Source organism: Hordeum vulgare, chromosome 4H, assembly GCF_904849725.1.
Source record: "Hordeum vulgare subsp. vulgare chromosome 4H, MorexV3_pseudomolecules_assembly, whole genome shotgun sequence".
Lineage (NCBI taxonomy): Eukaryota > Viridiplantae > Streptophyta > Magnoliopsida > Poales > Poaceae > Hordeum > Hordeum vulgare.
In genome coordinates this window covers 355,403,323-355,475,411 of record NC_058521.1, presented here as the reverse complement: position 1 = coordinate 355,475,411, position 72,089 = coordinate 355,403,323, and the positions used below count along the sequence as shown (strand labels likewise).

The 72,089-nt window shown below is 46.2% G+C and overlaps 1 pseudogene; it reads left to right on the top strand.

Annotated features, from left to right (window-relative positions):
* The first annotated feature begins 28,355 nt into the window (after positions 1–28,355).
* On the top strand, positions 28,356–29,244 carry LOC123450524 (annotated as a pseudogene).
* Positions 29,245–72,089: the final 42,845 nt, after the last annotated feature.

Genomic DNA, 72,089 nt, shown 5'->3' with positions numbered 1-72,089 from the left:
TTTCGCTTGCTTTCTGTTTGCTCGTGTGCTTGTGTGCTTGCTGAGTCATCATGACTGAAAACACGAAATTGTGTGACTTCTCGAATACTAATAATAATGATTTTATTAGTACTCCGATTGCTCCCGCCACTAGTGCGGAATCATATGCAATAAATGTTGCCTTGTTGAATCTTGTTATGAAAGAGCAATTTTCCGGTCTTCCTAGTGAAGATGCCGCATCCCATCTTAATACCTTCATTGAGTTATGTGATATGCAAAAGACGAAAGATGTGGATAATGATGTGATTAAGTTGAAGCTATTTCCGTTTTCATTACGAGATCGAACAAAAACTTGGTTTTCATCTTTACCCAAAAATAGTATTGGTTCTTGGAACAAGTGTAAAGATGCTTATATTTCCAAGTATTTTCCACCGGCTAAGATTATCTCTCTCCATAATGATATCATGAATTTTAAGCAACTAGATCATGAACATGTTTCACAATCTTGGGAGAGAATGACATTGATGATTAGAAATTGTCCCGCTCATGGCTTGAGTCTTTGGATGATTATACAAATCTTCTATGCTGGTTTGAATTTTACTTCTAGAAATATCTTGGATTCCGCATCCGGTGGAACTTTCATGGAAATCACACTAGGAGAAGCCACAAAACTCCTAGATAATATCATGACAAACTATTCTCAATGGCACACTGAAAGTTGACCTACTAGTAAAAAAGTGCATGATATAGAAGAAATTAACTCTTTGAGTGCTAAGGTGGATGAGTTAATGAAATTGTTTGCTAGTAAAAGTGCTCCTTTAGATCCAAATGATATGCCTTTGTCTTCCTTGATTGAGAATAGCAATGAAATCTTGGATGTTAATTTTGTTGGTAGGAGTAATTTTGGCAACAACAATGCTTATAGAGTTAAATTTAATCCTAGGCCTTTTCCTAGTATTCCCTCTAATAACTTTGGCAATTCCTACAACAATTCTCATGGAAATTACAATAAATTACCCTCTGATCTTGAGAGTGATATTAAAGAGTTTATCAACTCGCAAAAGATTTTCAACGCGTCCGTAGAAGAAAAACTGCTCAAAATTGGTGACTTGGCTAGGGCCGTTGATAGAATGTCTCTTGATATTGATGCTTTGAAATTGAGATGTTCTCCTCCCAAGATTAATATGGATGAAACTTTGAAAGCTATGCGTGTGTCCATGAATGAGAGTAGAGAAAGAACCGCCCAAATTCGTGCTAGACATGAATGGCTTAAAAAGGCGTGTTCTCGTGATGAGAATCACAAAGGCCTTAAAGTGCTTGGTGTGACTCCTATTGATTCCTTGTTTTCTAATGTCAATCCTAATGATGATGGGGCTGGATATGAATCCACTTTGGTTGAGAAACGCCCCAATGATTCGGAGTCTATTTGTCTTGATGCTAAAAGCACTGAAAGTGGAGTAGAGGATATCAAAACTTTGAGTAGTAATGAAATTACTACTTTGGATTTCAAGGAATTCAATTATGATAGTTGCTCTTTGATTGAATGTATTTCCTTGATGCAATCCATGCTAAACTCTCCACATGCTTATAGCCAAAATAAGGCCTTTACCGATCATATCGTTGATGCTATGATGAAATCTCTTGAAGAGAAACTTGAATTAGAAATATATATTCCTAGAAAACTTCATGATGAGTGGGAACCTACTATCAAAATCAAGATTAAAAACTATGAATGCAATGCTTTGTGTGATTTGGGTGCTAGTGTTTCCGCTATTTCAAAGTCTTTATGTGATGTTCTAGGCTTCAATGAGATTGATGAGTGCTCTCTTAATTTGCATCTTGCGGATTCTACTGTCAAGAAACCTATGGGAAGGATCAATGATGCTCTTATTATTGCAAAAAGGAACTATTTACCCGTAGATTTCATTGTTCTTGATAGTGATTGCAATCCGACATGTCCCATCATTCTTGGTAGACCTTTCCTTAGGACTATTGGTGCTATCATCGATATGAAGGAAGGGAATATTAGATTTCAATTTCCATTAAAGGAGGGCATGGAACACTTTCCTAGAAAGAAAATAAGATTGCCTTATGAATCCATGATGAGGGCTACTTATGGTTTGAGCACCAAAGACGACGATACTTGATTATATCGCCTTATGCCTAGCTAAGGGCGTTAAACAATAGCGCTTGTTGGGAGGCAACCCAATGAATTTATCTTTGCTTTTTTATTTCTGTTTTGTTGTGTTCACACCACCATAATTCTGTTATGATTGTGTTTTTGTGTTTATTTTTGTGTTTGTGCCAAGTAAAACATTTATGATTAGTTTTGGTGATGGTTGTTTGATCATGCTGAAAAAGACAGAAACTTTGTGCTCACGAAATTATTTTTAATTCCTATCCAAAAAGAGATTTTGAGTTGATTTTTTCTGATTCTGGTTGATATGCACATTGGCCTAATTTTAATAATTTTTCAGAATTTTTGGAATATCATAAGTATACAAAGTATACAGATTGCTACAGACTGGTCTGTTTTTGACAGATTCTGTTTTTTGTTGTGTTGATTGCTTATTTTGATGAAACTATGGATAGTATCGGGGGGTACTAGCCATGGAAAACTAAGAATACAGTAATATAACATCAATATAAATAGAAATCAAGTTTACCACAGTACCTAAAGAGTTGGTGGTTTGTTTTCTTATACTAATGATATCACGAGTTTCTGTTTAAGTTTTGTGTTGTGAAGTTTTCAAGTTTTGGGTGATGTTCTCATGGACAATGGGATAAAGAGTGGAAAGAGCTTAAGCTTGGGGTTGCCCAAGGCATCCCAAGCCAAATTCAAGGACACCAAAAAGCCTAAGCTTGGGGATGCCCCGGGAAGGCATCCCCTCTTTCGTCTTCAATCCATCGGTAACGTTACTTGGAGCTATATTTTTATTCACCACATGATATGTGTTTTGCTTGGAGCATCGTGTATTATAGGAGTCTTCTTATTTTGTCACAATCATCCTTGCTGCACACCTTTTTGAGAGACAGATGCACTCATCGTCAATTTTCTAGAATACTCATTGAGCTTCACTTATATCTTTTGAGTTAGGCAATTTAGCTCGCATGTGCTTCACTTATATCTTTTGAGCTAGATAACTTTGCTCTAGTGCTTCACTTAGATCTTTTTAGAGCACGGCAGTTTCATATTTTGAAGAACTAAAAACTCTGGATCTTTACTTATATCTTTTTGTGAGTCCTCTCTCTAAGTAACTTGGTAATTGGCGTGTGTTATGAAAGTAGTCCTAAAGATGATAGGCATCCAAAGAGGATATAATAAAAACTTCCATATTCAAGTGCATTGTTTAGTAAGAGAAGTTAGATTCCTCACAATTAGTTTTGAGATTTGGATTGGGTAATATTTGTGTTATATTAGTAGGGTGTTGTGAATACATAAATACTTGTGTTGAAGTTAGTGATTCCCGTAGCATGCACGTATGGTGAATCGCTATGTTAGGAAGTCGGAGCATAATTGATTTATTGATTGTCATCCTTTGTGTGGCGGTCGGGATCGTGTGATGGTTAACACCTACCAACCCTTCCCCTAGGAGTATGCGTTTAGCACTTTGTTTCGATTACAAATCAAACGTTCGCAATAAGTATATGAGTTCTTCATGACTAACGTGAGTCCATGGTATAGATGCACTTTCACCTTCCACCATTGCTAGCCTCTCTAGTGTCGCGCAACTTTCGCCGGTGCACAAACCCACCATATACCTTTCTCAAAACAGCCACCATACCTACCTATTATGGCATTTTCATAGCCATTCCGAGATATGTTGCCATGCAACTCCCATCGTTCCATCTCATGAGTTGTGTCATCACTTTCATATTGGCATTGCATGATCGTAAGATAGCTAGCGAGATGTTTCAACGGCATACGCTAAGCTAGATCGTTGCACATCCCGGTATACGCCCTGCTCCGACCACCACCACGCATTGCCCCACCCACCCCAAACTCTCCACCAGGGACCACCCGCACTGCCCAGCCTACAGCGCCTCCAGTGCATGTTCCCCCCGGATCGGACACAGATCGGTCATTGTCGTCAGCGGTTGCTATGCTCTAGCGATAGAGTCACCCCAGCTGTGTCGCTCCTCCGACGACCACGGGCCGCACCAATGCCCCCGCCTCCCCTTCCCTTGCCTGATCCCATCGCTGGCTGATGGGGAGGACCGGATCTTGTCGCCGCCCTCCCTCCCCTCACCTCCCCTTTCCTGGATCCACATTACACTTCCCGTCTCCAAGCAGGCAGTCGAGCTAGTGGGGGACGCTTGTGGCCACTGGATCCATGGCTAGTGCATCCCGTGTGTGCCAGATGTGGTGTGGTGTGCCCATCCACTATGTGTAGTTTATTTTCTCTCCCATGATGCTCGCCGTTCTCGAGCTCGAGCACCAGGGCTCCTCTACAATCACTCTGAAGCACAACCTACAGCTGGCAAGAGGAGTACAAGGAGGAGTCCGCAAAGTGGTTCGGAGCTCGCGCGCGTGCAGTCCGCAAAGTGCCATCTCTTCCCCTATAGTCCATTAATTTCAAAGTTTTGGATTCTGTGTTTGTTGTTCTCTTACTGTTCACTTTACATTCTTTTGTGATTCGAATAATTGCTTGCTGTAAAAATGATTACTCGGATGTGGCATCTTTTGTGATTCAGTTTGTAAAACAAAAAAAGGAGGTTCACTTTGTTGTTGTTTTTTGCGATGTACGGAGGTTCACTTGTAAAACGAGAACAAAAACAAAAATAATGTGTGCAGTGCATTTAAAAAAAGAAGTTCATTTACGCTGATGCGAAGTGCACCTCACTTTCTCATTTGTGGATGCCTCCGTTGTGCAGCTTCGGATCTTCTTTTTTTATGTGTTCTTCACGTTTTTGCTTGCTTGTGCAGGCCTGTTCGCTTAGGTTCTTAAGGCAGTACGGTTGGGTGGAACTGCGAGAACATGTCAAAGGGCGCAAATAACATGGTGTCGAATCAGTGCAATGCAGCAAGCGCATACTTGCAGTCTGCTAGTGCATCAGTCCGATGGACCCACTCCGACCCTAGATGTAGTCAATCCCCTTTCAGTTGATGCAGTGCGTTTTTTCTTTGGATTTTCCAGATTTTGGATGTATGCAGCATCACTACATCATTGCAAAAATGAAGACGACAATGACACCACGGTGAACAGAGCAGGGGCTCCACCCCGAGCGCCCGTGGAAATTTCTTGATAAAATCGTAGTACACCTCATTGTGTTCGTGCGAGTGTGGAGCACCTATGCATGCAATTCGGTCATTTTAGCAGTGTTTTTGTTTGCAGTCTTGAAGTGTGTTTTGTTTTTGGGATAACCCCACTACTTGTTTTGTTGTGCGATGGGTGTGTACATGTATGTGTGTATAATTTATACCTTGACCATTGGCTCTATAACTGGCTTATTCAGATCCTCCTCTGGCGGTAGGGTGAAATTTTCCTTCAACACGGTCCAAAGATCATCTTTCAGCCTATCGGTGACATAATCACCTTCAGTGACGTTGTTGCCCTTAGGCTTATTCCATTGCTTGATGCTGATCCGGATGTTGTCCCTGACAATAGCTCCACACTGAGTAGAAAATGTGTCCCTGGTACGCTTGGGTTCAATTGGTAGGCCATTGTTCGATAGTTCTGTGATCATGAACTTTTGGTCATTGCCCAACCTTCTCCTTGGACCTCGTCTCATTATCGAAGTTCGGCTCGATCCGGACTTTTCAATAGCTCCCTCCTCCATTCGGTCACCGGAGCCGTCATCATGGTCTCCTTCCTTCGGGATTCGGTAGTCACCAAAGCCATCATGATAATGTCCTTCCTCCTCCATTGTTCGATCACCGAAGCCATCATGATAATGTCCTTCCTCCGGGATTCGGTAGTCACCGATGTCATTGAGCAAAAATTCGACAGTACTATCGTCGCCGTGGATTATATCGCCCAAAATTTCTTATTTTTCCATGTCTCTTGGAATATCCATAGTTTTTGCAAATATTACAAAGTGGGGGAAGCCCTTTATACATAATCCCAAATATTAACATAAAAACTTAATTTGTAACTTAATCTAATCTAAATATTTTTATAATTTTTATAACTTTATTTTCTATTGAAACTGAATCTAATCTAAATATTTTTATAATTTTTATATATTTGTGTCACATTGGGGCGTTCAAAAATGTACCCAAAATATTCTAATATGACTCTAATACACACACATGGATTCGCAATTCAACTATGTCTTGTCACACACATGGATTCATAAATAGGGAGATGGAGAGATCGATGGACGTGCTACCGGTGCGTCAACGGGCGACGACGGCGGGCTTCAGAAGGACGACGGGCGACAGGGGATGACGACGATGACGATGGCTCAGGAGCTACGGCAATGACGGCGATGGCTAAGACGGGCGGCGACGGGCGATGACGATGGGCTCGGGGGCGACGACGACAGCGATGGGCTCGGGGACGACGGCGACAATGATGGGCTCAGGTATGATGCTGGGCTTGGAGACGACGGCGACGACGATGGGCTCGGCAATGACGGTGATGACAACGGGCTCGGGAGCGATGATGATGGTGATGGGCGAGGCGTGACGACGGGCTCGTGAGCGACGACGACGTCGACGATGGGCTCGTGGAGGAGGCGTGGTCCGATGGCGACGGGCTCGGGTGCGACGACGACGAAGAGAGAAGAGGGGGAAAATAGAAGTTGGTGGAAATTTTGACAACACCCGCAATATACGAACACCTTTGTTCCGGTTGGTGGCTCAAACCGGGCCCAAAGCACACCTTTAGTCCCGGGTTGTAACACCAACGGTGACTAAAGGTCAATTTTGACAACTCCCGCACTATATGTGAAACCTTTGGTTTCGGTTGGTGGCACCAAGCAGGACCAAAGCCACACTTCCGCTGGCCCAAAAGGGCGGGAAGAAGAGTACTTTCGTACTGGTTGGTGGCTAGAACCGGGACAAAAGGTTCGTCGGCCCATTTGATATTTTTCATACATTTACTGAATTGTTTTGAGCTAAATGACCCTTAAATTGAAAAGCAATACAAATGAACTCTGAAAATGTTGAACGTTGTCATGGTATAATCATTTCACGCACATAGCATGTGCTAAAAAGTTGAGAGGGTTGCGGCAAAAACTAGATGCACATCGTGTACAAAACAGAAAATCTCTTTTGAAGTAGTAGGATTTCATACGAAAACTCATCTTTTACAAAGGGATTTCATTTTTTTGAACTTATTTGAACTCCAAACTTTTTGTGTGTTCAAAATGCACCATTCAAAGACACATAATCAATTTTCAACTATTTCTGACTTCATTTGGTATTTTCCAGGCATTTGCTGATTTTTTGAGCTAAATGACCCTTAAATTCAAAAGCACTACAAATGAACTCTGAAAATGTTGAAAGTTGGCATGGTATCATCATTTCACCCACATAGCATGTGCTAAAAAGTTGAGAGGGTTGCGGCAAAAATTTGATGCACTTCGTGTATAGAACGGACAACTCTTTCGAAGTGTCACATTTTCATACGAAAACTCATCTGTTACAAAGGGATTTCAATTTTTGAACTTATTTGAATTCGACACTTTTTGTGTGTTCAAAATGCACCATTCAAAGACACTTCATCAGTTTTCAACTATTTCCGACTTCATTTGGTACTTTTCATGCATTTATTGATTTTTTGAGCTAATTGACCCTTAAATTGAAAAGCACTACAAATGTACTCAGAAAAGTTTGAAAGTTGGCATGGTATCATAATTTTAGCCACATAACATGTGCTAAAAAGTTAAGAGGGTTGCGGCAAAACCTGGATGCACATCATGTACAAAACGGACAATCGCTTTCAAAGTATCAGGGTTTCATACGAAAACTCATCTGTTGCAAAGGGATTTCAATTTTTTGAACTTATTTGAACTGCAGACTTTTTGTCTGTTCAAAATGCACCATTCAAAGACACATTATCAATTTTTAACTATTTCCGACTTCATTTGGTATTTTTCATGCATTTAGTGATTTTTTTGAGCTAAATGGCCCTTAAATTCAAAAGCACTACAAATGAACTCTGAAAAGGTTGAAAGTTGGCATGGTATCATCATTTCACCCACATAACATGTGCTAAAAAGTTGAGAGGATTGCGGCGAAAACTGGATGCACTTCGTGTACAAAACGGACAATATCTTCGAAGTATCAGCATTTCATACGAAAACTCATCTGTTACAAAGTTATTTCATTTTTTGAACTTATTTGAACTCCAGACTTTTTATGTGTTCAAAATGCACCATTCAAAGCAACATCATCAATTTTCAACTATTCAATTGCACCATTCAAAGCCACATTGCGGATGAAAAGCACTACGAAAACTCATGTGTTACAAAGGGCATTTCACTTCTTCACTTTTTCTTTGCTTGTGTTCTTTGCTTATTGCACCGTAACCATGGATAATCTTCATCGTTTAAGAGGGTGCTTGGGTCAGCCTTGACTTTGAAGGGAGGAATTTCGTGAAACTTCTCGTAATCTTCAGACATGTCTGTCTTGCCCTCCAATCCCACGATGTCTATTTTTCCTAAAAGACCTATGTGGTGCTTTGGCTCATCGTATGGTGTATTCGCTTCCTTATATTTTATATTTCTCGGTTTGTAGACATGTCCTTCATATAGAAAACTTGCGCCACATCATTGGCTAGGACGAATCGTTTCTTTGTGTGCGCAAGATTGTTCACATCCACTGTTGTCATTCCGTACGGTGGGTCTATCTTTAGCCCGCCTCCTGACAGAACTACCCATTTGCAATGAAACAAAGGGACCTTCAAATCATGTCCATAGTCAAGTTATCATATGTCCACTATGTAACCATAATATGTGTCCTTTCCCCTCTTGGTTGCTGCATCAAAGCGGACACCGCTGTTTTGGTTGGTGCTCTTTTGATCTTGGGTGATCGTGTAAAATGTATTCCCATTTATCTCGTACCCTTGGTAAGTCAATACAGTCGAAGATGGTCCCCTCGCCAATGATTACAGCTCATCGGGAACAGTGTTGTCACACATGAGACGTTTTTGCAACCAACTACCGAAAGTCCTAATGTGTTCAAATGTAATCCAATTGTCACACTTCTCCGGGTGTATGGAGCTCAGCATATTCTTGTGTTCATGGACATACGGGGTCACCAAGGTAGAATTCTGAAGAACTGTGTAGTGTGCTTGAGACCAAGAATGCCCTTCTGTACAGTTATTTGACTCTGCTCCTAGTGTGCCTTTTCCAGTCAGTCTCCCCTCATACCGCGATTGAGGGAGACCAATCTTCTTAAGGTCAGGAATGAAGTCAACACAAAATACAATGACATCCTATGTTTGATGGCCCATGGAGATGCTTCCTTCTAGCTTAGCGTGGTTACGAACATATTTATTTAATACTCCCATGATCCTCTCAAAGGGGAACATATTGTGTAGAAATACAAGGTCCAGAACGAAAATCTCGTCGACTAAATGAACTAGGACGTGCGTCATGATAATAAAGTAGGATGGTCAGAACACGCGCTCGAAACTAACAAGACATTGCACCAAATCACTCCTTAACCTTGGCAGGATTCCTGGATCGATCACCTTCTGAGAGATTGCATTGAGGAATGCACATAGCTTCACAATGGCTAATCGAGCGCTTTCTGGTAGAAGCCCCCTCAATGCAACGGTAAGCAGTTGTGTCATAATCATGTGGTAGTCATGAGACTTTAGGTTCTGGAACTTTTTATGTGCCATATTTATTATTCCCTTTATATTCGACGAGAAGCCACACGGGACCTTCATAACGAGCAGGCATTCAAAGAAGATTTCCTTCTCTTCTTTGGTAAGAGCATAGCTGGCAGGACCTTCATACTGCTCTGGATGCATGCCGTCTTTTTCATGCACACGTTGATGTTCCTCCCGTGCCTCCGGTGTATCATTTGTCTTCACATACACTCCGAAGAATCCTAGCAGGTTCGTGGAAAGATTCTTCGTCACATGCATCATGTCTATTGCAGAGCAGACCTCTAGGTCTGTCCAATAGGGTAGTTTCCAAAATATAGATTTCTTCTTCCACATGGGTGCGTGTCTCACATCGTCATTCGGAACAGATAGTCCGCCAGGACCCTTTCCAAAGATTACATGTAAATCATTGATCATATCAAGTATGTGATCACCAGTACAAAGGGCGGGCTTCTTCCGGTGATCTGCCTCACCTTTGAAATGCTTTCCTTTCTTTCGACATTCATAGTTGGTCGGAAGAAATCGACGATGCCCCATGTACACATTCTAACTGCATTTATCTAAATATATATTATCGGTGTCATCCAAACAGTGTGTGCGTGCGTTGTATCCCTTGTTTGTCTGTCCTAAAAGGTTACTGAGAGCAGGCCAATCGTTGATGGTTACAAACAGCAACGCATGTAGGTCAAATTCCTCCTGTTCGTTCTCATCCCACACACGTACACCATTTCCATTCCATAGCTATAAAAGTTCATCAACTAATGGCCTTAGGGACACATCAATGTCATTGCCGGGTTGCCTAGGGCTTTGGATGAGCACTGGTATCATAATGAACTCCCGCTTCATGCACAACCAAGGAGGAAGGTTATACATACATAGAGTCACATGCCATGTGCTATACTTGCTTCTCTGCTCCCCAAAAGGATTAACGCCATCTGCACTTAAACCAAACCATACGTTCCTTGGGTCACATGTAAGGTTGCTCCACTTTCTCTCGATCTTTCTCCACTGCAACCCGTCAGCGCGTGCTCTCAACTTCCCGTCTTTCTTATGGTCTTCTATGTGCCATTGCATAAACTCGGCATTGTTTTTTTTCTGAACAGACGTTTCAACCGTGGTATTATAGGAGCATACCACATCACCTTGGCAGGAACCATCTTCCCGGTGCGCTGGCCCTCAACATCACGAGGGCCATCTCTCCTAATCTTATACCGTAATGCGCCGCATATCGGGCATGCGTTCAAATCCTCGTACGCACCGCGGTAGAGGATGCAGTCATTAGGGCATGCATGTATCTTCTGCACCTCCAATCCTAGAGGGCATAGAACCTTCTTCGCTTCGTACATACTGCTGGGCAATTCGTTATGCTTTGGAAGCTTCTTCTTCATTAATTTCAGTAGCGAACTAAATGCCTTGTCAGATAGACCATTGTATGCCTTCCATTGCAGCAATTCCAGTGTGGTATCGAGCTTTGTGTTGTCATCTTCGCAATTTGGATACAACCGTTTTTTTGTGATCCTCTAACATACGATCGAACTTCAACATCTCCCTTTCACTTTCCCATTCTCAATGTGCGTCAACAATGACCCGACGTAGATCATCATCGGGCACATCGTCTGGTTCCTCTGGATCTTCACCTTCCCCCATTGCAGCATCACCGTATTCAGGGGGCGGGTAGTTGTCATCATCCTCTTCTTCTATGTTGTCTTCCATCATAACTCCTCTTTCTCCGTGCTTGGTACAAACATTATAGTGTGATATAAAACCCTTCTGAAGCAGGTGGAAGTGAAGTGTTTTATAGTCGGAGAATTCCTTCGTATTCCCACAAACAGTACATGGACAATGAATAAAACCATTCCGCTTGTTTGCCTTAGCTGCTTCAAGAAACTTATGCAGGCCATTAATATACTCGGAGGTGCGTCGGTCACCGTACATCCATTGACGGTTCATCTGCGTGCGTTATATAATAGTGTATGAAAAACTACACAAATCTTGAGGAAAATGGAGCTTGGACAAGGAGCTTCTAAAGGAGAAAGCTTAAGTGTGGCTCGGGAATTTCATCGAACACCTCATCTGCATAGGAGGTGAGCTAGAGCACCACAAAGCTCTCCCACGGTCGTCTGAAAAAACAGAGTAGTGCACTGCTCTGCTCGCGGGGGTATATGTAGGCCAACCGTTGGTCCCGGTTTGTGGCTGGAATCGACACCAAAGGACAACCTGAGGCCCCGATTCCAGCCACAAACCGGGACTACTGGTTGTGGGCTAGGAGCGAGGCACATTGGTCCCGGTTCGTGTTTGGAACCGAGACCGAAGGTGGCAAACGAGCCAGGACAAATGTCCCACAAGGCCCGACCAGTGCCCTGGCCTCACAAACCGGGACCTGTGCCCACATGGGTCCCGGTTCATGAGTGAACCAGGACTAATGGGATTTCGTCAAGTGGACCAAAGCCCTCTTTCTACCAGTGAAGCAAACAAGAAACAATCACATCAAGCATCACAATGAGTCATAAATTTTTTAATTGGTCCTAATTTATGAGATAAGTTAGTTTAATAAGGACAACCAAACACATGGTGTCACAGACATTTCTAGGCTAGGCGTTGTAGAGATATAGAATCTTAGGTCAGAACTAATCTTCACGTTCCCATGTTGCCCTTGTGGGTCTTGAGGTGCTTGATGATACAGCTTCGAATGCTCCTCTCGTCCTTGCTTGATCGTGAGCAGGGTTCTGACAATAAGTTAGGCTTGACTAAGGGTCAAGGGGTTGGTGAACTAAGTTCCTGCATGCTTCTGGCTTGCGCGTGTATTCCATGGTCAAAATACGTGGCAAGGTAGCGTGTGTCGGTGCTAGTCCTTGGGCTGCCCATCTCGGTTAGTGACATCTAGATGTCTCGTGTTAGAACATCAGGGTCGAGGTCTTCGCATAGCTCCCTGCTGACGGGGAAGTCCTTGACTCCCTTAAGGCAGGCGAGCTATGGTCGCAGGTGGTCTTCATCCTCGAGGGTGTTGCAGTGGGTTGCTACCTCTTAAGCTTTCGTTGGTTGTTCCCTTGAAGAGGAAAGGGTGATGCAGCACAGTAGCAGTAAGTATTTCCCTCACTTTGAGAACCAAGGTATCAATCCAGTAGGAGTATCAAGGCAAGTCTCGAAAGTACTTGCGCAAAAACAAACAAACTTGCACCCAACGCTATAAAGGGGTTGTCAATCCCTTCACGATTGATTGCAAGGTGAGATCTGAAGGCGGAAACTGCAACAAAGTGAAAGTGTAGAGCTGAAAATATGATGTGAAGTAGACCCGGGGGCCATAGTGTTCACTAGAGGCTTCTCTCATGATAGCAAGTATTACGGTGGGTGAACAAATTACTGTCGAGCAATTGATAGAATCGCGCAAAGTCATGATGATATCTAAGGCAATGATCATACATATAGGCATCACGTATGAGACAAGTAGACCGATACTGTCTTCATCTACTACTATTACTCCACACATCGACCGCTATCCAGCATGCATGTAGTGTATTGAGTTCAGAACAAACAGAGTAACGCCTTAAGCAAGATGACATGATGTAGAGGGATAAATTCATGCAATAGATATAAACCCCATATTTTTACCATTGATGGCAACAACACGATGCTTGCCTCGCTACCCCTTCTGTCACTGGGTGAGGAAACCGCACGGTATGAACCCAAAACCAAGCACTTCTCCCATTGCAAGAATTATAAATCAAGTTGGCCAAACAAAACCCACAACTCGAAGAGAATTACGAGGATACTAAATCATGCATATAAGAGATCAGAGGAGACCAAAATAATATTCATAGATAATATGATCATAAATCCACAATTCATCGAATCTCAACAAACACACCGCAAAATAAGATTGCATCGGGTAGATCTCCATGAAGATCATGGAGAACTTTGTCTTGAAGATCCAAGAGAGAGAAGAAGCCATCAAGCTACTAGCTATGGACCCGAAGGTCTGTGGTGAACTACTCACGCATAATCGGAGATGCAATGGTGTTGATGAAGAAGCCCTCCGTATCCGAATCACCCTCCGGCAGGGCACCAGAACGTGCCCCAGATGGCATCTTGCGGAGCCAGAAGCTTGCGGCGGGGGAAAAGTATTTGCGTGGCTCTCTCTCGCAGTTTTAGATTTTTAGGGAATTTATAGGCGGAAGAAGTAGAGCAAAGGAGGCACGGGGGGCCCACAAGCCTGCTAGGCGTGCCCCCCAGGCCGTGCCTAGGGGGCTCGTGACCTCCCCCGGGGTCCTTTGCCTTGGTTCCCAAGTCCCCTGCGTATCTTCTGTTATGGAAAAAATAATTCCACAGGTTTTATTCCGTTTGGACTCCGTTTAATATTCTCCTGTGAAAAAGGTCAAAAACACAGAAAAAACTAGAACTGGCACTTGGCACTGAGTTAATAGGTTAGTCCCAAAAAATATATAAAATGCATACAAAACATCCAAAGTTGACAAGATAATAGCATGGAACCATCAAAAATTATAGATACGTTGGAGACGTATCAAGCATCCCCAAGCTTAACTCCTGCTCGTCCTCGAGTAGGGAAGTGATAAAGACTGAATTTTTGATGTGGAATGCTACCTAACATATTTGTCCTTTGTAAATTCTTTCGTGTGACATGAATGTTCAGATCCGTAAGATTCAAAACAATAGTTTGCTATTGACATGAAAACAAAAATACTTCAAGCAAACTAGCAAGGCAATCATGAACTTTTGAAATAACAAGGCCAAGGAAAGTTATCCTTACAAAATTATGTAGTGTGGCTATGCTCCATCATCCCCACACAACGAATTTAAATCATGCACAACCCCGGTATTGGCCAAGTAATTTCTTTTGCACTCTTACTTTCTCAAACCTTTTTCAACTCTCACGCAATATATGAGCGTGAGCCATGGATATAGCACTATAGGTGAAATAGAGTGTGGTGGAGGCTGTGAGGCAAAAAGGAGGAGATGGTCACATCGACTCGGCGTATCAACGGGCTATGGAGATGCCCATCAATACATATCAATGTGAATGAGTTGGTATTACCATGCAATGGATGCACTTAGAGCTATAAGTGTGTGAAAGCTCAAAAGAAGAACTAGTGGGTGTGCATCCAACTTGCTTGCTCACGAAGACCTAGGGCAATTTCGAGGAAGGCCATCATTGGAATATACAAGCCAAGTTATATAATGAAGGTTCCCACTAGTATATGGAAGTGTCACAACAAGAGACTCTCAAGCAAGAAGAACATGGTGCTATTGTGAAGCACAGGTGTGGAAAAAGATAGTAGCATAGTCCATTCTCTCTTTTTCTCTCTCTTTTTTTGTTTGGGCTCTTTGGCCTCTTTTCATTTTTTTGGTGGGCATCTTTGGACTTTTTTTTATTTCCTCACATGGGATAATGCTCTAATAATGATGATCATCACACTTTTATTTACTCAGAGCTCAACTTAGAGCAATGATGACTCTATAGCAAATGCCTCTGACCATGTACAGGGATGTGCAACGATCTAGCTTAGCATATGACGTTGAAACATCTCGCTAGCTATCTTACGATCATGCAATGGCAATATCAAAGTGACGGCACATGTCATGAGACGTAACGGTGGGAGTTGCATGGCAATGTATCTCGGAATGGCTATGAAAATGCCATAATAGGTACGTATGATGGCTGTTTTGAGGAAGGTGCACCGGCGAAAGTTGCGCGACACTAGAGAAGCTAGCAATGGTGGAAGGTGAAAGTGCATCGATACCATGGACTCACATTAGTCATGAAGAGCTCATATACTTATTGCGAAAGTTTTATTAGTAATCGAAACAAAGTGCTAAACGCATACTCCTAGAGGAAGGATTGGTAGGTGTTAACCATCACGCGATCCCGACCGCCACACAAAGGATGACAATCAATAAATCAATTATGCTCCGACTTCCTAACATAGCGGTTCACCATACGTGCATGGTACGGGAATCACTAACTTCAACACAAGTATTTCTAGATTCACAACACCCTACTAACATAACCCTGTCTCAAAACTAATTGAGAGGAATCAAACTTCTCATTACTAATCGATGCACATGAATATGGCAGTTTTTATCATATCCTCTTTGGATGCCTATCATCTTTAGGACTACTTTCATAGCACAAGCCCATTACCAAGTTACTCAGAGAGAGCACTCTCAAAAAGATATAAGTGAAGATCGAGAGTTCTTATTTCTCCAAAATATGACATCACTGTGCTCTAAAAAGATCTAAGTGAAACACTAGAGCAAAGTTATCTAGCTCAAAAGATATAAATGAAGCACATGCGAGCTAAATTGCCTAACTCAAAAGATATAAGCGAAGCTCAATGAGTATTCTTGCAAAATCACGATGAGTGCATGTCTCTCTCAAAAAGGTGTGCAGCAAGGATGATTGTGACAGAACAAGAAGAAAAGACTCCTATAATACACGACGCTCCAAGCAAAACACATATCATGTGGTGAATAAAAATATAGCTCCAAGTAACGTTACCGATGGATTGAAGACGAAAGAGGGGATGCCTTCCCGGGGAATCCCCAAGCTTAGGCTTTTTGGTGTCCTTGAATTTGGCTTGGGATGCCTTGGGCATCCCCAAGCTTGAGCTCTTTCCACTCTTTATCCCATTGTCCATGAGAACATTACCCAAAACATGAAAACTTCACAACACAAAACTTAAACAGAAACTCGTGATATCATTAGCATAAGAAAACAAACCACCAACTCTTTAGGTACTGTAGAATACTTGATATCTATTTATATTGGTGTTATATTACTGTATTCTCACTTTTCCATGGCTAGTACCCCCCGATAATATCCATATTTTCATCAAAATAAGCATTCAACACAACAAAAACAGAATCTGTCAAAAACAGACTAGTCTGTAGCAATCTGTATACTTCGTATACTTATGCTATCTTAAAAATTCTTAAAACTTATGACAATTAGGGAAATTGGCATATCAACCAGAAGCAAAAAGAATCAACTCAAAATCTCTTTCTTGATAGGAATTAAAAATAATTTCATGAGCGCAAAGGTTTTGTCTTTTTCAGCAAGATGAAACAACCATCACCAAAACTAGTCATAAAGGTTTTACTTGGCACACACACAAAAAGAAACACAAAAAACACAATCATAATAGAATTATGATGGTGTAGCTCCATGCTGACGGGGAAGTCCTTGACTACCTTAAGGCAGGCGAGCTATGGTCGGAGGTGGTCTTCATCCTCGAGGGTGTTGTAGTGGGTCTTCAAAGGCTTCTCGTGAAAGGGTCTGCGTCTCGCCCATGAGTCTAAGCTCAAAGAGTCCGTATTCAAAATGGGTTCTACCATCTAGGAAGGTTCGTGAGGGGTTCTGGGTCTCGGCAGGCGAGTGAATCACCTTTAGTAAGTTTTCACCATGGTCCAATTAGGACTCTCGTCCTTGATTTTGACCAAGAAGGGGTCTATGATTTGTTTTGATGTCCAAAGGCTTCATCTACTTGATCGTCGATGCTTCTTGACATAGTTGATGTAGCCGGCGCAGGAGCGGGGGTTGACTTCTACTCCTTCTTTGTCATCGTCGTTGTCTCCCAACCATTGCGGTTCTTCACCTTGCTTGGGTAGGGTTGAGTTCTACTGCTTGGAGATTGCTTCGAGGAGCCCATCCTCCCGAGATAATACCTTACTCTTGAGGGGCATGGCAATCAGCGTTCCTGGGGCTTGTCCAAACAGGACTATAGTTCTCCTCCTCTTATTGGGTGAAATAGTATATTATCCACGAGGATAACAACTCACTTCCCCAAGCATCACATGAGCACACTCCTCATGACATAGGTGAGAGAAGCGGGGATTCGTGGTCCAACACAATCTTGTCTTTCATGTCCATGTCCCTCGTAGACAAGATTGGTGGTGGTCGGGTCGAGTATTGGCCATAGTCTAACGATTTAGGGCCGTTTTTCCGATGGTCATAACCCGACCATTTTGTGGATCGGTGAAGCTTTGGGGTTTCGAGGAACTTAAGATGTGAGTGAACGTCTGTCATCTTATCCCTAAGCACACTCCTTAGATGCCAATAGTCTAACCCCTAACTCTGGACAAAATCACCCTATTGCATCAAAGGTACCATCTCTCATAAGTTAACTCTAGGGTTTGAGGGAAATGACCTTAACCTAAATGTCATAGGTATACAATAACCAGGTTACACATGCATCCCTATGTAAAAATCCTAGGGAGAGCATACAATCTTCCAAGCTTGAATTAAGACACTACAAATCCAAGTGCTCAGCTAGATCATCCAACGGACAGGGTACTGCATGATCACTTAGAGTCCTCATAATCCACATATTATTGCCAGGACTACGTCATAGTATATCGAACAACTTCCAATACCGTGGCCAACTAATCTCCCATGCCATGCTTATATAGGCGAAAGTTAATTCGACAACTCCAATTATTTATACTCATTATCCACCGAGAAACATGGTATCATGATCGAGATCATCGGCCTGAGTCCAATTTACTCTGAACCATGTGGCCTCATACATCATTGATACTCCATTAAGGTTACCTATTTACACCCAAAACTCAAGTCCAATAAGAACTCTTACTCGTTACTCCAAGTCATTATGGTAAAATCATGAAACCATGTCAACTACTTGATAAAGTCAATTATACCACCAAGAATTTTTAGATCGTGATCATAATCATCCTACTGAATCCAAACTTACTACAGGGACACGTAGGTTCTTCTACTTTATCAACTAGTTCCACCAAGTTCACCTACCATCATAGGGTCTTACGAACCACAAAGATAGTCTAGCTAGATCCTCAAGACACATATCATCATCACAACCTGCATTGCCTACAAATCTATATTTCGGACCGATCCTTCCTATGGCATCATGGTTTTGGTGCTAGCTTTAAGAATGAAGGATATATGTTCACTGTAATCACTTGTTCCATAAGGAACCCGATGCTAAATAGGGTTTATCGTAGCTCAACGGGTGCTCTAGCAAACCCGTGTATTAGACACGTGACCAGAAGTTTGAGCTGGGGAAGCTTGTGAGCTTTAGGTTGGTCTAGGGAGGGTCTCTAATCTTGAGGGGGAAACATAATGCTATGGGGTTGCGTCTGGTGGAATATGTTGCAGTTGGAGTCTTCAGTATGAACCATCCGTCGAAGTGGATCCTTGGTGCACCTTATCTTGCTGGCCTTGAGTTGTCGAGAAAGGTGAGAGACGGACAGTAGTATAGAGAGGAGTGCCTTAGGGGGCTGTATAGTGCAAGTGCAATTAAACATGTGAGGCAAGGCCAACACAAACATCAAGGTAAGGCAAGTGATATAGCCATGTACTCGTGGCCTAGGACAAAAGAGCGACTTATATCAAAGCACAGACAACAAAAACAAGAAACACACAACATGGTTCCATCCGAACCATTTCACGGACTCGACTTCGTATAGGGGATTCACGACTCATCCTACCCCAGGGGTTCTCGGACACGACAGTCATGCTTGCTTTGTATCTTGGAGAGGACTCCGCTCGGTCTTCTGGGTCTTCTTTTGGTGTCGCCATGTCTCTTGTTTTTGTGTGCCAGGGCATCAAGAGTTCCAGGTGGACAACCTTTATGCAATGACATCGGCAAGGCATTATAGAGTTTCGTCCTGTCGGTCACGCTGATCGGAATATCGACACCTAAAGCGGGGGACAAAGAGAACCATTTTTTCTGCTCACTAAGGTGAGGCGGACAGAAGGGCGAGGTTCTTATCCATCGGTGGTGGTCAATATAACATTGATAATGACAGGGTTGCTTTATCAGCAATGCATATCATGGTCTTGCACATATTATGTCCAGATTATCATAGGTGTAGGTTGCATCACTCCGGAACAGTGTCGAGGGTGTCGCCATCTTGTGGGTCTCGATGTCCTCATTCCTCATGGAGGTACTCCTGTTGGTGTCGTTTGGTCATAGCATTTTCCATCCTTGTCTTCCTGATACGTGGGTGATTGTTGGAAAAGGTTGCTCCCTTCCAAGTTACTCATGAGGATTTTAAGTAATCTGATGATCAGAGGACACCAGGGTGCTAGTGACCATTTGCCAGTTTTGAAAAAGTAGACGAGGAGTGTCAAGAGAATAAGGATGGAAGTGCTAAGTTAGAACCTTCGCTTTCTTTGAAGATTTAGGAGACTTGAGAAATATAGAGGTTTGCAATTGCTTTTAAAGGGTCTAAAAAACAACTTTGTCCTAACTAACGTCCATGCTAACTAAGGGCTTCCTACAATTTGGATGGCTCTGATACCAGCTCTGTGGGGACCCGAAATTATGAGTCTAGATCACCGAATGAACGTGCTCAGTGATCCCAGAGATCAATGCTCACTGATCACCCAAAAACTGAATAACGAGAGTCTTACATCCATACATACCGTTTGATACAATTAATGACCACTACAGTCAGGTCTTACATAGATAAGGACTTGAAGGCCAACACACTAAACTTGACGAGTAGCGGAATTACTGGTCGAATGCGTGAACCCATGCCATCGGCCTTAACCTACACGCATTCTAACTGGGAAGCGTCCTAGCTCGCAAGAACGTCACGAAGGTACTCTTGACCATCTCCTGTCCGCTCTTACTTGGTCAATGAAATAACCAGTGGCAAGCCAATGAGTACTTTCAATGTACTCGCGACCAACCCATGATGTGGAATAATGCAATAATGAAACATGTATATCAAAAGTATGCAACCTTTGCGGAAAGCATGTTTTTCATAAAATGAGTGACATGGTCAAGTGTTTATATGATCATGCATCACAAGTAAATGGTAACCATAAGAACAGGTTACAGATATCAACATATCTCCTGCGAACTGGACACCTCAGGTTCACCCTCTATGCCAGGTCATCCAACTTGACAATATCATCTTTGTCAACCACACACACACTCACACTTGGTTTATGCGGAAACCACTAGACGTACTTTTAGCAGCACCACCCAATTGTCCTTGAACGTGGACATGGCTATTCAAATAATTTTACACTCTGGAGAAGTTCCGCGTTGTACCCACGAAATCTAGAAAACTTCCGTGTCAGCCACGACTCATGGTATATAACATAACTCAGGTAAGTACCCAATCAATGCCTTTCCCCTGACGACACTAGACATAGAGTCCACTCGGTTAGTACCCATCCATGATGTACGCCTTACGAGCAGCAACTCTAGACTGTATCATCCATGTAGGGACCAATGGTGTGCCTGGAACACTTAAAAATGGCATAGTCGCCCTACCTGGCACGACCCCGTCACGAGAGTGACCATATCACTGCTGCCACTAGTAATGGGAGCTCTTGGCTAGCACAACTAGAGCAATCAAAAAAGCCCCGTCCCATAAAAGGGTATCTTGGTCGCAGATGTAAGGTTGGGATGGTCGACAAATCTTAAATCTAATCCCATTTCCGAAACCACTCGCACAAAACCTTTCCCGTACACCACTTATTTCTAAAGTGGTCATCAACTCAACACCATCACCCTTGGGCATTAGTGGCACCCTATGGGTTTTTTGAAAAACCTTTGATATCACCTTTGTGTTACCATCACCATGCATATGCTCATGCGATGCGTAGAACTACTGTCTACTTGTCAACTTTTCATCAGCGTGACCTCATAGATGGTAAGGTCATGCTCATGTGCAAGTGCTCCAGAGGAGCTATCGGTAACACCATATCGAAGGTTTACCGATTAATCATGACCATATGCATTGGAGTAAAGTAATAATCATGGCATGCATGATATATTTCTCAGCCATGGTGAAAGGGCTACTTGCCTTGCTCACATAAGTCTTTGAGGTCTTCGAGGTCTTCCGGTCCAACTCCAAGTACTCCATCTACTCCGTCAATTATCGTCAGAAACAATCACAGTAAGCCACACAACAAGCAGAAACAAAAGTGCTCTATGAATAGGAGTTTTATTTTTCTTGGACATCTGTGTCATAAGAAAAAATGCCTAAAGTTGTTCTAAGGAATTTGGATTAGCAGAGATTTTTGAATGGAGGAAATGGAGGCATCACTACCCCCACAAGAAGTATCAAATAAATATTTTGTTAAAAATGAGTGGAGGCACTCATTTAATACGGCATGAATTTAGAAATATTTAGGAAGTGGTCTCACTGGATTTGGACTTGGTATGAATTTCCTATGGATTTTCTAACTTTGAATAAATAGCAAAAAGGGCTATTTAATTGATGCAACAAAAACATGACACAGAAAAATGTTAACTAATGCTGAAAAACTAGGGCATGATATTACAAGTCTCTCGAAATTGGAATCTCTCCATTTGGAGTTGATTTGAGCTCTCTAGGATTTTTACAAAGTGGCTTCAAATATTCAAACTTGAAACTTTAATTAAAACAGTGGAGAAATAGTTTGTCGAAAAATGTGCAACAGACATATCTCGATAGATCTTGATTTTAAGATTCTACAAAAATTTGAACCACCTAATTTGGAGTTCAAATGAATTTTCTGTGTATTTTAGAAGTCTCTAATCAAATATAAAACAAAGAAGGGTTATACCCGAGAGGTACTTTAGTGCGCACTGGGCGCTAGATAGGCCTTGGGCTGGCCCAACAGAGCGGTTGGGCGCGCAAGATGCCATGCCGGAGGCGCCCTCCGTGAAATACCCCTTCGCCACGGGGTCACGCAGTCCAACACGACATGTGTCCACTTATAAGGGCTGGGCCCGACCATTGGGAGGCTGACATGGGGCCCCCACCGGTCTGGTCTTCCTCCTACCTCCCGCTTGCACGCTGGAGAGGTAGGGGACGCCGACCCAGCTGGTGCTTGCACCCTCCCGGTGGAGCCGGCCATGCCCTACAACGCTCCGACCACCGGCACCCTCGGGGCGACGCACCACATCCTCCTAGAGCTTCAGCTCTGTCGGGGAGCGCCTGGAGAGAGGGGACTTGGCCACGGTGGAGGCCGGCAATGTCGGCTAGGTCAAGGGCACTTGGCTGCCGGGAGGAGGTAGGAAGGAGAGGAAGGAGCCCGCGGTGGAGCTGGGTTGCTTTGGGAGGTGCTAGGGAGAGAGAAGGAGGCCGAGATAGCTCGGATTCGAGCAAGGCCGAAGTGGTGGCCTCCCGGCCATGGGAGGAGGAGATGAGCGAGGGAGCTCTAAATGGGAGGCTGTGGAGGTGCTCAGAGGGAGGAGGAACCGAGGGAGCGCAATAATGGGCTCGGGGTACAGTCAAAAAGGAGGGGCAATGAGGAGGTTCTCGGGAGTGCCTCGGGTGCGCTCTAGGCACGACGGCCAGGCATGCCAGAGCCATCTTGGCCTCTTCCTGGCATCGGGAAGGCGCGTGGACGGTCAAAGGGGAATCTCTGGCGCGCGCTGGTGCTTTGTTGAAGCGAGACATGAGTTGCAGGAAGGAGACAAGGTGCAGAGAACGGTTATTGCATGCTGTCAGCGTGGTCACCATGCCAACACTCGTCCTGGCTCCTCGACAGGCCGGCCAACCTTGTCTGGCACGTGAGGCTTGCATTTAGGAGGGTGATTGAGGAGGTTGGACCCATATGGGGTAATGCAGGTTGGTTTCCTTCTCTGTTTAATTTGCAACAACAAACTATGGGCAAGCAGAAGGTGTTTGCGCTGAGAGGAAATTGAGATGAAACCTTGTCTAGCAGTCTTATTCATGGAAGGACTCCAAGACTATGAATGCTCAGTTCAGGGGGATGAGATTAGCTAGCAGTTGTAGTTCAAGACTACATTTCTGCCAAAACTAGTTTCAGAAAGGCTGCTCCTATTTTCCACATGAGCATGCCATATTTTGGTTTGGAATTGTGCAATAGCATACTAGAGATGCTCTAGAAAGATTGGGTCAATGGAATGAGCAAAAGTATAACAAAAGGGATAATAGAGGGGCTTCCATGGTAAAAAGAAAATTAGTAGAAGGGGTCAAAGAAGCAATTATGGTAAGATTACTGGAGGTTAAGCAGGGTCAGAGAATACCGTGGTCATTTTTTTAGCTCAAGGAGATTATTAGAAGGGGTCAAAGAAGCAATTTTGGTTAATGGGCATAAGGTGTTTGATAGGTGCTAGGGCTAGCAAATTGAATCCAATTGCTATGAAACTTAACACGATATCATGATAGGTCAAAATAAGCTTGGACTAAATTGGGGATTTGCTCGAGAAGGTTTCCAATGTAAAGTTGGGAAACCCAAGAAATGGGCAGAAATGGCTTTCTACTTACAAAACTATTCAAATAAATTCCCACAAATAAACAACTTGGTGTGGTGCTATTATTTGATCATTAGTGCATGCCCAAAAAGTTTGGGAGAAACTGGAGAAACTTTATAATGTAAAGCTTCTCGAAGCTAGAAATCAACAGAGAAGGTTTTGAGGGGATTGGGACAAGTTCATATATTCTCCTTGATGCACCACTTGGTGTGGGTGCATTATGAGAGAATTAGAACATGTCGACAACTTTTGAGCATAATTGGAGGCACTTGGTAATGCAGAGTTGCTCAAATTTGGATGAGGACAATTATGGTTTTGTAATAATTAGGTGAACCAAATCAACTTGGATTTATATGAAACTTGGTAAGATCCTCACACATATAATGTATGACATGCTAGAATTTTACTAGGATTTATTGAGAATATTTCTTATAGAAATATTCTGAAATCTTGAAATAGGTAGGAAGGGTTTTGAAGGGTTTTGCCTAATAATTTGAACATGACCATGTGTTGAAACGATTATAGATGTAATATATATGTCCACTATGTTTCCCTAAATTTTCTCAAATATTTTGAAAGCAATAAAAATAATTTTCCTTCATAACGGACCATTTTTTGCCTCAAATAAAGGCATTTAAATAGAATGGTAATATAACTTTTAAATTAATAATATTGTGGTCTTGTGAAGTAATTGTGATATTGGGATTTTAATAAAATATTTTGTGCAAAATAACTTCCCTAATTTGAGGAATTGTAGTACAAATCCAAACTCACGGGTTTTTGAAAGCTTCAATCAAGGAAATGCTTTTTGGTCAACATAATGTTTGGTAAAAATAGTTTCTGGTCCTATACACATGGCATGATCATTAGGCAAGGGTTTGGGTCAAGGAGGTGAGTCTGGAGGGTAGCAGGAACATTGGGATTTAAACACACGCAAACAAGCAAACAAGCAAACAAGCAACAATCACATCAAGCATCACAATGAGTCATAAAAAATTTAATTGGTCCTAATTTTTGAGATAAGTTAATTTAATAAGGACAACCAAACACATGATGTGACATGAGAGGAGAAGCGTGATTTATATTATTTGATAATCCAATGAAAGCACCCCTGGAGATTAAATCTGGCTTATAACTCGATCCCTATTAAATCTTGCTTATAACCCGGTCCCACTAAATTGATGGTTGGAAATTAATTGTCCACTACAAAGATTCTATATTAAAATCTGGCCATTGTAACTCGGGTTGGTGTGTAGATATACGTGAGTGCCTAATTAGTATAAATATAGATAAATTATTTAGCTCAAAAGATATACGTGAAGCACAAAGAATATACTAACAGATCATGATAGATGTGTATCTCTCTCAGGTTGGTGTGTCCAGCAAAAGATGATTGTGTCAAACTAAGAAAAAACGACGCGCCACGCAAACTCATATCATGTGATGAATAAAATTATAGTTTCAAGTGACATACCCATGATTGAGACGAAAGAGGGATGCCTTTCGGGGCACCCCCAAGCTGACACGTCCCCAACACACCGGCGACGGCGCCAGGTAGCGCCTCCTCTTCCTTCTCCGGCACTTCCGGGTCCCCGGGGCCGACGTGGTCATCCCCATCTGACTCGTAGTCCTTGGAGTCGGAGTCTGTGCGGTCCGGCGTAGAGATTTGTGGGTTCGGACCGTCCGGCGTCATTTGCGGAGGGAAGAGCTGAAGAGAAGCGCGACCGTGCATCAGTCGCCACAAGGAAAAGTAAGATCATATCGAGTCAGAAAAAACTTACCTATGATGGGCGGTTGCCGCAATAGAACGGCTCCATGCCGAACTAGCACCCTTACTGGTCCAACCCGAATCGGGTGTTGGCATTCACCCTAGCGACGATCTTGCCCGGCAGTAGCTCAACGGTCGACAGCCGACAGGGGTCTTTACGGAGACTAATGTCGCAGATCTGGTGCAGTCGTTCCTGCAGCGGTAACACCCGATAGGAGATGAAGGACGCCACCAGGTCCACGGGCATCAACCACTTGGAAGCCAGGATCTCCTTCAGCAGGCCAGCAATCACTGTCATCTCGTCGTTGCGCACCTCGAGACTCTAGTTCGCACCAATCAGCAGTGTGTCGGCAAATGGCAGGAGGTTGACCCAGTCCCACCCATCCTCAATGATGTGAACGTAGAAGAAGGACCGTTGCCACTTCTTCAAGGAGTCGATCCACCACATCTTCGGGAAGAGCCTGTTCCGCTGCGAGCACACCACCACGCCGCCGTAGGAGTACATCATGTCGTCGTTCTTCTAGGTACGATAGTCGAAGAAGAGCGGGAACCGGGCAGGAAAGGGCCAGAAGCCAAGGTCTCCCTCGCACAGGGTGGTGAGGCACGCGAGATACAACACCGAGTTCGGCCCCAGATGATGCATCTAGAGCCCGAAGAAATTTTAGAGCTGCCACAGGAAGTGGCTTGCCGGCAGCCCAAAGCCGACGGTGAAGTGTGTGCCAAACACGACAGGCTCGTCTACACGGGGCTATGGCATGCGCTCGCCCCCAGGCGCACGGGCCTCAACATGCTCCGCAGACGAGATCCTCCATATCTTCCGGAGGTACTCGATGTGGTCGTCGATCATCATGGAGCCCTCCCAAGAACGGCGGATGGCGCGGCCATGTCGATGTTCACTGGCGGTGGGGCGGAGAAGAAGATGCTCAAGACGCGCCCCTCATTGGATCAACCACATGAGAGTGCTGCAGGAGCGAGGAGGGAGGGATGGCACTTGCGAACATTGTGGGCGCGAAGAGGAAGAAACGATGGCGACGGGCATAACAGACGCAAGGAGGAAGGGCGAACGACAGCTAGCTCCGAAGCGCCGCGAGGCGAAGATGAGGGCAAGGAGTGGGAAAGCAATGGCAGGCTTGGCCTCCTCCCACCCCCTTTTAAAGCCTAGGGTGACGTGGGGCATGATACGTCTCCAACGTATCTATAATTTTTGATGGTTCCATGCTATCATCTTCTCAAACTTTGGATGTTTTGTATGCCTTTTATATCTTTTTTGGGACTAACTTATTAACTCAGTGCCAAGTGCCAGTTCCTGTTTTTCCGTGTTTTTGACCCTTTTAAGAGGAGAATATTAAACGGAGTCCAAACGGAATAAAACTTCCAAAAAGATTTATTTCGGAACAGAAGATACGCAGGGGGCGTGAGAACCAAGGCAGAGGCCACCAGGGGAGGCCACAATCCCCCTAGGCGCAGTCACGGGGGGAGGGGGGGCTAGCAGGCTTGTGGCCCCCGTGTGGCTCGTCTGCCCTACTTCTTCCGCCTATAAATCCTCGAAAAATCCAAAGCCACGGGAGAGACCATGAAAATACTTTTCCGTCGCGCAAGCTTCTGTCTCCGCAAGATCTCATCTGGGGCACGTTCTGGTGCCCTGCCGGAGGGGGGATTCAGATACGGAGGGCTTCTTCATCAACACCATTGCCTCTCCGATGATGTCTGAGTAGTTCACGATAGACCTTCGGGTCCATAGCTAGTAGCTATATGGCTTCTTCTCTCACTACAAGAAATATTCTCATACATGACGTTTTTTAAGATGTCGTTGATGAATTCATCATAAATCTATGACGATTTCATGTGAGATCGTCGTAAACCGTTTGAGGTGATCAAATCTACATACAAATTACGACGGTGTGAGTCAAAAACGTCGTAACCGCATAAGATGAGATCGTCATAACTTTTACGATGATTACAAAAATGTCGTAACATGTTCTAACTATGTTGACATGTCACTCGTGGGTCCATTCTATCCGATCTCATCCTAGTTTGTGAAGCGACCTACTATTCTATCATTTCTAAAAAAAAATTGAAAAAATCTCATAAATACTTTGGATCATATATAAATAAAAATGTGGTCCAGATCCATAAAATGTGATCTAACTCTTGTAAAAATTTGTGTGATGCCCTTTTGCAAAATATTTTTAATAGATGTTTCACAAAATTCCTCTATTTTTACTACTTGAAAACTATTTTAAATCAACGATTTTTCGAACCAATCAGAACTCTTCCCACGGGTCGATGACATGGCACCCATCCATCCATCCATTTATCTCACCATCTCTCATCCATCCATCCATGTATCTATAGGAAAAAAATGAAAAAAAACCCCACCCGTAGCCCAAACCCTAGCTCAGATCCCATCGACCCCTCCGCCCATCACACCATTCCTCCCTCGTCCCCATCCCCTTACCGCCACCACCTCCTCCTCCCCTCCCCGCCCCCTCTTGATCCAGTCCTCCCTCGTCCCCATCTCCTCATTGCCGCCACCTCTTCCCCGTCCCCGCCTCCCTCCTCATCTAGTCCTCCCTCGTCCTCATCTCCTCGCAGCGCGACATGCAAGAACACAATGCAGCATCTCTCTCCCTCTCTATGTGTCACACACGCGAGTCGCCAAGAAGAGAAGTCCCAAACTTTCTCCTCTCGATCGATCTGTCCTCCTTATCATCCGTCCGTCCGTCGCCACCAGAGTTCCTTTCTCCCCAGATTCGCCGCCCCCTCCATCCCCTCCCCCAATCGATTAAGCGGATCCCGCCGGCCGGAGGTCCCCAACCCCTGCCCTATCCTCCCCATGGCGGCCAACACGGTGCCGGCACTGGCGGCAGCAAGATCCGCAACGCCAAGCTAGTGAGCACCCCCCGCCCCCTTTCCCTCCGGCCTCCGCCCCGTTCCCGTCGTTTCCTCTAGTGGCAGGCTGGATTTTGTATTCTTATTTTACTTTATCTCCGGTCCACGTGTTCGGGTGGTAGTAGCCCTGTTGCAATTCGCTCCTGCCGCTCCGTGCCCTCGATCCGATCAAGGACATGTGTTGTGTTTTCCGATATATGCTCATGTGGTATTGGATCGATGGCCAGGTACTTCTAGGGGACGTGGGAAAGTCCAGCTTGGTGCTCCGCTTCGTCAAGGGCCAGTTCGTCGAGTTCCAGGCCACCTCCCTCGCCCTTCCCTTCCCTTCCTTCACATGCCCCAGGATGTGCTGCAAACTGGCCATGACCTGTCTGTTTGTGTGTGCTGATTTTGTTTTGCTGGTGCGTTTGGCCGGCCGCAGGAATCCACCATCTGAGCCGCCTTCTTCTCGCAGACCCTGGCGGTCAACGACGAGACGATCAAGTTCGAAATCTGGGACACGTCCGGTCAGGAGAGGTACCACAGCCTGGCGCCCATGTACTACCGCGGCGCCGCCGCCGCCATCGTCGTCTACTACGTCACCAATTCGGTCAGTTAGTATGAGCAGAGTCTCTAATGGCTTGCTTGAACTGAGTATCTTGATTCGGTAGTACAAATACAACCACAACCATGATTAATAGGAATACATAATTGGTAGTTGTTGAAAAGAATTTCCCATGCTCCTTGTGCGAAATCAAGTCGCCGACAGTGATCTTGAAGATAAACTGGAAACAACTTTAAGTATATATAAAATCTTGCTCTGACATAATACTAACATCATTGATGTGAAATGTTTGAGCTTCATCAAAAACCATATTGCGGTAACCTTGTAACCTTCAGGGTGAGTTGTGTCCGTGTCAAGTTTGGTGTACAAACCTATTAGGTAGTTGAAACTTCTTTATCCAATCATTATCAGTTGCACTCATTACCCTGCTCTGTTCAACAGAGCCATACCTGTTTGTCCCCGCCCGCTTCCGATGCGGTGGCCGTCGAGGGCAAACCCATGGTGCTCGTGGCCGAGAAGTTGGGTTTCGCGCTCGTCGTGCGGTCGGGCACCAATGTCGGCCGCGACGTCTTCGGGCCCTCTGATAGCCGTCTCCACATCGTCGGCCGCGTGGGGGCCGGGATCGGCCACGGCTACCTCGTTGTCCTCAAATCTTGCTAGGCTGCTTCACTCTCTTTCTTTGCCTTTCGCAGGTCCTTATGTGTGTCGCTACTGTCAGTTGTGGCCTTACTGCTTGGAAGAAAGGATTAGGGGCTTTTGCTGCATGAAGGAGGGCCGTATTTGGGGTGTACTGGGTAAACAATTGTTCTCCATCTCTAGTACATTTGTTCAGCCAAGTGAATTTGATCCCATCACTCACTCATTTCTGTTTCACTTGGTGTTCATATGTGAACTTGTGAATTGATACAATATTTCCATTGCTGTCATGTTGCTTTTGATGAGCTAATTCAGTACATCAATCAGCCGTTTACACTAATGAGTCACACAATGGCCTGATAGATGTTTACAGTAATGAGTGGACAATGGCCTGATAGAGGTTTCTCTGTTACGCATGGGTAAGTGTTGTCCAACTTTCTATCAGAGGTTATTGCTGTCTACATTCATATTCGTATGCTTTTATTTTTAGGTTATTGTTAGCCATAATTCACAACCTGAGGTGGTCACCTTTGATCTAATACCTGTGAGTCTTCTATACATCATCCTATTCGTGCTAAAACACACTCAGGTTACAACCGAACAAATGGGCTTCTGGTATGGTCTAAACATTATTATAATAAAATTTTGGCCGTATCTACTAACATGGACCGATCGTATAAAAAGAAGAGATTAATGAATCTTATTGCTGTGAGAGAATGCTTCACTATGTAATGTATCTTTTAAAACATTGCATTTTGCTGAGGCTGAATCCTGAAACTATCTGGACTAGCACCCAGCCTCACGCCACCACCACAAATACTCTAACATTCAAAGGGAAGTCAGGTACTCTTATCTCATTGTTTTAAGGTTCATGAATAGGAATTCATACTGAGTTGAATTCATACTGACAGATTACAGATTTCACCAAGTTTATCAGTAACATTAAAAATCTAGTACTACCAAATATTCTGAATAGGCGTTCATACAGTATCTGTGAAAAATTCTGGATCCCCACCTTCCAAAATGGTGGGGAAATTTCAGGCACAATATACAGTTAGAAATCTCATGTTGCCATCACGGAAATACTAGCAACAGTCTTTACAATCCTACAAAGCATCATAATATCTAAATCTGTTTGGTTTGCTTTCTTGACTTGATAGGATCGTGATTTGGTGGTCGAGCCTATGTCAAAGACAATATATTAGTATTAGTATTAAATTTAGGTTGATTCTAAGTTTGTGCTCTCACCTGTATTGGCTCAGATATATTTGTGCCTTCATAATGCTACAAATCAAAATGTAAAAAATCTCGAGACCCAAAATTTGCCAAAACTTTGAGATCAGCATGACATGTTGGACCAGTACAAAAAGAAAATGGCCAAAAAAATCAATAGAAAGTAAAAGGCCATAAACCAAAATTCGAAAAAAATAAAATTAAAAGTGGCTATAAATAGGCTAAGGCCCAAAAAGAAGCCCAATAAAAAGCCTAAAATAATAAAATCAGCCCATGTGATCAATTGAAATGGGTTGGGCTGATTTCAACCATGACGTTTTGATTTCATCATAATTTTGCCACGTAGGACTGGGTTTGATTGCCAACGACGATTTAGGATCGTTGAACAGGTTACGACAATCCAGGAATCGTCGTAAAAGTTACGACGATTTTGATCAAAACGTCGCTGTTGTTCATTTGTGACGCTCCGTTTTCGACGCTTGCTTTTTCGTCGTGAGATCGTCGTAAATGAAAAACCGTGACGATGTAGCGACGAAAAAATAGCGTCGTGTATTAGCATATTCCTTGTAGTGTCTCTCTTGGATCTTCAATACAAAGTTCTCCATGATCTTCATGGAGATCTATCCGATGTAATCTTCTTTTGCGGTGTGTTTGTCGAGATCCGATGAATTGTGGATTTATGATCAGATTATCTAAGAATCTTATTTGAGTTTCTTCTGATCTCTTATACGCATGATTTCATATCCTCGTAATTCTCTTCGAGTTGTGGGTTTTGTTTGGCCAACTTGATCTATGATTCTTGCAATGGGAGAAGTGCTTGGTTTTGGGTTCATACCGTGCGGTGACCTCACCTAGTGACAGAAGGGGCAGCGAGGCACGCATTGTGTTGTAGCCATCAAGGGTAAAAAGATGGGGGTTTATATCTATTGCATGAATTTATCCCTCTACATCATGTCATCTTGCTTAAGGCGTTACTCTGTTCGTCATGAACTCAATACACTAGATGCATGCTGGATAGCGGTCAATGTGTGGAGTAATAGTAGTAGATGCAGAAAGTATCGGTCTACTTGTCTTGGACGTGATGCCTATATGTATGATCATTGCCTTAGATATCGTCATGACTTTGCGCGATTCTATCAATTGCTTGACAGTAATTCGGTCACCCACCGTAATATTTGCTATCTTGAGAGAAGCCTCTAGTGAACACTATGGCCCCTGGGTCTACTTCACATCATATTTTCAACCTTACACTTTTACTTTGTTGCACTTTCCGCCTTCAGATCTCACCTTGCAATCAATCGTGAAGGGATTGACAACCCCTTTGTAGCATTGGGTGCAAGTTTGTTGTTTTTGCGTAGGTACATTGGCGCTTCATCTTGATTCTCCTATTGGATGGATACCTTGGTTCTCAAACTGAGGGAAATACTTACTGCCACTGTGCTGCATCACCCTTTCCTCTTCAAGGGAAAAAACCAACGGAAGCTCAAGAGGTAGCAGGGCATGGTATCGGTTCCGACCACGCCGCCATTCACCCACTACACCCGCACGCATTAATCGCGCGGGGCACCCCAACCGCCAGCCCACGACCATAAAGGATCTTGTCCGCGGGCCATGGCCTGTGAGACTAGGCCTGCACCGACGTCCCATACCGCGCGTGGTGTTCGTCTTGCCGCCCACTACCGGGCCACATGTGGCACATGCCGGCCGGAACCGAGCCCGAAGCATCGGCACGGGCCCCCAAGCGCTGCGGCCTCTGACTTTCCCTCAACCGTTCACCGCCCCACGCGATGCGCCGTCCAACTGGCCCTTGGCTGGTGCCAGCCCTACCGACCGGTGGCCAGACGTCTCGCCCGCCGGCTCGGGCAGGTGCGTCAGCTCCAACAACGATCAATCTTTGGGGGTGGGGGGAAACTATTGCCCCCCTCGTCCGGACGACTCCAGACCCAACGGTTTTGGGGGCTACCGACGGGGTAATGGACCGTGGGCATACCAAAGTGGAGGAAACATTTCTCCAAAACATTTGGGGGCCGTCTGGTGGCAGACGACCCATCCGATCGTCGTGCTGCCAGTGGGTTAGCAACAACCGGCTTATCCGTCTGGCCCCAATGGTAGCTGGCGGGTGAGTGCCTGTCTCATCCGGCCGTACCAATGACGACAAGACCGGAGTACTGATGCAGAGGCACGCGTGGCTATAGTACACGTTGACAGGCACGACGTGGCCATGGGCGTGATGATGTGAGGGGCAGCGAGGCTACAAGGCTTCCGGTTACCCCCGAGGTTTACCAGGCAAGGGGCAATGTAGCCTTGCTCACGTCTACCTACTGCGTGACGACCGACGTATTGGCCATTGTAGCCTTCGGCCGGTGGGCCCCGTGCCGAACAAGACCCGACAGTCGGCGGGCCTCGTGGCCAGCCAGAAAGGCTAGTAGCCGGGCCCAACCCTCTTCTTTTCCCCACTAGTGTATACCCCTGGCTGGACTATAAAGCCAGACCCCAGCGCATCGAGAGGGGGGATGTCGAACACTCGAATACCAAACCCCCCCCCCCCACGTAAGCAACTAGAGAGGTAGCAAGACCGAGAGCGAGACCTTCGTCCCCTTCCTCACGAGCAGCTCTAGGAGAACCATTGTACTGTGATCACCTATAGTCACACCAGCAGGACTAGGGGTTTTACCTCACCAGAAGGCCCTGAACCTGAGTACATCAGCGTCATGTGTCTTGCGCCTACACAAATTCCCAGACGCCGCTAGTCCCATCGGTCCCAAATCACGATCTAAGCCACCACCTGGCATCTACTACCGAAATACCACGATATTTGGTGCCCACCGTGGGGCCGGCAATGACGCTCGATGGAGTAATGTTCCGGGCAGGATGTCCGAGGCCAGATAGCCCTGATGTGTCCTTGCACTGTACACTCTGAATGAAATCCCTTGAATCATCATGAAGAAACATGAATCCATGCCGATTTTGAATGGGTGATTAAAAGGGGCATACGGACTAGGACAAGAGATGTCAGGAAATATTTCAATAGATTAGTTACCTCATTCTCCATGGGGCAAAACCTATTATCGAAAATTCCCCAATCGGGCAAGCTTGGGACGACGGAGAGCAGTGTTGATAAAGTCACTGTTGATAGGCAGCGACAAGCACTATTGGCGAAATGTGGTGACGTTTGGCAGTAGCCGGAAGCGGTTACATGCGTCAAGCCAAGTGGTTGTCAGAGGCATAGGTGGTGACATGGAGAGTCACCAAGGATTGTAGGTGCTACTGGGGAGGGGGAGGTGGAGGGGGACGAGCAGGGGTGAGGATTTTTTGACGTGTGGGTGTTGAGGGTCTTCTGTCCTAGAATAATATGCTTCCGAGGCAACGAATCGTAGACCCAACCGTGTGTGATAAATCTTAAATATTACTATACTCTGGAATAACATGCTTAAAAGGAAATTAATCACTAGACCCAACCGTGTGTGATAAATTATAAATATCACTCTCAAATAAAATAGCACTCTCGTGTGATGGAATACGGACACCCGTTCGAACTGTGTACATCCTGCGGTTTATACATGCGATCCGTGGGGATGCGTTCTGGCTAATCAAAACACAAGTGAAGCGGCACAATGGAAGTCACCCCACACAATTGCAACGTGGGAAAAATACCAATGCGAAACATTCACCCTATAATCTGCACCATACGTATTCAAATTAATTGCCAAACGGTTTCTATTGTAAAACTCTATGGAAAAATTAAAAGTAACATAGAATATTCACAATAATTAGCTATGTGTGTTGTGGGCAATCATAGGTTGGTCTAGTTAAGTGTAACTCCCAAGATGCGAACCTATCCTCACTTTGGCATGAGGGCCTCGACAGGAATAGAAGTTCATCTCATAATTTTGAAAGAATGGATATCATTACAAGTACATGTAATAAAAATATGAGTATATGCAATTGGCTTACACTCTACATAAGCTAAACATGATCATCTCAATACAAACATAGATTCAGTCACCAGGTAGAAGAGGAGGGTCCGACTACACACGAAATCAAACGATAAAAATGACATCCATCCTTGCTATCCTAGACTACTAGCATGGAACCCATCCTATGATCAAAGAAGAAGAATAAAGTCCAAATATGACAATCATGACGCTCACATCAAAGTATCGCTTTACCTATACCTACAACTATTGTTGTAGTAATCTGTGACCCACAGGGACTCAACAATCTCATTCCTAAAGGTATCAAGACTAGCAAGGCTTAATGGGTGAGGTATGGTTAAGTGGTGAGGCTGCAGCAAGCACTAAGAATTTATTTGAGTATTCTAACTTACGAGTACCTGGAATAAAAGGGGGGTTATCTATGCATACATGGACGTGAACTAATGATGATCACTAAATGATCCTGAACCCCTACTTACGAGTCAAACATAACCCCAGTGTGTTCTCTCTCAGTTCAGAACTCATGAGTAAAGACAGTCACGGTTACACACACATTTGGTATATTTTAATTGAGTTTACCTCAAGTTGGGTATGACCGGGTGTTAAATAAGGTTTACAAGTTGTCACATAACTGTGGGCACGGCTCTCAGAAAGATTTAACCTTGGAGGGGTGCTCCAAGTCATCCATCACAAACTAGCCACAAGCTGCATGGAAAACCTGAACCATGGAAAATCCGTAGTATCCTCAGAATCCCGGTGGAAAACCTCAACCTCAAGATAGCCCAAAGTATCCTCGGAGTCCTATGCACAAGACGTTCGAGAAAGGTAAAACAAATCCCACAAGGCCCCCCGACACGCAGATCCCAATAGGATTCGCGCGTGTCTCTTTCTCATGGTACTACCAGATGAGCAAGACGTTGGGTTGGCTGACACCCCGGGAGACCATGGGGCGTCGGACATCGCCCGGTTTGGACCAACACTCATGAGGAGAACTAGCCCGGGTTGATGATCAATTCTCCGTAGGTGCCGACAAGTCCCTTTGCATTTTTATTAGTTATTAGGCAAATGTATTACCAATGTAGGGCGTTGCAAGAAGAGTTTTATCCCAAAAAAAATCAAGGGGGTTCCCATAACAACCCCAAGCATTTTAGGATCACTGAATATAGAACATAACACTGGTACACATGTAACTAGGGGGCAAAGGTGGAACAAAACATTGAGAAAAAGGCCAAGCCTTCCACCTTTTACCAAGTATATAGTTGCATTAAATTAAATAGGATTAATAATGTGATATCTCATGGAATCCATGTTGTCACATGGAAACAACCTCCACCTGCAACTAACAACGCTATAAGAAGGGATGAGCAAGCGGTAACATAGCCAAACAATGGTTTGCTGGGATGTGGAGGGCTTAGAGGCTTTTCATGGAAATGTTGGGAGGCCTTACATTCAGGTGGTAGGTAATGATACATAATGGTAGAAGTGAGAGAACTAGCATAACAATGATAGTAGTGGTATCCAGGGAAATAATCATCTTGCGTGAGGCCCCGCTTGGAAGAAGAATGAATCCGTGAAGTACACGAACCAACATAGTCGAACGAGACCTCACTGCTGCTGTCAAAACCGGTCGATCTCGAGTAGGGGTCCAAATTGTGGATCTTGGGTCGATGGGTAACAGGAGACGATGGGGACGGTGTTTTACCCAGGTTCGGGCCCTCTTGATGGAGGTAAGATCTTATGTCCTGCTCTTGCTGTTATTGATGGGATAGTACAGATTACAAGGTTGATCTACTGCAAGATTGATGTCTTGGTCTAAACCCTAATCATAATGAGATTGAGTACCCTCTGAGCTATGACCCCCTGGCCTATATAGACGCGAGGGGTGTCAAGATTTACACAAGGTCGGTTACAACAGAAAAGGAATATGCCGATGCCTATGTCTCCGTGGATTGCACGCCAAGTCTTTGGAAGAGTCCATCTAGAATACAACACTTCCATGAAGGGTCGAACTATTGAGAAAAGCCCGGCCCATACTCATAGGTAGGCGGCCCAAGGACCCCTAGTCCTGGACTCCCTCAGTTCTCCCCCAAACTAGCCTCCAATACCGAAATCCTCCTCCATAGTCGACGTCATGGGATTAGGCTTGCGAGGAGAATTCTCCGACCGAAGATAGCTCGACTCGTGACGACTCCTTCCCTTTTAAGCATGAAGTCAAGTATACAGATTTTTATACCTAGGTCTACCAATTTAACAACGGGCGACGTCTTTCCTAAACCGAAAGGCCATAGTTTTTTTGAACAATCGGCTCGACATTGTTTTATTTGGCACGTCCCATCATGGAGATTGTGCCCCCTTTTTAGGGATATGGTTTATGGTTTAGGCCTATCCCACACACCCATAATTGTGAGTTTATCGAGTAGTCATAGAGTTTATGGTATAATAGCGAGGCCTTTGGTATTCTAGCAAGTCATAAAAGGTGAAAACGGTCACCACGGCCTCCTCTTGCACCTTAGATCTCGCTTGCCATCACCCTTCCCCTTTCTCCAAGCTCAAGTGACCTAATCCCTTCTTCCCCTCCCAAGCTTTCGAACCCTCTCACTAGTTTGGAAATAGCTAGTGCTGGTTCAAAGGTCAACTGGGAGGTCTCCTCCATCTCCAAAAAATACATTTTGGAGATGGAGAGCTGTGGTTACCTCCTGGAAAACATAGCCCACCGTGCACCCGAGGAGGACCAAGTTATCCCCACCCAAGAGATGGGGAAAGAGTGGTTTTTATCCCTTATTTAATTAGACGTTTAAGATCCCCCCTTCAGCCATTCATTCGAGGGATCATGTTTTACTATGGTCTCGACTTGGACGATCTCCCCAAACTCCATCACCCATCTCTCCTCTTTCATCATGGTCTGTGAGGCCTTCCTACGGGTCCAACCCCACTTCGGCTTATGGCTGAATGTCCTCATCGTCAAGCCCAAAGTCATCAACGGCGAGCAGGCTGACTGCAAAGGGGAAATGATCGGCAAGCTCAACAGGGCTACATGGACAAAGTGCATATTCATCAACACTATCATGTCATGGCAAAAGGAGTGGTTCTACATCACCGAGCCACGCAACACCGACGAGGTTGCTCCTTTTGCATTCACATCTGGGCCCCCTATGCGCCTCACATCCTGGAGGGAGAAGGCCCTAGATTGGGAGGAGGCCGCTGACGTGAAGGATCTCATGAAGAGGATCTTCGATCTAATGGAGAAGATCAACCTTACCAACGTGGTACAGGTGATGCTGCATCACGATCTTCTCCCATGCCAGCCTCGTCCGTCCCGATGTGGTGGTGTGATTTGGAGGATCTGGACAATAAAGTTGGCATGGTAGAGAGTTTTTTCCGAACCACACTCAAAAAGCTATGGAAGGCTCTAATCAAGTCGAACAAGACTTGGCCCGATGAGGAGGAGGATGAAGGCCTTTCCCTCCTCAATCCAGCTATGCTGGTAACGTTTTTACCGAATTGTTTTAACTTTCATCCCTCCTCTAATAAGGCACTTACCCCTTCCTGCCTCACACCCGCACATCTGGCTGAGGAAATCCGGACGGGTTAACTATCCGGTGCCGGTGCCCGAGGATGCCAGCAACCCTCTGCTAGTGGCCATGTTGGTTGAGAAGCCGTACACGGCTCCGAGGGAGAAAGAGGAACAGAAGAAAGGGAAGAAGAAGATCAGGGAGGGGGCTTCGAACGAAGGGTCCCCCGGATACCAAGTCTGAAGAGACATTAGCTCCCTCCCACATGGAACGAGAAGAAGAGGATGATTAGGAGGAGGTGAGCGACTCCTCTCATACCAAAAGGAGAGCGGCGTGCGAAGACGCTCAGGGAGACCATGCTCCTATTGCTTCAACGAAGCCGTGTAGGGTCCATATGGCCCTATTCAATGACATTCTGGACTCAAACGAGGAGTCTGCGTACGAAGCACCGGTCCCTCGAAGGATCCTCACGGTGATCCCCAAGCCAAAAGGTTTGGACGAAAAATCCAAATACACCTTCTATCTAATTACCGTGGTTCTAATTAGGATCATTCTTTGTATTACAGCCCGCAGCGTGATCTTCCCACCAATGAGATTTCGGAGGGGGATTCCCTACCAGCTGACCTGGTTGAAAGCAGGGCTGGATCGCCCTACTCACCTGTCCCTACGACTCATGGAACCGGAGAGGCGGTATCTAAGGAGGTCCCCCTAAGCCGGATACCACGGCCGGGGGTGACGATACTATGGCCGAGGTCAATACATCGACCACCAAGGACCAAGAGGATGAACTCACCCTAGTGATGAAGGAGGGAGGAGTCGGACCCTTTGGGTGTCCTCCGAAGACTACTACGGAGAATCCCCCATCTTCGGTGCTAGCGGTAGTGGTCTCGCTGCTAAGGGAGACAACTACGACACACCTGCAGCCATCAACGATGGAGCCAGACTGGACTAGATTGCCAAAGCTAAGGGAGGAAGGTCTAAATGAGCCATCCATTCTCGAAGAATGTCGCAATCATGTGCCTGCGGTTTTGCAATGTATTCAGTCCGTTGATAGCGGTCTGAAAGGAGCTTTCGACACACTCTTAGCGGTCATCCCGGTAATCCGCATACTTTTTGGTTTATAACTATCCGATGTCTAAATGTTTTATTATGCCCAGTAGTCCACAAGCCATGTGTGAGTTTAAAAGACTCGTGTAGGGGTTATAATTATTTGTAAAACAATGTGTGCAGCGCCCAAGGCTCTAGTGGGTTAACCAGAATGGATCCTGGAAAAACGGATATTTGAAAATGAACACAATATGTTCTTTTGCAGGCCTCTATGTCAGCCTTAGCCCCCAACTCTTTGGAGTTGGAGGAAATAAATCAAAAATTAAGAGTTTTCAAAGAGGAGCTAGATCGCATCAACAAGCGTTTAGAAGACGCTCAAAGTGAGTACACGAGACTTAGAATTTCTATGGATTTATGTATCATTTTTCCTCTAAATGAGTGCTTGTCAACTGATTATCACAGTTGTGGCTGCCTACGTTGATCGGCTCAAGGCCGAACCGAGCCAAGCCAAGCAAGAGGGCGCCGAACAGAGGGCACCGCCTGTAAAGGCTAAGTCCATTAGCTAGAAATTTGAAGCTCGGGTAAGCAAAGTTTAGAAGGAAGTTACGGAGGAGATCACGAAGAACGAGGCTCTCGAGCACAAAGAGAAAGAAAAATCGAACAAACTGTCATGGGTCACTGCTGCCCTCCGAGAAGCGCAGAAAGAGGCACATGACCTCGAGAAGGAGTTTCATCGGATGAAAGAAATCCCAATTGGTAAGCAATATTTATTGCAGTGTACCTTTTGCAGGCGAAGATTTGTGTCCCTTAACCGAGTATGTAGCTCTTCAGGTGCTATGGCCGATCTGCTGAAGAGTGCAATCGAGGCTGAGAAGTATTATGCTTCTCAAGAGGATGCGTCATAGCAGAGGCTTTTCTAGGCATAGTTCCTGGATCCGAAGCATCCTCAACTAGCGACCGACCGGTTGAAACAGTTAATGGAGCTTCACAAGTCGACTGAGCCGTCCATGAAGGACTTGTGCATCAGGCTGTGGCTGGCCGAACCATTGCCCAACATCTACTTCGGCTTAGTTCAGAAGCTAATTTTTGCGTCGCGTCAAATAAACTTCATGAAGCGCTCGGTCTGCATCGAAGGAGCTCGCATGGCTATTGCGAAAACAATGACAAATTTACCGAAGTTGGAGCCCACAAAGATTGCTATTGCACCTCCGTCGCCTGGGTAGGAGCACAAGTGCCCCGAATGTTATTTCGCCATTGCTATGGAGGGTGCCCGAGCTATAGAGGCACTATGCACGAAGGACACAATGCTTGAGTATTGGATGCTATCATGTAGAAGTTCTTGTATGAGACAATGCCTTTTAGTTTATCTTTGGCACATACATGCCTTTGAATTGCAACTATTATTTTGGTTATTTTAATACTGAAATTTTCTGGTGGTCGACTTTAGCCCCGTGCCAGAATATACCAAGGGTGTTTTCAAGTTCCGCATAGTTACCCTTAGCCAATGTCTTGGAACCATCAAGGCGGTAATGCGAGATAAAACCAGGATATCGGACCATCGGTCTTTAACACTTTCATTTGACCATAATAGCGTTATCATGGGTGGTAAGTAGAACCCTTTCAAAAATTTGTGATTTACGGCTTATACCTTGGTGTAAAAATCCTAGTAATCACTTGGTCTGAATGACTTCGAAACCTATCGTAGAAAGCGATGAACCCCTAACGGTTCCTTAGTTTGACACTTGTCTTTGGATCATGGACCAATTCTCGCGTATCATGCGAGCTAGTTTTCGGCTTTCTCCACTTAGGTGCTTAACTAGATGAACTGGAAATACAATCGCACTGGTTCTCCCTTTACCTTTTTACCCGAACTATTAGAATGCAAAAGGTTAAACACAGGAGCGGGGCAATCCAACATTGGACAAAAAGACATAATTCTGAACTGGTGCATATAACGCAAATCCAAGATCCCACACAAGTAGAATAGGAATATGCAGTCTGAAAGGGGTGGTTTCCCCATCAAATCATACAATGTGTGCGTGCAAAAATAGACTTGTGTAAGTATTTGGGAAGTATATTAGTAAAGGTAGGAGACAAAAAATGAATTCAAATCTCATAAGTAACAAAAGAGCGTTTCTTACTTTCGAAGAAAATTATGAACTTTGCAATTCAAACATCACAAGCAGTTGTGGCACGTGTGCGCCTTTGCTCATCTGAGGACTCCCCTTGGACAAGAGGGATCTCGGATGAACAACTCTTGTAGTCAATGGTCGTGTTGAGAAGCCGCCGATGTGTATGTGTGCTTTACGCAGAAATTGGTCCTTGATGGCATTGTATATGTTTAGAGACTATATTGTCCATGGATTGGTTTATCTGAACTGTAAGCCACGTCTGATTGGTCCTCACAACTGCCCATGGTATCTTAAGTGCAAAGTTGTGTCTTCGAGGTAAGTACTTTGCTGCAGGCAATGTGCTTCTATGAGCGGTGTATCCCTATTATCCGCCGAGGTATGAGACTGTGGCAGGGTGCGAGCCCATTTATGTTTCTTAATGTATACTCTTGGGTAAGGAGTCGCGTCACTGGCCCATGCTTCGGCTGCTAAATCTGTAGTGTGTTGCTTGGTGTGTATGGATCGTTTGGTGTTACCATTGACAATGATAACACCCTTGGGTCCTGGCATTTGCAGCTTTAGGTATGCATAATGGGGGCTGACATTGAAGCGAGCAACCACTCTACGATTGAGGAGTTCATGGTACCCGCTGCAGAAACGGATAATATTGAAAATTAAATATTCGCGTTGAAAGTTGTCGGGTGATCCGAACACTACCTCTAGGGTTATCGTTCCTCAACAGCGAGCTTACACACTAGGAATTACTCCTTTATAGGTGTTATTACTCATCCAAAACTAAAACTAAAATGATTAAAACTAGGAAAGTGTGGAGAATTTTATGGCAATGTTTTTGTACTACAAACTTGTCCAAAAAGAAGTTCGTATGCGATCTGGAGATCCTTTTTAGTGAAGGAAAATATCTGATTACGGGATCACAATAATTGTTAACGTGATTGAGTCCAACTCTTAACATATCTGATATATTCGGCCAAGAAACGACTTTGGAGAATCATGAGGAAAGAGAGGAGCCCCTAGGAAGGTTCTAGAGGTGCCCGAGAGCCATTGGATCAAGGGTCCATCCATCGGAGGGCCATAGTGCACCACAGAGGCACATATAAGGAGAGAAAACCCCTAATTTTGGTAGAGCCACCAAGAGTCACGAATTTGCCTCTCCCTTGACAGCCACCAAGAAGGAGAGAGGGTCCTCCATTCCAGCACGAAGACCAAGGAAGAATTCACCGGTGCCGTGGCCGCCATCGCCTCCATCTCTTCAGGGTTGCACCTCTCCATCAACAAATCTCTCTTTCTCGGCATGATAAGGTATGAGTAATCCTCCTCGGGGCTGAGGTTATGTACTAGTAGCTATGTGTTCAATATCTCTCTCTCGTGTTCTTGAGATGGCACGATCTTGATGTATCACGAACATTACTAATATAGATGGATCATATGGAGTTTCCCCCTCTCTATCTTCTTTTGATGAATTGAGTTTTCCCTTTCAAGTTTTCTTATCGGATCGAGTCTTTAAGGATTTGAGAACACTTTATGTATGTCTTGTGATGGGATATCTATGGTGACAATGGGATGTTCTATTGATCCACTTGAGCTGTTCCTGACACGTGATAGCTCATAAGATTGATCAGAAAGGATAACTTTGAGGTGGTTTAGTATCCTACAACAATTTCTCCGTTTGTTCTCCGCTATTTGTGACTTTGGAGTGAACTCTTTGTCGCACGTGAGCGATTTATATATGATTCAACTATGTTAGTATTTTTGAGAGAACTTGCACTAGTGAAAGTATGGACCCTAGGCCTTGTTTCCAACCATTTATACAACGTTTTGCTCGCTGTTTACTATTTGTTACTTGCTGTTGTTATATTTTCAGATTACAAAAACCTATATAAACCATCCACATTACACTTGTATCACTATCACTATCTCTTTGCCGAACTAGTGCACCTATATAATTTACCATTGTATTGGGGGTGTTGGGGACACAAGAGACTCTTTGTTATTTGATTGCAGAGTTGCTTGAGACAGACAATCTTCATCCTACGCGTCCCACGGATTGATAAAGCTTAGGTTATCCACTTGAGGGAAATTTGTACTGGCATAAAAACTTTACGCTTGGAGGTCCAACATGAGTCTACAAGAAGAAGGTTGTGTAGTGGACATCAAGGGTGCCTAGGCCCGTCAGCGTGCGGCCCGAGGCACTGTATGGCCGCTTCGGCCCGACTCAGCTCATCGGCAGGCTTAGCGAGGAAGACCCTCGCGATGGCGTGAGCCTCACGAGGGAAGCATATGAGGATCATCGCAGAGGACTGCAAAGGGGCGCTCGCTCCAGGGGCACAACTCAGGACTACCTACGAGGCCCTCGCGAGACGGATTCGCCAGGGGCATCTTGGAAGGACCCCACGGCCCTGCGGCTCCGCATGAATGGTGCAGGCTATGCAGGCGACGTCGAGGTAGTGCTAGTGGGCACGGGCAGAGGAGCTTTCCCTTTTGGTGCAGAGGGAGCTGAGCCAACTGTGGATTCCCAAAGGAACCCCTCAAAGGTTTCCCAACCGGTGCAAGAGGATCAAGGATGGGGGCTCAGCATAACGGAGGTCACCCCGATCCCACTAGCGCATCATGGAGAGAAGCTTTTGCATGCGAAGACCACCTTTGTCAGGGTAGATTGTAGTCATGTCCCATTTCAAAATGGCCGTTGTAGCAACCCTTCCCGCCAATGTATTCGGGGGGAAGAGGACCAAGGCTAGTATAACAGAGACGCCCAGCCTCCATAGTGGGATCAAATTCCCATCGTCTCCACTAGGGCAAGAACACACCTTTTTACTCGTCTTCCACCTCAAGCAATCCCAAAACAAGCAGGAGTAGGGTTTTACACTTCAAGGTTTCTCGAACATGGGTAATCTGCCATATGTTCTAGTTTGATTTGCTTAGCTCGAGCCGTCGGAGAGTCACCGTGAAGTTGGGTGGTAAAAATGGGTTGGGGAGTGAGCACACCCCGGAGTTCAAACCTTTCATTCGGTCTACGGAGCCCCGATTCCTACATTTGGCGGGCCACGTAGGGGTGCACAACCGTTCTTCCACTCCGGTTTCGACTCGGTCTTTACCGAGTCCATGACAGATGCCCACCATTCGCGTGCCAAGCAGGCGATCACTCCACGCGTCGGCAACGCCGCCTTCACCGGGCCCGTCATCCGCGGACAGGAAGGCGCCCACGCCTCGCTGCACAGGGGGACTTCTATCGTTGGCTGGCAGGCATAGGGCTCGTCACCGGGTTGGGCCGACGCACCAAGCCCAACAACATTCTTGGAGGGGACAGGGCGCTTCCTTCACTACCTTTCCCCCCTGCTACTACATGTGGGAGGTACACAACATGGACTCCAGGGGATTTGCCCGGGCGTGCATCGGCATGACACGTCCCTGGCCGATGATGGCAGCACGGCGCACCAGGGGCGACGCCAGATTGCGTGCATCCTGGGCGGAGCATCGACACCGGGCAACGGTAGGCACTCCAAGCTATCCTTCTGTAGAGTGGGTGCGGCCCTCGAGGGGCTATAGGACGTGGGGGCTCCCGGCGACCACTCCCGGGCCTGCTCGGGCGCTGCACGGCATCACCTCCGGTACAAGGGACCACTTCAGATCTTTTGTGGCCGCGAGGCACACTCCCCATGGGGTGCACCCGCACCATCGACGGGGTCGCCGTCACCAAGACCCTCATCGACGGGGGAGCCGGACTCAACATCATCTCCGTCACAGTTTTTAAGGCACTCTAGGTGCCTCAAGACCGGTTGAAGCCTAACGGGCCTTTCTGTGGTAGTCGGTGAGATTGTGACCCCTCTCAGCCAGATCCTCCTCCCCGTCACCTTCGACACCTTCTCCAACTACCGCAGTGAGCTCGTCGGCTTTAATGTGGTGCACATCCACCTCCCGTACAACGCCATCCTGGGGTACCCCGCGCTCACCAGATTCATGGCGGCGACTCATCTAGGCTACAACATCGTCAATACCCCCTGCAGCAATGGTGTTCTAACCATCATATGGGACGAGAGGGATGTGGTGAGCTGCCTCAAGCAAGTGCGTGAAGCCCCAAAGTTTGTATGTTCAGCGATGGGGGCGAGGAGGTGCCTCTCGAGAGCCTACTTGAGGTGGCCCCGACAAGGAAGAAGCTGCAGTTAGAGAAAGACCGGACCAAGATGAAGAATGTGCCGCTGAATGACAGCACCTCGGGCCCGACCTTAACCCTTGGTTCTGACCTCCCTCCTGAAGAAGAGAGCACGTGCGTCTCCTTCCTCAGGGACAACGCGGATGAGTTCGTGTGGAAGGCGACCAACCTAACTAGTGTGCCGAGGCACGTGAGCGAGTCACCTGGAGGTGTGCCCCAACGCGTGCCCTGTCAAGCAGAAGGTGCGGCACCAAGCACGAGAAAAGAAGCACTTCATCGTGTAGGAAGTACATAAGTTGCAAGAGACTGGGGTCATCCGTGAGGTGTGCCACCCGGTGTGGCGCGCTAACCCTGTAAGCGTTCCCAAGAAGGGTGGCAAGGAGAGGATGTGTGTCAACTTCACCAACCTCAACAAGGCCTGTCCACGAGACCCTTTCTCGCTCCCACACATCGACCAGACCGTGGAATCTGCCGCCTACTACGAACTATTGTGCTTATTGTACGCCTTCTCGGGTTACTAGCAGATCAAGATGGCAGGGAAAGATGTGGAAAAGATGGCCTTCGTCTCCCCTTGCAGGGTGTATTGCTATGTGAGCATGCCCTTCGTCATAAATAGTGCTAGTGCTACCTTCCAACGGCTAATGTAGATTGCGTTGGGGCCCCAGGTTGGGAGGAACGCTGAGGCATATGTCGATGACATCTTGGTCAAGACGTGTGAGGCCAGGACGCTCATCGAGGACCTGGAGGAAACTTTCGTCAATTTTTGAAAGGTCAACCTGAAGCTCAACCCTGACAAGTGTGTATTCGGGGTCTCCTCTGGCAAGATCCTAGGCTTCCTCGTGTCACATCGAGGGATAAAAGTAAACCCGAAGAAGTTCAAGGCCATCGAGAAGATGCGGCCTCCCTGAACCATCAAGGAAATGCAGAAGGTGGCAGGGTGCCTACCCTCCCTCGAGCGCTTCATCTCCAAGTTCGCCGAGCAGGCATTGGCATTCTTCGAGATGATGAAGAGGCCGGGCCAGTTCGCATGGACTCCTGAGGCTGATGCGGCCTTCGCAAACCTCAAGTGGTACTTCACGAGCCCTCCCGTCATTGTCGCGCTGCAGCGTCGCGAGCCCCTACAACTATACATGGCAGAAACCCCTCAGACGACCAGCATAGCCCTCGTGGTGGAGCGGGAAGGCCCCGCTCGCCCAAGAAGCAGCCCGCGGCCACTCGGCAAGCACCCCACGAGTTTGCGCGAGATTTTCCAGGCCCCAACATGGGCTCCGCTCGAGAGGCTACCCCCGATCTGGGAACGTGCCCTCTCAGGAGGCTAGCCTTCCCCTGAAGGGCGCCTCACCTCAGGAGTTTGCCTCACCATAGGGGGATCCTGAGACCCATGGCGCCGCTCTTTCGGAAGCCCCCGCGGCTTCACCCCACGATCCCCTCAACGGGTGCGACAATGCCACCACGGTCGCAAGGCAAGTGGAGCACCCCGTGTACTATGTCAGTGTTGGAAATATGCCCTAGAGGCAATGATAAAATAGTTATTATCATATTTTCTATTTCAAGATAATCGTTTATTATCCATGCTATAATTTTATTAAATGAAAACATAGATACATGTGTGGATACATAGACAAAACAATGTCCCTATCTTGCCTCTAGTTGGCTAGCCAGTTGATCAAGAATATTCAAGGTTTTCTGGCTATATGCAAGTGTTGTCACTTGATAACTGGATCACATCATTACGAGAATCATGTGATAGACGAGACCCAAACTATGAACGTAGCATGTGATCGTGTCATTTTGTTGCTATTGTTTTCTGCGTGTTAAGTATTAATTCCTATGACCATGAGATCATATAACTCACTGTCACCGGAGGAATACCTTGTGTGTATCAAACGTCACAACGTAACTGGGTGACTATAAAGGTGCTCTACAGTTATCTCCAAAGGTGTCCGTTGAGTTAGTATGGATCAAGACTGGGATTTGTCATTCCGTGTGACAGAGAGGTATCTTGGGGCCCACTCGATAATACAACATCACAAACAAGCCTTGCAAGCAATGTGACTAAGTGTAAGTCGCGGGATCTTGTATTACGAAACGAGTAAAGAGACTTGTCGATAACTAGATTGAAATAGGTATGCGAATACCGATGATCGAATCACAGGCAAGTAACATACCAAAGGACAAAGGGAATGACATATGGGATTATATGAATCCTTGCCACTGAGGTTCAACCGATAAGATCTTCAGAGAATATGTACGATCCAATATGGGCATCCAGGTCACGCTATTGGATATTGACCGAGGTGTGTCTCGGATCATGTCTACATAGTTCTCGAACCCGCAGGGTCTGCACAATTAGGGTTCGATGATGTTTTGGTATAGTTGAGTTATATGTGTGGTTACCGAATGTTGTTCGGAGTCCCGGATGAGATCACCGATGTCACGAAGGTTTCTGGAATGGTCCGGAAATGAAGATTGATATATAGGATGGTTTCATTTGGTCACAAGAAAGTTTAGGGCATTTTCGGCAGTGTATCTGGAGTGACGAATTGGTTCTGGGTGTTCACCGGGAGGGGCCCACCAACCCGGGAGCGATCCCAGTAGACTTAAGGTGGTGCACCAGCACTTAATGGGCTCGTGGAGACAGCCCAAGAAGGCTATGGTGCCACAAGTGAAAAAACCAAAGGAATGAAAGAAAAAAAAGGAAAGAGGGAGGTGGGAAGGAAGAGGAGGACTCCACCTTCCCAAACCGAATTGGAGGAGCAGTCCTCCTCCCCCTTCGGTCGGCGCACCCTTGGGGCCCTTGTGCCCCAAGGCTAGCCCCTCCACCCCTCCTATATATACTGGTGGTTTTAGGGTTTTTGAGACACAACTTTGCCACGTGCAACTCAAACTTATTCCACCCAGTTTTGCCTCTAGATCGGATTTCTGCGGAGCTCGGGCGGAGCCGTGCAGGAGTAGATCATCACCACAACCAGAGCGCCGTCACGCTTCCAGAGAACTCATCTACTTATCTGTCCCTCTTGCTGGATCAAGAAGGCTGAGATCGTCATCGACCTGTACGTGTGTTGAACGCGGAGGTGTCGTCCGTTCGGCGCTAGATCGGAACGGATCATGGGATGACGATGATTTGATCACAAAGCTGTACCACTACATCAACCGCGTTTCTTAACGCTTCCCTCTTAGTGATTTCCAAGGGTACGACTATCTAATCTCCTCCCGTAGATGGAAATCACCATAACAGGTCTTCGTGTGCGTAGGAAAATTTTGTTTCCCATGCAACGTTCCCCAACAGTGGCATCATCAGCTAGGTTCATGCGTAGATGTTATCTCGAGTAGAACACAAAAGGTTTTTGTGGATGTTGATGTTCGATTTTCTGCCCTCCTTAGTATTTTCTCGATTCGGCGGTATTGTTGGATTGAAGCGGCCAGACCGACATTACTCGTACGCTTACGAGAGACTGGTTTCATCGACTAACATGCAACTCATTGCATAAAGATGACTCGCTGGTGCCTGTTTCTTCAAGTTTGGTTGAATTGGTTTTGAGTGAGGCGGTCCTTGGAGAGAGGTTAAATAGCAATTTTCACATCTCCGTTGTGGTTTTTGCGTAAGTAAGATGCGATCATACTAGATACCCATAGCAGCCACGTAAAACATGCAACAACAAATTAGAGGACGTCTAACTTGTTTTTGCAGGATATGCTTGTGATATGATATGGCCAATGATGTGATGTGATATATTGGATGTATGAGATGATCATGTTGTAGTAGTTAATATCGACTTGCAAGTCGATGCTACGGCAACCGGGAGGAGCCATAGGGTTGTCTTTAAACTAACGTTTGTGTTTGCACATGCGTTTACTATATTGCTAGGTTGTAGCTTTACTAGTAATAGCAGTGATAGCACGACAACCTCGATGGCGGCACGTTGATGGAGATCATGGTGTGGCGCCGGTGACAAGAAGATCATGCCGGTGCTTTGGTGATGGAGATCAAGAAGCACAAGATGATGGCCATATCATGTCACTTATGAATTGCATGTGATGTTAATCCTTTTATGCACCTTATTTTTCTTAGAGCGACGGTAGCATTATAAGGTGATCTCTTAGTAAAATTTCAAGATGAAATTGCGTTCTCCCCGACTGTGCACCATTGCAACAGTTCGTCGTTTTGAGACACCACGTGATGATCGGGTGTGATAGACTCAAGTCGTTTTGAGACACCACGTGATGATCGGGTGTGATAGACTCAACGTTCACATACAACGGGTGCAAAACGGTTGCACACGCGGAACACTCAGGTTAAACTTGACGAGCCTAGCATGTGCAGACATGGCCTCGGAACACATGAGACCGAAAGGTCGAGCATGAATCGTATAGTTGATATGATTAGCATAGAGATGCTTACCACTGAAACTTTTCTCAACTCACGTGATGATCGGACTTGAGTTAGTGAATTTGGATCATGTACCACTCAAATGACTAGAGAGATGTACTTTTTGAGTGGGAGTTTATCAGTAATTTGATTAGTTAAACTCTAATTATCTTAAACATAGTCTAAGTCTACTTTGCAATATTTGTGTTGTAGATCAATCGCTCACGCAGTAGTCACCCTAAATTTTAATACGTTCCTAGAGAAAGCTAAGTGAAAGATGATCGAAGCCGTAATCTAAAGCTACTCATGCAAGATGGCAAGAAGGATTATGTCCTTAATGCTGCGCTAGGAGATGCACCACCCGCTACGTCTAGCCAAGATGTTTTGAACGCCTGGTTAACACGAAAGGAGGACTACTCAGTAGTTCGATGTGTAGTCTTGTATGGCTTAAAGTCGGGACTTCAACGTCGCTTTGAACGTCATGGAGCATATGAGATGTTCTAGGAGTTGAAGTTTATCTTTCATAAGAACGTCCGGATCGAGAGGTATGAGACCTCCGATAAATTCTATGCTTGCAAGATGGAGGAGAATTCATATGTCAATGAACATGTGCTCAAAATGTCTGGGTACTCAAACCGTCTAGTTGAGCTGGGGATTGAACTCCCGCAAGAGGCTATCACTGACAGAATTCTTCAATCACTGCCACCTATCTATAAGAGCTTTGTGTTGAACTATAACATGCAAGGGATGAACAAGTCACCCAACGGGTTATTCGCGATGCTGAAAGTCACAGAGTCAGAACTCCGGAAAGAGCATGAAGTGTTGATGGTCAATAAGACCACTCATTTCAAGAGAAACGGCAAAGGCAAGAAGCGTAACTCCAAGAAGAGCGGAAAGCCTGTTGCCATTCCAATGAAGAAACCCAAGGTTGGACCTAAGCCTGAAACAGAGTGTTATTATTGCAAGGGACTGGGTCACTGGAAGCGCAACTGCCCCAAATATTTGGCTGATAAGAAGGCGGCCAAGGAAAAATCAGGTATATTTGATATACGTGTTATTGATGTGTACTTAACCAACTCTCGTAGTAGTGCCTGGGTATTCGATACCGGTTCTGTTGCTCATATTTGCAACTCGAAGTAGGAACTGTGGAATAACCAAAGGCTGGCGAAGGATGAAGTGATGATGCGCGTGGGCAGTGGTTCCAATGTTGATCCAATCGCCGTCGGCACAGTCTCACTTCAGTTACCATCAAGATTAGTTATGAACTTAAAAAATTGTTATTTTGTTCCTGCGTTAAGCATGAACATTATATCTGGATCTTGTTTATTGCGAGACGGTTACTTGTTTAAGTCAGCGAATAATGGTTGTTCGATTTCTATGAATAATATCTTTCATGGTCATGCACCCAATGTGAGAGGATTGTTCATATTGAATCTAGATAGTGATGATACACATATACATAACATTGAGACCAAAAGATGTAGAGTTAACAATGATAGCGCCATGTTTTTGTGGCACTGAAGCTTAGTTCATATTGGTGTAAAGTGCAAGAAGAAACTCCATTCCGATGGGCTTTTGGAGTCACTTGATTTTGAATCACTTGACACGTGCGAACCATGCCTTATGGGCAAGATGACTAAGACTCCGTTCTCTGGAACAATGGAGCGTGCAAGTGACTTGTTGGAAATCATACATACCAATGTATGCGGTCCGATGAGTGTGGAGGCGCGCGGCGGATATCGTTATTTTCTCACCTTCACTGACGATTTGAGTAGGTATGGATATATCTACTTGATGAAGCACACGTCTGAAACGTTTGAGAAGTTCAAGCAATTTTAGATTGAAGTTGAATATCATCATAACAAGAAGATCAAGTTCCTACGTTTTGATCGTGGGTGTGAATATCTGAGTTTCGAGTTTGGTGCTCACTTAAGACAATGTGGAATTGTTTCACAGTTGACACCGCCTGGAGCACCACAGCGTAATGGTGTGTCCGAACATCGTAATCATACTTTGTTAGAAATGGTGCGATCTATGATGTCTCTTATTGATTTGCCGTTATCGTTTTGGGGTTTTGCATTAGAGACAACTGCATTCACTTTAAATAGGGAACCATCTAAATCCGTTGAGACGACACCATACGAGCTATGGTATGGCAAAAGACCAAAGTTGTCGTTTCTTAAAGATTGGGGATGTGATGCTTATGTCAAAAAGCTTCAACCTGAAAAGCAGGAACCCAAAGCAAAAAAGTGCATCTTCATAGGTTACCCAAAGGAGACAGTTGGGAACACCTTCTATCTAAAATCCGAGGGCAAAGTGTTTGTTGCTAAGACCGGAGCTTTTCTTGAGAAGGAGTTTCTCTCGAAAGAATTAAGTGGGAGGAAGATAGAACTTGATGAGGTTGTCGAACCTCTAACCCCTCTAGATGGTGGTGGAGGGCAGGGGGAAACCTCTGTCGAAGCGACACCAGTAGAGGAGGAAGTTAATGATGATGATCATGAAACTTCAGATCAAGTTCCTATCGGACCTAGCAGATCGACAAGATCATGTACTACTCCTGAGTGGTAAAGTAATCCTGTCTTATCAACCATGTTGTTAGACAACAATGAACATGTGAATTATGAAGAACCAATGGTGGGACCGGATTCCAACAAATGGCTGGAGGCCATGAAGTCCGAGATAGGATCTATGTATGAAAACAAAGTGTGGACTTTGGAAGTATTACCTGAAGGCCGCAAGGCTATTCAGAACAAATGGATCTTTAAGAAGAAGACGGACGCGGACGGTAATGTGAACGTTTATAAAGCTCGACTTGTGACAAAGGGTTTTTCACAAGTTCAAGGAGTTGACTACGATGAGATGTTCTCACCGGTAGCGATGCTTAAGTCCGTCCGAATCATGTTAGCAATAGCTGCATTTTTCGATTATGAAATCTGGCAGAGTTTTATATGATGCAACACGTAGGTTTTGTCGATCCAAAGAATGCTAACAAAGTGTGCAAGCTCCAACGATCCATTTATGGACTGGTGCAAGCATCTTGGGTTGGAATAAGCGCTTTGATGAGGTAATCAAAGCATTTGGGTTTATACAAGTGGTTGGAGAATCTTGTATTTACAAGAAAGTGAGTGGGAGCTCTATGGCATTTCTAATATTATATGTGGATGACATATTGCTGATTGGAAGTAACGTGGAGTTTTTGGAGAGCGTAAAGGATTACTTGAATAAAATTTTCTCAATGAAGGACCTAGGAGAAGCTTCTTACATTCTAGGCATTAAGATCTATAGGGATAGATCGAGACGCCTAATAGGACGTCCACAAAGCACATACCTTGATAAAGTTTTGAAGAAGTTCAAAATGGAACAGTCCAAGAAGGGGCTCTTGCCAGTGTTACAAGGTATAAAATTGAGTAAGACTCAATGCCCAACAACTGCGGAAGATAGAGAACAAATGAGTTCCGTCCACTATGCTTCAGCCATAGGTTCTATCATGTATGCAATGTTGTGCACTAGACCAGACGTCACCTTGGCTATAAGTATGGTAGGTAGGTTTCAAAGTAATCTAGGAGTGGATCACTACACGGCGGTCTAGAATATTCTGAAGTACCTAAAAAGGACTAAGGAAATGCTTCTCGTTTATGGAGGTGACGAAGAGCTCGTCGTAAAGGGTTACGTCGACGCAAGCTTTGACACTGATCCGGATGACTCTAAGTCTCAAACCGGATACATATTTATTTTTAATGGGGGTGAAGTAAGCTGGTGCAGTTCCAAGCAAAGCATCGTAGCAAATTCTACATGTGAAGCGGAGTACATGGCTGCCTCGAAGGCAGCTAAGGAGGGTGTCTGGATGAAGCATTTCATGACGGATCATGGAGTTGGGCCGAGCGCACTAAATCCAATAACTCTAATCTGTGACAACACTCGTGCCATTGCTTTAGAAAAGGAACCAAGGTTTCACAAGTAGACCAGGCACATCAAACTACGCTTCAACCTCATCCTCGACTATGTAGAAGGAGAGGACGTAAATATTCGCAAAGTGCACACGAATCTGAATGTAGCAGATCCACTGACTAAACCTCTTCCACGGGAAAAACATGATCAACACCAGAACTGTATGGGTGTTAGATTTATTACAATGTAAATCGCATGGCGATGTGAGGACTAGATTATTGACTCTAGTGCAAGTGGGAGACTATTGGAAATATGCTCGAGAGTCAATGATAAAATAGTTATTATTATATTTCGTGTTTCAAGATAATTGTTTATTATCCATGCTATAATTGTATTGAATGAAAACATAGATACATGTGTCGATACATAGAGAAAACAATGTCCCTAGCAAGCCTCTAGTTGGCTAGCTAGTTGATCAAGGATAGTCAAGGTTTTCTGGCTATATGCAAGTGTTGTCACTTCATAACTGCATCACATCATTAGGAGAATCATGTGATGGACTAGACCCAAAATATGAACGTAGCATGTGATCATGCCATTTTGTTGCTATTGTTTTCTGCGTGTAAAGTATTTATTCCTATGACCATGAGATCATATAACTCACTTTCACCAGAGGAATACCTTGTGTGTATCAAACGTCACAACGTAACTGGGTGATTATAAAGGTTCTCTACAGGTATCTCCGAAGGTTTCCGTTGAGATAGTATGAATCAAGACTGGGATTTGTCACTCCGTGTGACGGAGAGGTATCTCGGGGCCCACTCGATAATACAACATCACAAACAAGCCTTGCAAACAATGTGACTTAGTGTAAGTCGAGGGATCTTGTATTACGGAACGAGTAAACAGACTTGCCGGTAACGAGATTGAAATACTTACGCGGATACCGACGATCAAATCTGAGGAAAGTAACATACCGAAGGACAAAGGGAATGACATATGGGATTATATGAATCCTTAACACTGAGGTTCAACCGATAAGATCTTTGGAGAATATGTAGGATCCAATATGGGCATCTAGGTCCCGCTATTGGATATTGACCGAGGTGTGTCTCAGGTCATGTCCTCATAGTTCTCGTACCCGCAGGGTCTGCACACTTAAGGTTCGATGATGTTTTAGTATAGTTGAGTTATATCTGTGGTTACTGAATGTTGTTAGGAGTCCCGGATGAGATCACGGACGTCACGAGGGTTTCCGGAATGGTCCGGAAACAAAGATTGATATATAGTATGGTTTCATTTGGTCACCGGAAAGTTTCGGGAATTTCTGGCAATGTACCTGGAGTGACGAATGGTTTCCGGGTGTTCACTGGGAGGGGCCCACCCACCCGGGAGTGAGCCCAGTAGCGTTAGGGTGGCACACCAGCACTTAGCGGGCTGGTGGAGCTAGCCCAAGAAGGCTGTGGCGCCACAAGTGAAAAAACTAAAGGAAAGAAAAGAAAAAAAGGAAAGAGGGAGGTGGGAAGGAAGAGGAGGACTCCTCCTGCCCAAACCGAATTGGAGGAGGAGTCCTCCGCCCCCTTCGGCCGGCGCACCCTTGGGGCCCTGGTGCCCCAAGGCTAGCCCCTCCCCTCCTCCTTCATATACTGGTGGTTTTAGGGTTTTTGAGACATAACTTTGACACGTGCAACTCAAACCTATTCCACATAGTTTCGCCTCTAGATCGGATTTCTGCGGAGCTCGGGCGGAGCCCTGCAGGAGTAGATCATCACTACCATAGGAGCGTCGTCACGCTGCCGGAGAACTCATCTACTTCTCCATCTCTCTTGCTGGATCAAGAAGGCCGAGATCATCATCGAGATGTCGTGTGCTGAACGCGGAGGTGCCATCCGTTAGGCACTAGATCGAAACGGATCGTGGGACGGATCGTGGGACGACGGTGATTTGAATCACGAAGCTGTAGCACTACATCAATCGCATTTCTTAACGCTTCCCTCTTAGCGATCTACAAGGGTACGTATATCTAATCTCCTCTCGTAGATGGACATCACCATGATAGGTCTTTGTGTTCGTAGGAAAACTTTGTTTCCAATGCAACATTCCCCAACAGTCAGTACAATACTAAGGGATGCGCGCGAGCGTTATGCCATGCAACATAAATTCCTTCTCGCCCTCCTCGTCGCCTCCAGGAAGTTGTGCCATTTCTTCCAGGGGCACCCGATCAAGGTTATCTCTGCCTACCCCTTGGAGCAGATCCTGCGTAGCCCTAACACCGCTGGCAGGGTTGCAGAGTGGAACATCAAGTTGCAAGCCTTCGAGTTGGAGTTCTGCAGCACCAGGGTCATCAAGGGTGCCGCCATAGTGCACTTTGTGATGGAGTGGACAGACCCAAGCGAAGAGGAGCCTCGCGAGGGCGAATCCACCCTCCCTAGGGACGAAGCACCTTGCGGCTGGGTCATGTGCTTAGCTGGTGCCTTCTCTATGCAGGGCGTGGGGGCCGGTGTGGTACTCACTTCACCAGAAAGCAACAAGCTCTACTACGTGGTCCAGTTGTGCTTCAAGCACAACATGAAGGTTTCCACAACATTCCTGAGTATGAAGGCCTGATCGCCAGCCTCAAGGCCGCCTCGGCACTTGGCGTCAAGCGCCTCTTTGTGAAGGGCGAATCCCAGCTCGTCATCAACTTCTCCAACAAGAAGTAGATGCCCAAGGACAATCACGTGGCGGCCTATGTGGACGAGGTACGTAAGCTTGAGAAGCGGTTCCTTGGTTTGGAATTCCAGCACATTACTCGCAATGCCTACCAGGAGGCTGACGACATCGCCAAACGGGCGACGCGCCGGGAGTCCCAGCCACCAGGCGTCCTCAAGGAACGACTCCTCAAGACGTCGGACGTGCAGGGTGTCATCAGCACCGCGTTGCTGCCTAAAGAACTACAGCCCGCACCAATGATGGGTGCGTCGGACTGCCTCCCACCATCACAGGATCGACTGTTGCTAGCACTCGAGCCTCCAGAAGGCGATTCGACTACCGAGCTCAAGTCCTACCTGATCCGTGGTGACCTCCCCACGGAGGACAAGGGGGAAGAGCGCGTTGTCCCATAGGCCACCGCCTACTGCCTGCAGGAACTGGAGTTGTACCATAGGCGACCCAACGATGTCTCATTGCGGTGCATCTCGGAGCAGTAAGGGTGCGAGTTGCTTGCTGACATCCATGGAGGGGACTGCGGGCATCACTCCTCATTGTGCACCCTCCATGGCAAGGTGTTCCGAAGCGGCTTCTACTTACCCACGGTGCTTCGCGATGCTACTGAGTTGGTCCGGCCATGCGAGGTGTGCTAGTTCCATGCCAAGGAGATCCACCATCCTCTACAGGGGATGCAAACCATTCCACTCGCCTGACACTTCACATTATGTGGGCTGGATATCCTGGGCCCTTTCCCCCCTGCGGCCGATGGATATCGCTACCTCTACGTCACCATCGACAAGTTAACCAAGTGGACGGAAGTCGAGGCCGTCCGTACCATCCCAGCCAGCTTGGCAGTTAAGTTCATCAAGGGCCCCGTACGCCCCTTCGGCGTCCCCAACTGCAACATCACTAACCATGGGTTCCAATTCACGAGCGGTGTTTTTAAATCATATTGCACTAACCTTGGTATGCAGATATGCTACGCCTTCATGGCACACCTACACAGCAACGACCAGGCTGAATGCGCTAACACGGAGGTCCTCAAGGGACTCAAGACCAGCAGCTTCAAGAAGAATCTAGAGGCTTGCGGAAAGAGCTAGCTTGATGAGCTACAGTCCATGTTGTGGTCCATCCGCACCATCATGACCAAGCCCACCAGCGAGACCCCTTCTTCCTCGTCTACGGGGAGGAGGCCTTCCTCCCCGCAGAGCTCAAATATGGTTCCCCGGGGTGTTGGCATTTGAAGAGAAGCATCAAGCCGACTCATGGGATGCATACCTCTTGCTCCTCGAGGAGGCCCGCCACCGGGCTGCCCTTCACACCGCAAGATACCATCAGGACCGACGATGCTACCAGAGCCGTCACGTCCTACCGCGCACCGTTGAAGTTGGAGACCTTGTCCTGAAGCATGTCTTCTCTAGGGAGGTCCTTCACAAGCTCTCCCCTATGTGGGTGGGCCCCTTTAGGATCGTCCATGCCTTGGCACCACGTGCCTCGAGACTAAGGGTCAGAGCACGGTGACCGACGCTCCAGAGGTTCTACCTGTGAAACTCTCACATAATAACGAGTGGGATGTATATGCCCGAGGCCTCGTATGCGTAACCCCAGGACAAGTCGCAACCACGCCCACGTGGAAGTCTCTATGCTCAGTGTTGGCGGAATGACTGTCGAACTGTAACTTTGCCCATGCCATAGTGGAAGCCCTTGCATCATGCCTGGGATCAATCGAAGATGATGTCTCGCGAGCCGCAACTAACACTTCTCTAGGTTGACCCATGCTGGATACGGCAGCCACACTTTCTTTCTAGGTTGACCTGTGCGTGGGAACGGCAACCGATCTTCCTTCTTCCTCCTTTTTGACTTCCAAGCAAGCTCACTAGGCTGACTTGTGCTAGGCACGGCAGCCATACCTCCCCTTTTGGGATTGTAAACGAGTTCATCTTTGGTTTAAATAAAGATTTGGCTCTTCTGGTTTTCATGGAGTTTCGTTGGTTTTCTCTTTTCTCACCACATGAGCTTGCTACCTCCCTCTTGAACGTCACACGAGCGGGGGCTGGGGCACGGTGCCCACGCCCGAGTTACTTGCCTCGTCCACTGGTCTGTCACGCTCCGTCTATGAGCTAGTTCCCGCGTGCACCACCTTGCCAAGGCCTTAGCGCCTAACTTCCTCATGCGACGCACAAATGCGAGCTGGTAAGCGTACATTGTGCCCCTGAAGCATGGCACCCTGCGCGAAGGTGCAGCGCATGACGAAGGATGACGTATTGGGCATGCGCATCGAGAGGGCCCTGGCCTGCCCCGAGCACCCTCGCCGCTCAGCCCTACAGAGGTGATCGTAGCTTGGCTACCACGTGGGAACCAAACCCTGCATATGGGTTACACATCGGACGAGCATGGTATGGAACAGAAAAAGAGGCACCAGAATCCATACAAAAGCAAACATTCTTGGCAGGAGGAAGAGGTTCAAGCAAAAGTTGTTGGCTTCGTGCCTCGGCCTGACCATAAGCCATCATGTCCTTGGGTCGGAGAGGCCTAGAGGGACGTGCAGCTGTCATCGCCATCATCGTCATCCCCGTGAACTTGGGCTTCGTCGCTGCTTTAATCAATCGTGTGCCCCTCAGCACCACCTGACCATCGAAAATATTGAGGGGCGAACTATGCACTCAATGCATTGATGTGGTCCTTCAATGCCTTCCCCAGGATGTCGCAGCTCATCTCAAGAACAGGGGCTATCGCGACCTCATAATCAAAGTGAGGATCAACATGGAAGAGGTTGTTGAAGATGATCGTCAACGCCTGGGACAGAAGATTGCGACTTTCTTCCTAGGTCAGGGCCCCCACTTCTTGGGCGCCCGCCTCCAGCCATTCCACGACCTTGGTGAAGAAGTCAAGGTAACCGGCTTCATCAGGAACAAGAGGGCTTGGGACGTTTCCCCTGCAGATGAAACCAAGGGTTCGGCGTGCCTACCGCTCGAGGCCTTGGAACATCTTCAAGCGCTGGAGCTGAAGCCCCGGGCCTCTCTCGCTTTGTTGGTCGCCCGCTCTATGAGGGAAGCGGCGCTGGTCACTTGCCCCTGTAGCAAGGCTAGCTTGGCCGTGGCAATGTCCTGAGCCCAAAGTGTGGCCTCCTCCCGACCTCCTACAAGGGTAAGGGCCTCCTTCATGCCGTCTATATCGTGTCGCGTCTCTATGTGCCAAGCTGTGAAGTTGCTCTCCTGCAGCTGCATCTTTCTTTTGTAATCCTCACGAGGCCTCTCAACTCACGCAACGGTGTCCACTTGGATATTTTCTATTTGTTGGTTGTAGCTGGCCTCAGCACCGGCAATGTCTCAATCCAGTGCCTCCAACTGCTCGCGCTCCAAGCCCAGATGTGACATATGCCAAGGCGAGATGTTGTTCAATGGCCCGGAGGTCTATCTCGCAACGGCCGAGCTCGCGTGCTTCCTTCGCCTCGACCCTCCACACCTAGAACTGCTGCTCCAAAGCAGCGTTCGAGGCCTGAAGTTCCCGCTCGCGTTTCTTGGGGGCCTCGTGGCGCTCGACCGCTTCGTTGACCTTGCGGAGGGCGCGATCGCATGCCTCCCCCACCGCGGCGACATACGGTTTGACCTTTGCACACGCCTCTTCATGTTGGTGGCGTCTTAGCTTGACATCAATGTCAAGTTGATGCCACCCGTGAGCCAAGCGCACATGCTCCTCCATGAAGTGTATGTCTACGCCCCGAAGCTTAGCCCCGAGCTGCCTCACCGAGGTCCGAGAGGCCACGAGCTCAAGGTCCCAATCCGTCTCGGGCCCAAAACTTCCGCTCCCGGGCAGGACCCCGGAGGTTTTGGTTCCGCCCACTGGGGGCTCGGAGCTGGTTGATGTGTGAGCCGCCCCACTAGGGCTGGGTGTTGTGCGCAGGGGCTCGAGGCCACGTTCGGGCGGTTGGCTCCTCGAGATTGCCCATGGTGTCCGATGGGGCGTCGGGGGCTACTGGGGGCTCCTCCCCCTCAGCGCGACCTCACCCGCAGGGCTCCCTCCAGGAGACGTTGGGGGAGTCCCTGCCCTTTGCCTCGCGGCCTCGGCACACGAGGATGAGGTCGTGTCGTGACCAGGGCATCACTCGCACGGTAGCCCAGCGTGCCTGGGCCACTCCCCCAGCCTTGGCCAACGGCGGGAAGCCACGCACCAGGCCAAGGGGCTTGCTGATCCTCTTGCTCGCCGGACACCTGCGTGAAGAAGGGGTCAGTCACACCTGAAGCGCAGAAGCAGGGCAAATGGAGGGGCAACCTCACTTGTCCTTGCCGCGGCTGGGGGCAACGGGCCTATCAAAGCCCACGTCTCGGAGGCAACAAGGACAGGTGCATTCCGAGGCCCTCATGGCCTCCGAGAAGCTGATCTCGTGGGTCGAATTGGGGCATGGCCTAGGCGAAGTCTCGCATATTCTTATACTTGTACAAGGGGCTCCCCCCATGGGGGAGGCTGTGAAGGTTTTGTCGAGCAAGATCTGAAGCACCCCGTGGAGCGTGTCGACCGAGAGGCGCCCCGGATGGAGGCGCATGGGATCATTTGGCCCAGAGAAGGCCCATAATGGGCGGGAGTGACACTAAAGTGGGGCGATCCGCCGCCTGAGGAACTCCCTCACGAATAGTGTGGTGATCACCCCCACTTCCCTCAAGATCCCCAATCTCCCATGCACCAGCGACAACCTTGGGTTATCAAGCTGCGCATGCTCTCATGTGGAGCTCGGTGCTGCTGGAAGGAATTGGGTCAGCAGCAAGCGGTTGTACCGCTCTGCATCCACGAACACCCATTGCCGTCTGAAACCTTTGGCGTAGTGATCGATATCCATATCGATGCACTAGCCCGCCATCGCATCCACAGACTGGAAGAACGCGCACCCGGAGCGCTGGTCGAGCGCGGTCCGCTGGAGGGAGAAGAAGTGACGGAACAATGCCACCGAAGGAGGGACACCAAGAAAGGCCTCATAGAGGGAGGAAAAGGACGAGAGGAGGAGAAAGGACCTCCGGTCGTGGTGCAGCGCATGAATCTAGTAATGTGCGAGCACGTCGTTGAAGAACTCCAAGAATGGGGGAAGCAAGTTGGAGAAGAGCGCCAGGAGATGAAGGGCAATGAAGGTTGGTGCCAGTTCGGTGAGGGGTGCAGAAGCCAGCAAGATCTTAGTTGGCCCCCATTCGCTTGAGCCAGCCGCAACCATGGGGAGGACCTTATCGAATCCTTCGGGATTCAAAACCGTGGACCTACCCAGGGAGGGTTCTGGTGCCTGGAGCCCTTCTTCCATTTCCAATCCCTTACATTCCCTGATTGGAGGAGTTGTGGCGGTGCTACGAGAGAATGGGTGGCGATTGCTTGGCAGATGTGGACAATCTTGTGCGAGATGGAAGGCGTGGGGAGGCATCACAAGGCAACGGAGAGCAATGATCGGTAACTGCGCGTGCAGGGTTTATGCTAGCTCGAGGCAGTTACCAAGGCATCGTAGGGAGTACCAAGGGTGTCCCACAAATCACTAAGTGCCACGTCAAGACTCGTCCGCAGGCAATTGAGCCCACGTCACCTCACCGCTCCTGTCGGAAGGAATCGTGCCCAACGCGGGCCCGAGGTCTACTGTCGGGCCCCTAGGACCGGGGGTGCCAAAGTACAACGGCCTGTGTCCCCACACGCGGTACGGTCGCCCCGGCCTAGCTCGGCCCATCGGTGGGCTTAGCGAGGAAGACCCTCATGAGAGCCCGAGCATCGCGAGGGAAGCATCTGAGGATCATCTACGAGGACTGCAAAGGGGCGCTCGCTGCGGGGGTATGCCTTGTGGCCACCAATGAGGCCCTTGCGAGGCAGAGTCGCCAAGGGCATCTTGGCAAGGACCCATGGCCCTGCACCTCCGCAGAGATGGTGTAGGCTATGCAGGCGACACCGAGGTAGTGCAAGCGGGCACGAGCAGATGAGCTTTCCCCTTTGGTGCAAAGGGAACCAAGCCACCTGCGGGTTCCCAAAGCAACCCCCCCAAAGGATTCCGAATCGATGCAAGAGGACTAAGGTTGGGGGCTTGATATGACGGAGGTCACCCCGGAGCCCACCAGCGTGTCATGGAGAGAAGCTTTTGCAGGTGAAGACCACATTTATCAGGACGGACTGCAGTCCTATCCACTTTCAAAATGGCTGTTGTGACAACCCTTGCCGCCAATGTTTTAGGGGATACGACCAAGTCCAGTATAAAAGAGACGCCCAACCTTCATAGTAGGGATCGAATCCAAATCACCACCACTGAGGAAAGAACTCACCTTTGTACTCGTCTTACACCTCAAGCAATGACAAAACAAGCAGGAGTAGGGTTTTACACCGCAAGGTGGCCCAAACCTGGATAAACTGTCGTGTGTTCTAGTTCGCTTCCCTTAGCTCAAGCCGCCGGAGAGTCATCGTGAAGTTGAGAGGTAGAACAGGGTTGGCGAGCGAGCGCACCCCAGAGTTTGAATCTTTCCTATGGTCTGTGGAGCCCCGATTCTGATAGATAGGCCCTAGAAGGACAAATGCCAAACATAAACTAGGAGCAGAAAGCTTGAACGAAAGTGTGAACCCATGCCATCTGCCTTAACCCTATAGGCATTCGGACTCGGAAGCATCCTAGTTCGCATGTTTGTCTCCAACAAACTCTTCGGCATACTTCTGATTTCCATGTCTGGCTAATTAAATAACCTCTGGCAAGCCAATGAGTACTATTCATGTACTCACAAGCAACCCATGTTTTGGAATAAGGTAATAACAGTGCATGATATAGTACTAGTAGGTAAGTTACAGAAAGCTAATTTTAAGTGCAATGACATGATTAATATCTTACGAAGGCATGCATCACGAGGTAACTGACATTCATATGAACGGGTTACGACTATCAATATGAACACGGGGTTGAACTTCTCATGATCATTCATCATGCCACGTCACTTGAGTTAGCTCAGGTATCACCTTTCTCACATTGTGATCCTTCTCACACATGCACGAAGTTGTGAAAAACATATCGATGTAATATAAGCAACACCACCAAACTATCCTTGACTATGGACACGGATATTGAAATAGTTTTACACTCTCCATAGGTTGCACACTTTACTCATAACACTCGAGAGACTTCCCTGTCAAGCCACGACTCGCGGTATTGTCCATACCCGAGGTAAGTACCCGAACATTCCTTTCCCCTGATGATACTAACAAAGAGTCCACACGTTAACATAAAACCCACATGATGTACATCACAAGTAACATCCATGCAGGGACCAACAATGTGCTCGGTGTCTGTAAAAACAGTCCATGGTTGTACTTTCCTAGCACGACCCCGTCTCGATAGTGACCACATCACTGCCGCCACTATTAATGTGGGCTCTCTGCTAGTACCACAAAGGTAATCAACAAAGCCCAATCCGATAAGGGGTATCATTGTTGTACATGTAAGGTTGGGGCGATCGACACATCATAAAACACACCCACATATTGCCTCGGCAACCCACTTCTTTCTCAAGTGGTTACCAAACTCATCACTATCTCCCTCGGGCATTAGTGGTACCCGATGGGTTTTTGAGAAGTGTTTGCAATCATTTCCTTTTTCTGACACCAAGCATATCCCCATCCCATATGCGTACCAAATACTAGCATCCTAATTACTTCCGACCCGCACAACCCTCATAGGATGGTAGGGTCATGCCCAATGCAAGTATCAACAAGGAAACATCGGAGACAACCCATCAAGTTGGTGACCAATTCAACATGATTCAGATGCAAAGAAGTAAAGTGCTATAGGATGTGCATAAAATGGTTTCATAGTCATGGTCAAAGGGTTGATTGCCTTGGTCAACAAAGCCCTCAGGGTTTTCAAATCCTTCTTGTCCAAGCTCTTCGTCAATAACACAATCTATTCGTCGAAATACAACGCGCAAAAATAAGGCCACCGAAAAAACACGGAAAATAAATCAATCAGAAAATGTCAACTAGTTTTTGTAAAATGTTACGGTTAGTATTAGTGCTGTGAAAATTATTAGGTTTTAGTTTTGCAGTGTAAAAACTGGTGAAAAGCAATTGAATAGAGAGTTAAAAATGCTTTAAACAAGGTTTTTAAATAGAACACTGTCTAAATCTCTTTTCAAAAATTGCACAAGTGGCACCATTAAATAGGTTGCAATATTACCAATTTTTAGAAGTTAGAATCACTGGATTTGAATAATTATTTTAGCCTACATAATTTTGGGGTCTATAGAGAAAAAGAAAAGTAGAATAGGACGTGTACCCTTTACTCGAATAGTTTTACACTCTACATGACCCCGTCTCGAGAGTGACCATGTCACCCTTGCCGCTAGAAATGCGCGCTCTGTGCTAGTACAAACCAAGGTAATCAACAAAGCCCCATCCCATAAGGGGTATCGTGGTTGTACATGTAAGGTTAGGACACTCGGCAAATCTTGAATCTGCCTGTTTTCGAAAACAGACACACATCTTGGCTCGGTATCCCACTTCTTGGTCAAGCGGTTTACAAACTCATCACCATCTCCCTCAGGCATTAGTGGCACCCAACGGGTTTTTGAAAAGTCATTGAAATCATTTCCTTCTTCTAAGACCAAGCATATCCCCATCCCATTTGTGTAGGAACTACTAGCATCTTAACTACTTCCAACCCGCACGACCCTCATAGGATGGTAGGGTCATGTATAGTGCAAGTATCAACGAGGAAACATCGGAGAGAACCCAGCAAACTGGTCGCCGATTCTACATGATTGAGATGCAATGAAATAAAGTGTTATATGATGTGCATAAAATGGTTTCATAGTGATGGTCAAAGGGCTGCTTGACTGGCTCATCAAAGTCCTCAGTGTCTTCAAATCCTTCTTGTCCAAGCTTTTTGTCAACAAGGCAATCTATTCGTCGGAATATAACCAACAAAAATAAGGCCACAACAGAAACAGGGAAAATAAATCACTCAGAGAAATGTTAACTTATTGTTGTAAAACACTAGGGTGAGTATTAGTATATTGAAAATTATTAGGTTTTAGTTTTGCAATGTAAAAAGTGGTGAAAAACAATTTAAGAAATAGTTAAAAATGCTTTAAACAAGGTTTTTAAATAGGATAGTGTCTAAAGCTCTCTTGAAAAATTGCACAAGTGGCACTATTAAATAGGTTGCAATATTAACAAATTTTAGAAATTGGAATCACTAGATTTGGATTATTATTTTAGCATAAATAATTTTTGGAGTCCAGAGAGAAAAGAAAGAGAAAAGATCATGTGCCCCTCGGCTAGAATTGACCGAAGCTGGGCCGACCGAGAACCAAAGCAGCCCAGTCGAGTCGGGCGCGCGCGTCGCCAGGTTTTCAAACCTAACACGTGGGCCCCAAGCATCCGCAACAGGGGTTGGGGGAAAGAGGAAGGTGAGGATGACAGGTGGCCCCCACCTGTCATCTTCATCCTCGAGACAAGGAGGCGGTCGTGGTCACCGTCAGCAACATAGGGTATGGCGAGAGGAATGGCTGGCACGGGGCTACTTCCAGTCAAGACACACATCGCATGGATGAGGAAAGGACCGTTGGAGTGCAGGGAATCACCGTCGGCGAGGAGGTCACGGCAGAGGGACTCGAGTTGGGCTCGAAGCTCTCGCTTCGAGCTACAATGAGCAAGAGGGAGAGAGGGAAAATGATAACAAAGGGGAGGCAGCTCAAGATCGAAGGCAAACGGGGGCGGAGGAGCTTCCTACCGTGCCAACACCACAGACCTGCGACGGCGGCACTCAGCTTGATCCGGAGTACAAAAATTAGGAGAGGAGGAGAAGGTGTTGTAGGCGTGCGATTTGGGTCGGTAAAGGGGATCACGGGGAGATAGAACGTTGGGGTGGCCTTTTATAGGGTCGTGGCGAGCACCGTGGACGTGGTCCATCGTAGCTGGAAGGATGGGAAAGGGAGGCCACAGGAGGGCTCGGGTTTGAGCCAGGGGAGCTCGTGGGCACGGCTTATTTCTAGCAAGAGAGAGAGGGAAACGGCAAAGGAGCCTAGGGCGTCGTGCGTGTGAGCTCGCTCACTGGTCGAACTGGGCGGTGATTTTCCACGGGTGGGAGCGGGAGAGAGAGGTAGAGCGAGGAGGGGGACATGGATATGGCGTGTCCCAAACATCAAGGGCATCGACCGGCATGCGGGGAAGCTTGAGGTAGCCGAGCGTGCAAGGTGAACTCTCTGGAGCACTGGAGACGCTCCAGAGCAGCTTTTTGGCTGGCGTGGGCATGCCACTAACATGTTGTGCCACGGCTACTCATGCCCTTTTGCTGCAGGAGGGAGTAAACAATAGGAAAGGGGCTTTAGCAGCTCTTGAAACGGTCGTGAGTGAGAGAGAGAAGATGGGGAGGAAAAAATGGTTGTCCAGGGGGTTGCAACTGGGTTTTCACCCACTCAATCATAGAGCTAGGTGTTGGTGTTGATCCTAGAGATGCTTTGGATATTTGTGAGGTTGTGGTAAAAATTTGGGGGCAAGGGGAATTGCTTTGGGGGTCAAGATAGTAGTTTTAGGATTATGTCTGAAGGTGTTTGATGGAGTTTTGGGCAATATGAACTTGCTCACTTACTTTGATATTTAGGTGGATCAAATGGTGGGAATAATTTAGCTTGATCACCAAGTTTGGGCTAATTTGCAAAAAGTTGGCAATGCAAACATAGAAAGCCCTAGAAATAAATAGAATCAGGTTTCTGTAGATCTAGGTGGGCAAATCAACTCCCACAAATGCACAACTTGGTGTAGCAACCTTATTTGGGGACTAGAGCGCTCCTGCAAAGTTTGAGATCAATTGGAGAAACATGGCAATGAAAAGTTGCTCAAATTTGGTTCTAGGCAGAGAGGGTATTGGAATATTTTGGTCAACCAAACCAATTTGGATTGGGATGAAACATGGCAACATCATCACATATATCATGTATGGCTCGCTAGAATTTTCCTGGAATTTATAGAGAACATTTTCTGTGGAAATATTTCAAAACCTTGAAATAGGCACAAAGTGTTCTGAGGGGTTTTGTCCAATATTTTGAGCATGACCATGGGTTGAAATTCTTATATATGGAAAATATATGTCCCTTGAGTTTCCCTAAAATAAAATATTTTTGAAGTAATCAAATATTTTTTCTCTATGAAAGACCATTTGTGGCTTCATGAAGAGGTATTTAATGAAAATAGAAAAATAAGTTCTAAAATAATTAACTTGTGGCTTTGGGAAGTCTTTTGGATAAAAGGACCAAATAAAATATTTGGGGAAAAACATTTCTCCTAAATTGTGAAGTTGTAGTACAAACCTCAACTCAGGTTTTTTGAAATGCTTAAAATAAATAAATGCCTTTTAGTCAAATAATATTTTGTAAAAATATTTTTATGTCCTATACACATGGTATGATCATTGGGAATAGGTTTGGAGCAAGAAGATAAGTTTTGAGAGAAGTGGAATTTTTGTGAATAAAAACTAAAATAAGCAAAAAATCATATAGCAACCAATTTAATCATCACTTGCACACAAAAAGTTTTAAATGGTTCCAAATTTTATAAAATCACATTGTGGCAAAGTGGTACAAATAGAGGGTGCGAAAATGTTCCTGAATGATATGCGCTTAGGAAATTTTTAATTTGCATGCGATGCTCCCATTGTAGATCCCAACATGCTGCCACCTCATACTCCACTGACGAGGACATCCTTGGGCCTGCCGAGGAAGCACCCGCACAGAAGAAGCCCATGCTCCCTTGGGGGAGGGCCGGGTACAAGACCGTGTTACCAGATGAGGGTAGCGACTCCCCCTCCCCCAAACAGGAAGGCACACTCGTCACCTTCCTTTGGGCAAGCTCTAGTGTGTCATCACAATTGTATCAGGCATGCCTGCCCTTCTATCGGAAGTGATTGAGCACCATTTAGCGATGCTCCATAGTGCATGTCCTGTTAGCTGGCCTTATGATCCAGAAATCACGCGCGAAGCTCCCCACCCCATGTGGATCTCGACCCCACCCCCATTTGCAAGACACGTGGAAGCTGGCGCATGTGCATTGACTTTCACTCCCTCAACCAGGATTGCCTTGCGAGGCCCTTATCTCCACCATCTCTGTTTGTGTGCATGCCTTTCGACCTAGAGGATGCTGAAGCCATCTTCGCGAGTCTAGTGTGCACGATCTTGGAGTCCCGCATTGTGGGCATGGTTCATGACCACCAACAAGCCCGCCGCGGCCCTGCTAATGATGTGGAGTGTGGACCGGTACAAAATAAATGGAACGCTCTCCATCATCGTAAGTTCTATTTTTGCTCCACGGATACGAGTGAGACGGAGTTGTACACGCTCCGGGGCTCTTTCTACCCATGCTGCCCTCAGCAAGTGAGAGTCCCTTCCCACTCTCGTGGAAGCCCCATGCTCAACACTGGCGGATACCCATGCTCATATATGGCAGACTTTCTAACATTGAGGATGCCTTTCAGCTGCATCAACCTTAGGCCGATCCGTGTTTGTGGCGGTAGCATTTATGTCATCCTCTGAGGATGCTTTTCAGTTGCACAAACCTCATTCTGACCCGTTTCAAACAGACGACATGTATCTTTATGTTATGGAATGAACATACTTCATGCATCAAAAAACCACATTTGTTTTTGGAATCCCTGGAGCTTGCGGCTGAGTACGCCTCAAGAGCACGTTCGTGATCTCCCCTCTGTGTGTAACACGGGCGAGGGATAGGCGTGTTGTCTGTGCTTGGGCACGTCCCTGCAGCACTATAAAACCCAAGCGACCGAGCTCTAGCTCTTAGGCCTGCTCCCGTGTATATCACCTCATCGAGTCCTTTATGCCTTTGTCTCCTTGCTTAACACCCATAGACAACATCGTGAGCGCGCCCTGCTGGGCCCCTTGAAAAACTCGGCAATTTCACTCGTGTATGACATCGAAGGCTTCAGGATCCCCCACTTGGGAGGCCAAGTGAGCAGCATTCCGTAGGAGAAGGGCTTTGCGAGGGGTCGCGCTTGACGAGCCACTCCCAACAGAGGCCTCGTTTCAACGCCGCACATCATGAAGGAACTAAGTCTAAAAACACGTCTGGTTCCCTCACCCTCGTTTTCCTCTAAAGGCGTCTTGATTTCCTTGGCACGATCTTCCTGTGCATAAATGAAGGGACCGTGAGCATCACCCCTCAAGATGCCCTGCCAGCCCTAAGAGCCCTGTACCCTCTGGCCTTGCTCAACTCTTGCTCCAAGCATACTAGTGAGGGTGCAGCCTGCCTCCGGGCCTGGGACCCAACGACAGAGGGCACAAAGTCATCATAAAAAGGGGAAAGGGTCCTCGGGAAGGAAGCGTAAATGGATAAAATATTACGTACTCAATGTAACAGTATCGTAAGTATGTCTTCACAACCCCTCGTGGTCGTGACTACTTTATTACAAAAGTGAGCCAAGGAAAGTCTAGGCGCACTGGTCAATCTGATACATCTCCAACGTACCTATCATTTTTGATTGTTCCATGCCATTATCTTAGCATTCTAGGATACTCTGTAGGAGTTTATTTACCAATGAATATTGTTTTTGAGCACCAATCCATTAACCTGGTGCCTAGTGCTAGTTGCTGTTTACTACAAGTTTTTGGATTTTCAGGTTTATAGTAGCAAACGAAGTCCAATTGCCACAAAACATTTTGGCGATATTTTTCTGCACCAAAAGAAGACCTGGAAGCTTTGGGAGGGGCGTAGAGGCCTCACGAGGGAGGCACAAGCCAACAGGGCATGACCGGGGGCTAGGGCGCACCCTATTGCCTCGTGCTTCCCTTGGCTGCCTCCTCGCATATCTCTTCGTCCTATACATTCACATATATTTCAAATACCCTTGAGATGAACCCAAAACACGTTTTCACCGCTGTGAATCTCTATTATGCCGTGTGCCCATCTAGAGCCCTGTTCCGATGCCCGTCGGAGGACGGATCAATCACGGAGGGCCTCTACATCATCCTTGCTTCGCCCATGCTGATGTGTGAGTAGTACACCATAAAGATATGGGTCTATAGTTAGTACCTAGATAGCTATCTCTCTCTTGATCTTCAATACAATGATCATCTCATCTTCCTTTGATCTATCCGGTGTAATTGTTTCGTGCGGACATTTGTTGGGCTCTGATGAATTGTGGGTTTAATTTCAAATTATTTAGCATAAATATTTGAGTCTTCTCTGAATTCTAAATATGAATCATATGTGCATGATCATCATAGCTTCGTAAATTTCTGTGAACTATTTATTTTCTTTGGCCAAGTAGATTGATCTTTCTTCGGTGAGAGGGGTGCTTTGTAGTGGGTTCAATCTGATGGGTTTGTATATCCTAGTGATAGAAATGGGACAAGATACGTCTATCTATTGTTGCCTCTAAATATAAAACGATGGGGTTAGTTTATATTAATTGAATTCTCTATGTCTATATCATGTCAAGCATTACTATTTTACTTAATACTCTAGATGCTTGTTGGATAGCGCTCGATGGGTGGAGTAATAGTAATAGGTGGAGGCAGGAGTCGACCTATTTTCTTATGGACGTGATGCCTATATACACGTGATCATTGCTGTGAATATCACATAACTATGCGCTTTTTGTATCAATTGCCAAATAGTAATTTATTTACCCACCGAATGCTTGCTTTCATGAAAGATGCCACTAGGAAAACAATGCCCCTGGGTCTATTCACTTACAAGTATACAAATGATCAAATGCCTCGTTATTCTTATTTACCTTCTACCTTATTTTGCAATTTTCAATTATCTACTACCAACCAAACTACTTACAAGTATGCAAGCAACGAGTTCAAGGGGATGACAACCCTCTTGCCCGCTTTGGGTGCATCTGTTTGCTCTTTTGTGTGTAGCTGCTGAAGACGAGGGTTTGTTGTTACTTCTATTGGTTCAATAAAACTTGGTTCTCTAGTCAAATAAATACTTACCTACATTGTGTTGCATCACTCGATCCTCTTCACGGAAAACCCAACGAAGATAACAAGTAATACGAAGGATTTTCGGTGGCGTTGCCAGAGAGTATCATCAACCTACTATCCAGTAACTTGACATGAATTGTTATTCACTTGTTCTTATTTTTATTTTCTATATATTTTGCTTTCTCCATAAAAATCAAAAACACAAAATATTTATCTTTCCTAGTTTCTAGTTTACTTCTTTGCTTGTTGTTATGGCTAGTTCTTCTTTTGTTCCCTTTACTCTCGATACTGAGGTACTCAATTTTAAACAAAGGGGAGGAGAAAATTTAAAGGATGCATGTTATAGGATTTCCAATGCTCAAAATAAATCGAT